Source organism: Trachypithecus francoisi, unplaced genomic scaffold, assembly GCF_009764315.1.
Source record: "Trachypithecus francoisi isolate TF-2019V2 unplaced genomic scaffold, Tfra_2.0 Contig00137, whole genome shotgun sequence".
NCBI lineage: Eukaryota > Metazoa > Chordata > Mammalia > Primates > Cercopithecidae > Trachypithecus > Trachypithecus francoisi.
The window spans coordinates 650,536-712,500 of record NW_022680485.1 but is presented as its reverse complement, the minus strand read 5'-3'; the positions used below and the strand labels follow the sequence as shown (position 1 = coordinate 712,500).

Here is a 61,965-nt window from a genome sequence, read left to right as displayed (position 1 = left end):
GACGTGAGGACGAAGCACAGCGTCCGTTCCACTACCTTTCCAGGCAGGGCGGAGACCTGCAGAGCTCGAGGACCCTGCCCGGCGCAGAACGCGCTGGCCAGTGGGCGACTTGGCAAGCGCCCTGGGCACCTGGCGACCCTCGTCAGTGCTGCATCCGTGACAGGTTGTAAATGAGATGGAAAGAATTTTTTCCGGCTCAGCGGATTTGTCCTGCCTCTCTCCTTACTGGGTAGGAGATAGAACACGAACCCAGATCCGGGGCAGCAGTTCACACTCCATTACAAAACTACAGAGCTTCGGAGCTAGCAGCAGCACACATTCGGGGAACATTGGAGGGATTTTCTTCTTCTTTTGTGGGTGGTGATGTTAGTGGTTGTGGAGAGAGATAGAAGAGTGAATAAAAAGTATAACGATTTGATATGCCGAAAATCCTGTCTGGGATTTTCATTAATTGAAAAATTAAACTCTCGTTCTTGCTTAAGAGTTTAGACTCAAGCTTATCCCTTTCAAAGTCAATAAAAACAAAGTTTGCCTGTTAGAAGACAAAGCTGAAAATAGTGAGACACTTCTGTCTGGTGGAAACAAAATGATTTCTGCAAAGGCAAAGTTGCCAGTGCATCCCCCTATATATGAGGGTTTTTTTTTTTTTCCTTTTTAGATATGTAGTGGTCCCTGCACCTGTGCACAATGATGCTGACATATATTTAATAGAAGTGGAAGGTGAGGGAAAGGGAATTGCAAAGATAAGGATGTGATTTTGTTTTCATTTTTTCATACCCATGACAAGCATTCTCTGGACTTGATGCTTTTACAAGTAGGCAGGTAGAGTTTCTAAGCCATATTTTAATCAGGTAGTCTGTTAGAGACCACAGTCTAGACTAAAACCTCTTTGGAAACACACACACACACACAAGCACACACACACACACACACACACACACACACACACACACGCTTAGTTCTGTGCTACCTTCAAGAGTCGACAGAACTTTTTGCAGGAATGGGTATGAATTCCTTTGAAAGGATCTTGTGCTCCATTTCAGGTAAATGAAGTGGCACTGCTGTCTTATCATTCTTAAAAATACTGCTAAACTGGCTGCTCATTAGGATATCTTATTTTTAAAGAATTTACTAGATATGTGATACTTTTTTTTTTCCCTTGAGACAGAGTTTCGCTCTTGTTGAACAGGCTGGAGTGCAATGGTGCTATCTCGTATCACCGCAAACTTCATCCCCCCGGTTCAAGGCATTCTCCTGCCTCAGCCTCCCGAGTAGCTGAAATTACAAGCATACGCTACCACGCCTGGCTGATTTTGTATTTTTAGTAGAGATGGGGTTTCTCCTTGTTGGTCAGGCTGGTCTCAAACTCACTCCAGACCTCAGGTAATACTCCCACCTTGGCCTCCCAAAGGGCTGGGATTACAGGAGTGAGCCACTGTGCCCAGAAGGATGTGTGATACTTTTAAGAAATGCTACTGATGATAATGGATATATGGAATATCATTCTCTGAGGTTTTCTAGATACCACTTTATTTCTCATCAGAAATTCAGACTCTAAGCCCTTAGCGTGGCAAACACGTGTTTGTTATATGATGGTAAACATACATCTCACTTAGCTGGTACAGGTGATACATTCCTACCTAACTTGTTACAACATCCAACTGACTGATGAAAGGATCTTTTATTTTCAATTACTTCAGGCAGACTCCTGAGGTCTTATTTGCATCTGACACAGGTACAGCATGTTGAAGGAGAAAAAATAAACCTTATTAGTGCTACATTAGGTCAATAGCTGTTTATTAACTACCTGGTATATGTCATACAACATAGGTGCCTTGGTAATAAATGGCTGGTAATAAATGCAGTTTCCAGCAGGGCACAGTGGCTCATGCCTGTAATCCCGGCACTTTGGGAGGCCCAGGCTGGTGAATAACCTGAGATCAAGACATTATTGGGGAGTTCAGGAATTCAAAGCAAGAGCCAACATGGTGAAACCCCATCTCTACTGAAAATACAAAAAAATAGCGGGGCGTGGTGGTGGGCACCTGTAATCTTAGCTACTTGGGAGACTGAGGCAGGAGAACTTGGAATACAGAGGCTGCAGTGAGCCAAGATTGCGCCATTGCACTCCAGCCTGGCAACAGAGCAAAACTCCATCTCAAACAAACAAACGAAAGAAAGAAAAAAGAAAGAAGCAAAAGGGGTTGTAGATGTAATTATCCTCAGATTAAGATGAAGAAATAGAGACCCAAAGAGGCTGCCAGCTATTAGAACTCAAATGGTTAAGCTTGTCTCCAGGGTTGTGCTTCTGAACCCTGCCAGACTACCTACTGTAAAGAAATGATCCGTTCACTAAACAAATACTAGCTGAAAACGTCCTGTGTGCAGAGTTCTCCCTATTAGGCACATCAAGGGAAAAGATGGGCATGCCAGAGGAAAAATATAAGTGTGCCAGGACAGGGTTCTGGCTTCCAGAAATAAATTACAGCTTACCTATTTGACAACTCATTTTAGCTAATATTTGACCACATAAGCTAGATCTTCCCTTCTGTGATGGTCAGGAATGGAGATTGGTGTTTTGTGGAGTAAGGGGCTTGCAGAGGTCGTGTTAGTACATGAACTGGTTGAGTGGGATTTGTGTGCCCTTAAAAAGGGGGGGTTCAACAAGACATTAAAGCAGAATGCTGGCAGACTGTCACCAGTGGTAGAGTGAAACCCTGAACAAATCCTGCCAAGGATGAAATTTTTGCGATGTTCTCATTGGAAAGGATAGCATGTGGAAGGGAGGTGGTCTTTCACATGGTGGGAGATATTCCAGAAGTGAAAATGGGTGGGCATGGACTCTACAATTCTGCTGGTCTTCTATGTGGTGGGTAGTGAGGGGCTCTCTTATCTCTTAAAACCTTCCTTGTGAGCACCCACTTTTAACCTCACTGAAAGTGCTGAGCCCTGTTTAAAGACTCATATAAAGTCTACTTTTGAAGAGATTTGAAACTGTAAACTCATAAATATTTGGGAAATTTTGTTTTGCTTTGGGTAGGGCCAATGCCTTGAGAACAGGTCTATTGTTGTTTTATGTTATTATAGGTTACTGTTATTTTCCATAACATAAAACTCAAGGTTTTGCCTCAGAATCTGCATTGGGGTGATCCTACAAGGTTAACAGCATGTGATATGAACCATGTAAAGGAAACAATTGAATTAACTTGATTACTAATCTATTCTAAAGATTTGTCCAAGATCAAGTGTGATAGTCTTTGGGAGGTATTATTTCTTTCTTGTTTTGCTTTTTAAGCAGGAGGAGCCACATGTACTGGTGGACAGTAATAGGAAGATGTTCTGTCTCCTTTGAGTGTGTTTGAGATGGGATCACCAGTGTGCCTAGCTTCTTTTATAAGGGTGCCTGAGCAAGTTATAAAGTTGGCAAATCTTGCATTGTGATAGGCACTTGAGAGTCTGTTTCCTGTTTCTTCCTATCTGTGGATAAGGACTATTTTGAAACTACTAATAAATAGATAATTGAAGTCATGCATGCTACCAGCTCAATTTAAACTGACTTATCTTTTGTATTTACTACTAATATTATTGTCATTGTTATTTTTCTCATGACACTGGGAGAGTTTCTGCAAAATAATAGTGGAAAGCAATCTGAATTAGTAGATGAGCGTTCTGGCTCCTTTCTATTGTCATCTGTTGAATAACACTATCAGCAAGCTTGCATTGGGAACCATTTCTTTATACCTACACCTGGTACCAGGCTCCACCACTGCAAAGATGGATATAATTTGGTTCCATTTCTAAAATTCACCAGTGCCTAACAACCAGCAATAACAAGTGGAGAACTGGCAAGTGAGAATTTGCAGTGGAAAGAAAAGGTGATATCCTCAAATGTGCAGGTTTTCAGGTGGAGGAGGAGAATGTGGTAAAGGAGAAATGTACATTTATGCAAAAAAGCAGTTTAAGTACAGGACTTGAAGTATAAAAATATGAGACTTATTTGAGGACAGGGCAGGACAAGAAGTGAAGAATGACAAAATAATATAGTTTGCGAGTGTTGTGTAGAGTTGAGATGATAAGAGATTTAGAAAGGTAATTGGGGGCTTAGAATCATCAATGGAGACTCAGCTGTGTAGGCTGTTATGAGCCATCAAATGTTTTGGAGCAGGGCTGTAATGTGAGCCACTCTGTGTTTCAGAGAGAACACTGGTAACCTTTTTAAAAGTTTAAGCTTGAAAAAGCACATGTGTTCAGCAAAGTGTAGTGCACACTTGAAATTTGGTTCCCTCTTTGATAAAATATATTTTCCCTTTTTTAAAAGAGACTTTTCAGACAAGAATGTATAGGCTGCCTTCCCGTACATGGTTAAATAATAATGGAAAAGTGAGACATTAATTTTCCACAAATCAAATTCAATTAGACAATATTTACACTTTTCTAATTGTGTTTTACTAATTGGTACTTAAACTCTTTAAAGAGTAGACATCTTTATAACGGAGAAACTTTTTCTCTCAAAAGCATTGAAGATGGACACTGGGAGCCAAATAGAGATATATGTAAAATAATTTTGGACAAATGATTGCCATAATGGGGATATCAAAAGCTTACATGAATCAGTAAAAAGTTAAACATTTCATTAGCAAAATAAGCAGAAGACATGACTAAGCAATTCAGTTTTGTTTTGTTTTGTTTTGTTTTTGAGATGGAATTTCACTCTTGTTGCCCAGACTGGAGTGCAATGGCACAAGCTCAGCTCACTGAAATCTCCCCCTTTCAGGTTCAAGTGATTCTCCTGCCTCAGCCTTCTGCTGGGATTACAAGCATGTGCCACCACACCTGGCTGATTTTGTATTTTTAATAGAGATGGTGTTTCTCCATGTTGGTCAGGCTGGTATTGAACTCCTGACCTCAGGTTATTCTCCCACCTCTGCCTCACAAACTGCTGGGATTAGAGGCATGAGGAACTGCACCTGGCCTGGAAAATATGTTTTAAAATAACATGTTCCATTAAACTATTCACAAATGGTCAGTGTAGGTAAACAAGAGCTTTCTAACAGTTACTGGAAGTATAATTTGATGCCATATTTGTGTTATATATGAGTTCTAAATTTCTCTTCAAAGAATAAATACATCAGTATGTTCAATTCTTTGTCTTCTACTTTTAAACCTAACTTCCTCGTAAAGCAACCTTTTTCAATCATCTGCTCCACCCTGACTTATTCCGATTACCTGCTCCACCCTGAATCATTCCAATTACCTGCTTATTCTCCAACCTGACATATTCTTATTTCTTCCTCTGACATAACCATTTTTCCCACCAAACCACTCACACTACCACTCTTTTTAAATTAGCCACTTGGGATTAGTGTAGCCTGTGCGGTCTAACCCTAGCCAATGTAAGAATGACACAGCAGCAGGGACCACGTGCATCAAGAATAAGAATCGCTTCCCCTCCCTTGTCCAGGTGTCCACTGACCATTGCTCCATCTGTGAGGGCACACCCTTCTATATAAGTAAATTGCCTTGCTGGGAAGAAAAAAAGAAAATTTTATATTCAAGTGCTATTTCTCTTGCAGCACTGAAACTTTATTTATAACAATTTGGGGGCTTGCCCAGGATTACATTCCCCTCTGGTTCTCTCTCATGAGAAGGTGCGTCCCGCCCCCTTGTGGCAGCCTCAGTGGTGAGAAATTAGTACACACCCAGTGCAAGGAATAACCCAAGCTCTCAGCAACATGGAACGAAACCGGCAGCCAATCTAGGGTAAAGGATCCTCATACACTATGGTGTCTACTGTGCACAGACCAAGGAAGGAGAACCATGGAAGCCAGTAAAGTACTTCCTTGGTTTCTGGAGTGCTAAATGTGTGTGTGCATGAATGATCACAAACAACCCTACTTGCGGTGTTGTTTGTCTGGATGGTTACAAGTCCTACTGCTGGATGGAATGAGTGGGTCCCCTCCGTGATTCTGCAGCTAACTCACATGGCTTAGGGTGGATCCTGCAGTGGCATTTATACCAGCATGCCAACGCTAAGAGGGTCCAAATTCTCCCTTTGGGGAGAAGCCAGATAGAACAACAGAGTGGGAAGTGTGCAAGGGAACTTCAGAGGGGGAAAGGGGGGAAGCAGGTCAACCTTCCAGGGCAGCAAGACACCCCCTGATTTGAGGGGTTGAGCCTTCTGAGGCAGGCAAGGCAAGACATCCCTGGTTTGAGGGGTTGAGGCTTCTGGGGCAGGCAAGGCAAGATATCCCTGGTTCGAGGGGTTGAGCCTTCCAGGACAGGCAAGACAACCCTGGTCTGAGGGGTTGAGCCTTCCACAAATTTCAGGGGGTTGAACCTCACACAAACCTCCAGTAGTAAGAAAAATTTCAGAACTCCCCTTTCCTTTCTTCTCAGGTCCCTCCCACTGGTCCCTCCCCTAGGGGAAGGGGAAGGGGAAGGAGAGGGGAGAACAACAGCATAAATGGCTGTCAGAGCCAGGGAAAGAGCAGCAGAGAGTAAAGAGAAACTGGGAGAAGAAGTCAGAGGGAAAGAGAGAAAAAGAGAGAAAGAGACAGAGAGCTAAAAAGAGAGAGGCAGAGAAAGAGAGAAAGAGACAGAGACAAAGAAAGAAAGAGAGAGACAGAGAGTCAAAGAGAGAGAGAGAAAAAAAGAGGTATAGAAGTAGTAAAAACAGTGTACCCTATTCCTTTAAAAGTCAGGGTAAATGTAAAACCTATAATTGATCATTGAAGATCTTCTCTGTGACCCCGTAATACTCCAATACCACCTTGTTGTCAGTGTAAACAAGGGTGCAGGCTGAAAGCACTGAGGTCACTGACAAACGATAGGCTTCCTAATGAAAAATCCTTAACCCAGTAACCAGTAGATAGCCCAAATGCATTCAATCTGTAGCGGCAACTGCTTTGCTAACAAAGGAAAGTAGACCCCTAGAGGAAACATCATTGTGAACACACCTCATCAGGTCAGAACCATCCTAAGTAAAAAAAAAAATAATAATAAGCAAAAATGTAGCTTACTGACTCAAGAACCTTAAAGTATGAGGCTACTCTGTTAGAAAAAGATGATTGGACATTAACCACTAAAAATTCCCTTAACCTAGCAGGTTTCCTAACAGGGAATCTAAATCTTATTAATTACTGTACAAAGGTCAGACCAGACCTAGGAGGAACTCCCGTGGGGACAGAACGATAGATGGTTCCTCCCTGGTGATTGAGGGAAGAAGATACAGTGGGCATTATTAAGGGATAAGGAAACTCTTGTAGAAGCAAAGTTAGGAAAATTGCCTAATAACTGGTCTGCTCAATTGTGTGAGCTGTTTGCACTCAGCCAAGCCTTAAAGTACTTACAGAATCAGGAAGGAGCCATCTATACTATTTCTAAGTTAATATGAACTGAACGAGGTCTTACTAATAGCAAAAGAATAATTGAAATCCCAAACTTACAAGGTTTTCAACAAAAGCAAACTTTGCTAAAAGTTTACAGTGTAACATGTATTATCCTAACTGCTAATCTTGTGGCCTTAGGCAGTCTAGTGCACAGACATGAAGAAAGTTCACTTTGGAAAAGAATGGTTATCATCTTTAAAAGGGGAGGAGGGGGAATTTATGTAAAAAGAATGTTAGATGGTAAATTCTAGTCCTAAATTAACTCGTTGTTTAAAGAAAGGGATGTTTGCAACAAGTCAGAAAGCTTACGCATGTCAAAGAATTGCCTGTGAAAGTTGCAAAAAAAAGTTATAAAAGAAAATTTATGCAAGAAATTTTGTATAATTTAAAAGTAATTAGGCCTCCTGAATGTAAAACTATTGAGAAAACAGTTTATGTGCAAGGTGTGTAAGGAAAATAAAATACACTTTTGGTAAAAAGATTATAAGGAGGCATAAGAATGTGGATTTTTACCTACATTAAAAGGTTAAAAACATATTTTGTTTTAAGGGTCTAAGCAAGTTTTGCAACTAATTGTAAAGAAAATTCTGTGTGTAAACATATTGACTAAATTTAAAGGGGTATCATCCAATTTTTCTGTGAACTGGACATTAAAGTAAAAGCACATGTTTTTCTTAAAGCACTAATCTGCTCTTTAACAAAAATTATAAAAGGTTACAAAGAGTCTATAAAAATCTTACCTTATGATCAGACAAAATTGAATAAATATGTCACCAATTTTTATTAAAATTAAGTTTAACATTAATAACACACCAAAATAAAGGTGAAATTTAACTTATCTGGTATAAAAATCATGCAGAAAGCACTGTTAAATATAAAATTATGTTTGGCTTTCTTTGGTCTAAAAAGTAACAAAAGTAGGTGCTAAAGAAAATTTCTCAGCAAGAAGGCACCAAGAACACTGTTGATGTCCCCAAATTTAAAACAAAAGATCAATTTCTTAGAAATTACATACTTGGTTTATCCTTCACCTTCTCTTCTTTTAAAACAAGAGGTCTTTTAGCACAAGCGCCAACTTTGGAATTTCCAGTACATCAGCATTGGCCTGGGGATCATGTTCTCATCAAAGGGTGGAAAGAAGGGAAACTCAAGCCAACCTGGGAAGGACCCTACCTTGTGCTGCTAACCACTGAGACTGCTGTTCATACAGCAGAAAGGGATGGACACATCTCACCCGAGTCAAGCAAGTGCCATTATCATCAGAATCATGGCCCATTTTTCCTGGATCAAGCCCTACCAAAATAAAGCTAAGGAAAGCTTAGTTTATCTATCTTTTCCTTTTCTTCCCTCACCCAATGCTTATATCCATTACTATTCCTACCACTAGCAACTCTAACCTCACTTTAGAGCACTTCTATGGTTAAGGAGCAGAGGTCACTGGAAAGGATCCTATAGGCTTCTTTAAGGTGCGCTTTGTTCTCCCACCTCCACCTCCTACAGCTGCCCCTTTACCAAACCTACGAAATCAAACTATGACTCACCTCATGCTAAATGACAAAAGCAAGGTTTCAGTAGTAGAAATAGGAGGCCTAAGGCAAACCACAGCCATTGAAACAGGGTATAAAAATGTAAATGCCATATTAAATATTCTGTCAGCACGTTAAACAAATTGTTTATGCTTGTTATGCTTGTGCGCATGGCAGGCTGGAGGCCCAGATTGTCCCCTTTCCACTAGGGTGGTCCTCTGGTCGACAGGGAATGGGCTGCACGGTAGCTCTTTTCCAGGATTCTACAGCCTGGGTAACAAGTTGTGTCTAGCTCTCTCTCAGCTATATCCTGAAGTTCGACACTCCGCAAGTCAGCCCCTGAGGGCAATCCAGTTTCTCTCTCCAAACACTAAATTCACTTCGTGTCTTTCATGACAGGTAGAGAAGTTAGCATTCCTTGGAGACCTGAAGGAATGCAGTAAGCTTAAAAATTTTCTAAAGCTTACCAATCAGTCAGCCCTTATTCATCCCTGAGCGGATGTGTAGTGGTATTATGGTGGACTTTTACTGAACACTCTGCGGAGTAACTAAAGTGGCACTTATGCTTTAGTCCAGTTGGCTATCCCTTTCACCCTGGCATTTCATCAACCAGAGAAAGGAAAAATAAGACATTGTAAAGCAAAAGCAGCCCCTTATGGGTCTTTTGACTCTCACGTCTATTTAGACACAATTAGAGTCCCATGAGGAATACCACATCAATTTAAAGCTCAAAATCAAATAGCTCCAGGATTTGAGTCAATATTTTGGTGGGTGACAATTAATAAAATGTAAATTGGATAAACTACATCTACTACAACCAACATCAATCTATTAACTACACTGGAGATGCTGATAAAGGAATAGCTGAGGAATTAGGGGCTACTAGCCAGATGACTTGGGAAAAATAGGATAGCCCTAGACATGGTATTAGCAGAAAAAAGAGGAGTTTGTGTCATAATTAAAACTCAATGTTTTACCTTCATCCCAAACAACACTGCCCCGATGAAAGTATAACAAAGGCATTGCAAGGTCTGACTGCTCTGTCCAATAAGTTACGCAACAACTCAGGGATAAATGACCCCTTTACAGGACGGCTAGAAAAGTGGTTCAGTAAATGGAAAAGAATAATAGCCTCAATTCTTACTTCCCTCGCAGCCATAATGGGTGTACTTATTCTTGTTGGATGCTGTGTCACACTACGCATCCATGGGTTGGTGCAGAGGCTCCCACAAACAGCACTTACTAAAACAGCCCTTCACTATCCTCCACCTTATCCAGAGTAGCTTCTTCTTTTGGAAAATCAAGCAGAACAATTAAGCCAAGACATGTTAAAGAAGTTTGAAGAGAAAGAGCTGTAAGGAAAATGCAAGAGGAAGGAGTTGTTAGATATGCGTGCTGGGGAAACTAACTACCAATAGACTGGTTCTGCAAAAGATGTTCCAGGGATTTCTGATATAATAACAAAAGATTGATATTCACCATCATTAAAAAATATAAAAGCATAAAGCTAACAAGTATTATAAAACAAAAGAGAAAAAATAAATCAAATCACAACATGACAGAAATTTGTTAAACCACAAAGATAGATAAAAAGAAAAAAAGACAAGAAAATATTTAATATTATGACAGCAACAATACGTTACATATTAATATTAACCTTGAATATAAAAATTATTCATTGAAATGTATAGATTCATGAAATGATTAAGAAAAAAATGATCCAATCTATGTTGCCTACAAGAATCCACCTTACTTGTAAAACACATATAAATTAAAAGTAAAGGGGGGAAGATATTAATACAAACAGAAACCAAAAGCAAACGGAGTATCTATACTTATATCAAATAAAACAGACTAAATAAAAAGTGGTAACAACAAGGATAAAGAAGGTCATCATCCAATAGTAAAGAAATCATTTGAGCAAGAAGATATAACAATTCTAAATATATATGCACCCAACATCAAAGCACCCAGATTTTAAAAAGAAATATTATTAAACCTATAAAAAGAGATAGACAGTAACACAATAAGAGTGGGGAAGTTCAATATTCTCCTCACAGCATTAGAGAAACCATTGAGATAGGAAAGTTGGCAAATCAACAAAGTACCCCCCAAAACCAAAATTATATCAACTACTTACTTAGACCACGGTAGAATAAAACTACAAATCAATATCAAGAGAAATTTCAGAAACCATAAATTTACAAAGAATTAAAGCAACATGCTCCTAACAGTAACCATAAATGAAGTAATTAAGATGGCCAGCCAAAGGTGGTGACTCATCTCTGTAATCCCAGCACTTTGGGAGGCTGAGGCAGGTGAATCACCTGAGGTCAGTACTTTGAGACTAGCCTGGGCAACATGCCAAAACTGTATCTCTACAAAAAATATAAAAAAATAACTAGGTGTAATGGTGCGCACCTATGGTCCTAGCTACTCAGCAGGTTGAGATAAAAAGATGGCTTGAGCCTGGAAGGTGGAGGTTGCAGTGAGCCAACATTGTTCTACTGCTCTCCAACCTGCATGACAGATTAAAACCCATCTCAAAAAGAAAATTAAGATAAAAATTAAAAATATGTGGGAAAAAAGATGGAAGGAGAAACACAATATAATAAAACCTGTGACATAAAGCAAATATATACTAAAAAGTCAGTTAACAGCCTAAAAACCTGCATCAAAAAAGTAGAAAGCCTACATATGAAGCACCTGACATCACACACACTTCAAGGAACTACAAAATTAATAACAAACAAAATTCCAAGTTAGAAGAAAAAAATAACAAAAATCAGAACAGAACCAAATGAAATAAAGATGAAAAACAATAAAAATGAACAAGAGAATAAAGAGTTGGTTTTCCAAAAAGACAAAAAGGGTAAGTTGCTAGGTAGATTAACCACAAACAGAATAGAAATCTAAATAAAATCAGATATAAAGGAGACATTACAGTGGATACAACAGTAATACAAAAGATCACTAGAAACTATTATAAACAACTAGATACTAATAAACCTGAAAACCTAAAAAGAATGAATAAATTCATGGAAACATACAACCTCCCAAGATAGAGCCAGGAAGAAATACAGTACCTGAACAAACCAATAATGAATAGCATGATTGAGTCAGTAATGAAAAATATCTCGACAAAGAAAAGCTCAGGACTAGAAAAATGCACAGCCAAATTCTACCAAATATAAAAAGAATAATAATCCTCCTTAAACTCTTCCCAAAAATTGAGGATAATGAAATTCTTCCCAAGTCACTCTGAGGTCAGTATCACCCTGATACCAAAACTAGCCAAGGACACAACAAAGAAAACTATTATTATTATATTATTATTATTATTATTATATTATAAAAAATAGACAAATGGGACTCAAACAAATGAATTTTTGCATAGCAAAAAAAAAAAAAATCAACAGGGTAAATAGGCAACCTACAGAATAAAAAGAATGTATTTGCAAACTATGGGCCAACGTGAAACTAATATTGATAATTTACAAATAACTCAAACAATTCAAAAATATCATAATAAGAAATCCCATTGAAAAATGAGCAAATAATACTACTAAGCATTTTTCAATAAAGACATACAAATAGCCAACACGCATATGAAAAAATGCTCAATCTCAAATAACTAAAAATAAAACTACCATTTGATTCAGAAACCTCATCATTTGGTATCTACTCAAAGAAAAGTAGTTTATTATGTGAAAATGATACCTAATGTCACCTACAAATAGGCAACTGCAAATGAAAACAATGATGAGCTATCACTTCAGATCTGTTAAAATTACTAATATCAAAAAGAAAATATAGAAAGTGGGCATGGTGGCTCATGCCTGTCATCCCAGCACTTTGAGATGCCAAGGTGGGAAGATTACCTAAGTGTGGGAATTCTAGAACAGCCTGACTAACATAGGGAAACACCATCTCTACCGAAAATACAAAATTAGTTGGTCGTGGTGGCGCATGCCTGCAATCCCAGCTATTCCAGAGATGGAAGCAGGAGAATCTCTTGAACGCACAGGAGAATCACTTGAACCCAGGAAGAGAAGATGGCGGTGAGCTGAGATCACGCCATTGTACTCCAGCCTGGGCAAAAAGAGCAAAACTCTGTCTCCAAAAAAAAAAAAAAAAAAAAAGAAAGAAAGAGAAGAGGAGAAAAGAAAAGAAAAGAAAAAAGAAGAGAAAGAAATAGCAAGTAACATCTGTCATTGATGTTCCTGAGATTTCTGAAACAAATCTTAATGTCATCACTGCTCTCACACATTTCAGATATGATGGAAAAAGAAAACTTCAGAAATGATCTAACATGCAGGTCCTCAAAATACCCAGACATATTCTTACATTCCCCTTGAAGCAACGGAAGAGTAGGCATATCATACACTATAAACTATAAAGAGGACTTTAGCTCTCATGGTACCTTCAAGGAAAAATCACTAAATAGCAAGTAGAGTCCATAGAGAATTTAACGGTATGGGACAAAAGATGCTCCTATATAAAAGCTATGGAATAAAAAATGGCTTTTTAGGAAATCTTTCCATTGAAGCAGAGCATCCCATACCACATTTTAAGGTCTGCAATTCTTTTTGACCTTTGTACCTCTCATCTGTTCATTCTTATCTGCTTCATTCATGCTTACCTGCCTGCGTATTTGACTACTGTCTCATGTCTCTTCACATTCCATGGCTTTTTTATTTGCTCAAGACAGGAGATTAGATCAAGTTTAGAGAAAGCAAGGCCTGTTTTGTTAGAAAAAAGTAACATGACTTGCTGAGATTCTACAGTTACCAACATTGTACCATGTTCAGTAGAGAGGAGAAAATGTTATGAACGATTCTAAAAATTTAATTCCAAAATACTGTTTTCTGATAGAAACTTTAGAATATTTAGAACATATTTTTCATTTCTAGGCCCTTAGCTCTACTATCCAACATTATTGAATTTAAAATTGGTGCTGGATATGGAATTTTAATATTTGGGCAAGAATATTTAATGCCACTGAATTTCTAGAATTACTATTAATCTAGAGTGAGGAATACAGATTAGCTCAAGAAAGGGGAAGGTTCCTGTTAAAACATCTTGAAGATTTTCTTTTTTGTTCCAATAAACCTTCAAGTTTTCCTTAAAAGTGTTGATCTTAAAATAATTTATGCAGAGGAAAAACTCCCAAAATTATTCTACAAAGGGAGAAAACAGAAGCCTTAGGGTATATTAGAAAATCTGGGGAAATTTTATTGTCACAGAGAGACCAGTTTTCAATGGTTCTCTAACATTGCATCTCTATACAAATTTCACTTAGCAGTATTCAGGCATTTCCATACCTCCTGAGAGAATTCTATGGCCACAGCCTTAAAAGTTAACATCTCCTAAAATAAACCCAAACACCCACACATACTTAGCAAGTGGCCATAGGCAGAATTGTTAACTTTACTCTAAGTGTTTGAGAGTTAAGAGAACTGGCTCTGTTTTACTTAAGAGACTGGCATTATCCAGTAAAATATTGTTCAATAGAGAAAGATTCTCTAATGCATTCCTCCATTCTGAGGAAAGAGGATGAAACAAGATCCATAAAACCAGTGTAGGTACTATCGTTTTCTGAATGATACAGCATAAAATGTATGGCATAAACACAAGCATATACAGTTTTGAATTCCACATATACATTATACAGAGTAAGTTGTGTCCTGTTCTCATATGGATAAGTTACAGTAAGTTAGAAGGTACCTCTCAAATTCTAATGCATACATCAATAAACTGGAGGTTTTGTTAAAATACGTATTCTAATTCAAGAGATCTGGGATGAGACCTGAGTTACAGTATTGCTAACAGACTCACCAATGATGTCCATGTTTCTAGCTTCAGAAAAATACTTTGTAAAACATCTAGTAGGTGATAGAACCTGGGTTTTATCCCAGTGTATATGACCAGTAAACAAAGATGACAACTTTCATTTTCCAAAGCAAGGTATAAACAAAGAGAAACTATTAAGAAAAAGAGTGTAAGAAAAATGGATGTTCTGTGGTCAAGAATAGGCCATGGTAAACATCTGGTTCAGCATGACTCAGTTAGCTTGGAGTGCAGGTGCACAATTCTGCTCATTATGTAACCTGGCCATGTAAGCTCATACTTGGCTCTGAACTACTATTGAGTGTAAGGAGTACAGAGACAGGTGGACAGGAGGGAGAGGGAGAGTAAAACTGCTCACCCTGTACACAGGGCTCATGCTCAGGCTTGTGCCTAGAAAGAAAAAAAGCCACCTCAAAACTTTCCACAGTTCCTTGATTGTTTTTCCAGCAACCCACCACTCACCCACCACTCCTGTTAGACCTCAAATTAGACTGGAACCTGACACCTGGCATGACAGGGGAGCTTTCAGATTAAATGTGATTGTTTATATACATTAGTTAACTCTCCAAAATACCTATTAATAATACAGATTTTAAAAAGAAACATTGTAGTGAAGAATTTATTCACAAAACACGTTAACCAAGTGAATAAAATTAACTGGACAGATTGGCATTAGGTGCTGATACATATAGGTGGACGCAACAAAACATCTGTGAGACTACTGACCAAAAACCATAAATTATAATCTGTATCTAATCATGAAAAAGTGTTTTATGTAAAGTTCAAGCCACATATGTTGCCCATGTTTTGTAATTTCTAATAGTGTATTTAAATACTCTCTCTTTAGCATTCTAGAAGGCAAACTTATTTGAATTCATTCCCTTACATATCTTTCTAAATTATTCCAGGCTATTCCATTCTTTTTAGTGTGCATTTAAAAATTATGTTCTTCATAGAGTTCATGGAGCATTCTGATGGAACCTAAAAGGTGTGGTTTTCTCCCTCACTGATAACTGAGGACCCAGCACCATCCCCAATAAGAAAGTTTTATATCCCCACCTTCCCAGGCTGATCTGTCAACAAACGGAATACTTTCAATATTTTGGGGTATAAATTCAAGGTGAGTATCAGTTGTGATATGTAAGAAGCCTGGAGGGAGAGAATAAATATAAGGCTCTGATATATAGGGGTGAATTATTTTAGTGAGGTCCTTTCACTGTCATGAGAAGAAAAGAGAAAAGGTAGTTGAAATAATCTTGTTAGGCAAAAGCATCAGAAGTAGAAATGTAAATGATTGCAATTCTAAACACATGACATTCTAGAAGAAAATGTGGACACAGTTTTGACCTGGGACACACTTATCTGACAATCAACCATTTTTTCCTCTCTTCTCTGATTCCTTCTCAGGAGAGATTATCTGAACAAATCACCACCTTCATCTTGAGAAGGTGTCTTTAAACACATTAGAACAGACCCTCTGAAGGAAGCAGACTGCTCCTGCAGGACCCTGGAGACACCCCAAATACTGAGAGTGCCACATCTGCAGAAATGGGAAAGGGAGGCCTTCCTCTCCTAAACACACAACTCCACTGGAGAAGCTGGAAGTCTGTTTGTGGGAGAAGTTTCTAACTGCCTGGAGCTGAGTCAAGTTAGAGAGCCAAGCTGAGTGAAATACAGGAGTGCAGGAGGCAACAGGAAGGCCCTGGGAGCTCACTGAATCACCAAGGGGCCCATTCGTGCCTGGCACCACAGGGATCCATTGAGGGGAGGATAGAGGAGCAGGGGGTAAAACTTCCAAGGGAAGAAGGGCTTCCCTAGCTGAACTTTGTAACAATTTGAATGGGGCAAGAAGCCTTCTGACCAGAACTCGGGGAAGGCATGAATCTGGCTTGAAGACATCACAGGCATGGAAGAACTTAAGTCCTTTTTTTCCTGCAGCTGAGAGACAGAAAACCTGGGGAAATTTTCAAGCCCAGCTTGCCCTCCACCTGGAAACAGACTCAGGGCTGTTATGAAGGGCACAATGAGAGTGAGACCAGCCCTTTGGTTTGCACGGAAGCTGAGTGAGTCTTGTGACTGCCAGGTTTCCCCCACTTCCCTGACACCCTGCATGACTCAGCAGAGACAGCCATAATCCTCCTAGTTTCACAACTCCAGTGACCTGGGAATCTCACCCCCATCCACCACAGCAGCTGCAGCAACAACCACCCAAGGAGACTCTGAACTCAGACACACCTAGCGCCTCCTGCACCCAATGGTCCTCCCCTACACACTATGGTAGTGGAAGACAAAGGACATATAATCTTGGGAGTCTTAGGGCTCCACCCACTGCTGGTCCCTTTCAACACTACTTCATCTGATGCTTTCTGGAAAGTGTTATCTCCTGGCAGGAGGTCTACCAGTACAAAAATAAAGCATTAAATCACCAAAGCTAAGGACACCCACGGAATCCATTGCACCCTTAGCCACCTCTACCAGAACAGGCACTGGTATCCACGGCTGAGAGACCCATAAATGGTTCAGATCACAGGACTCTGTGCAGACAACCCCAAGTATCAGCCTGGAGCTGGGAAGACTCACTGGGTGGCTAGACCCAGAAGAGAGACAACCAATCACTGCAGTTCAGCTCACAGGAAACCACATCCACAGGAAAAGGGGAAGAGTACTACATCAAGGGAACACCCTGTGGGATAAAAAAAATCTGAACAACAGTTTTCAGCCCTAGACCTTCCCTCTGAAAGAGCCTACCCAAATGAGAAGGAACCAGAAAAGCAAACCAGGTCATATGACAAAAGGAGGTTTGTCAACACCAACCCACCCCCCACCGCCAAAATCACACTAGTTCACCAGCAATGAATCAAAACCAAGAAGAAATCCCTGACTTATCTAAGAAAAGAATTCAGGAGGTTAGTTCTTAAGCTAATCAGGGAGGGACAAGAGAAAGGTGAAGCCCAGTGTAACAGAACTAAAAAAAATAAATCATACAAGTGAAGGAAGAAATATTCAACAAAATATATAGCTTAAGGAAAAAAACAATAAAAAATTCAGGAAACTTTGCACAGACTTTTAGAAATACGAAATGCTCTGGAAAGTCTCAGGAGTACAAGTTAAGAAGTAGAAGAAAGAGGCCGGGCGCGGTGGCTCAAGCCTGTAATCCCAGCACTTTGGGAGGCCGAGACGGGCGGATCACGAGGTCAGGAGATCGAGACCATCCTGGCTAACATGGTGAAACCCCATCTCTACTAAAAATACAAAAAACTAGCCGGGCGAGGTGGCGGGCGCCTGTAGTCCCAGCTACTCGGGAGGCTGAGGCAGGAGAATGGCCTGAACCCGGGAGGCGGAGCTTGCCGTGAGCTGAGATCCGGCCACAGCACTCCAGCCTGGGCGGAAGAGCGAGACTCTGTCTCAAAAAAAAAAAAAAAAAAAAAAAAAAAAAAAAAGAAGTAGAAGAAAGAAATTCACAGCTCAAAGACAAGATATTTGAATTAACCAAATCCAACAAAGACAAAGAAAAAAGAACAAGAAAATATGAACAAAGCCTCCATGAAGTCTGGAATTATGTTAAATGACCAAACCCAAGAATAATTGGTGTTCCTGAGGAAGAAAACAATTCTAAAAGCTTGGAAAACATATTTCAGGGAATAATCAAGGAAAACTTCTCTGGCCTTGCTAGGGACCTAGACAAGAAATACAAGAAGCACAAAGAACACCTGGAAAATTCATTGCAAAAAGATCTTCGCTTAAGCACACTGTCATCGCTTATCCAAAGTAAAGACAAAGGAAAGAATCTTAAGAGTTGTGAGACAGAAGCACCAGGTAACCTATAAAGGAAAACCTACTAGATTAACAGCAGACTTCTCAGGAGAAACCATACAAACTAGAAGGGACTGGAGCCCTATCTTCAGCCTCCTCAAACAAAACAATTATGTGCCAAGAACTTTGCATCCAGTGAAACTAAGCATCATATATGAAGGAAAGAAACAGTTTTATTTTTAATAGAGAGGGAGTAACTCCATGTTGATCAGGCTGGTCTCAAACTCCTGACCTCAGGTGATCCACCCGCCTTAGCCTCCCAAAGTGCTGGCATTATAGGAGTGAGCCACTGTGCCTGGCCCAGAAACTCTTTAAAGCATAAATCAAACAAGACTTATAAAATAAAAATACAAGTTAAAAAAAAATACCAGATGCAGTGGCTCACGCCTGTAATCCCAGTAAACACTTTGGGAGGCCGAAGTGGGTGGATCACAAAGTCAGGAGTTCAAGACCACCCTGTCTGACATGGTGAAACCCTGTCTCTACTAAATATACAAAAATTAGCCAGGTGTAGGAGTGGGCACCTGTAGTACCAGCTACTCAGGAGTCTGAGGCAGGGGAATCACTTGAACCTGGAAGACGGATATTGCAGTGAGCCAAGATCGAGCCACTGCATTCCACTATGGGTGACAGAACAAGACTCCATCCCCAAACAACAACAAAAACAAACAAACAAACAAACAAAAAACCCAACCAAAGTATGCAGGCAACAAAGATCATGATGAATGCAATGGTACCTCACATTTCAATACTAACATTGAATGTAAATGGCCTAAATGCTCCACTTAAAAGACACAGAACTGCAGAATAGGTAAGAACTCACCAACTATCTGCCATCTTCAGGAGACTCACCTAACATAAAGACTCAAATAAAGTAAAGGTGTGTAAAAAGGCATTTCACGCAGATGGACACCAAATGTAAGCAGGGGTAGATATGCTTATATCACACAAAACAAACTTTAAAGCAACTGTGGTTAAAAGAGACAAAGAAGGACATTGTATAATGGTAAATGGCCTGATCCAACAGGAAAACATCACAATCCTAAACATATATGCAATCCTAAATATATAAACATCACACTGGAGCTCCAAAATTTATAAAACAATTACTTATAGACTGAAGAAATGAGATAGACACCAAGATCATAATAATGGGAGACTTCAATACTCCACTGACAGCACTACACAGGTCATCAAGACAGAAAGTCAACAAAGAAACAGTGGATTCAACTATGCCCTGGAAAAACTAGACTTAACAGATATACACAAAACATTTCATCCAACAACCATGGAACACACATTCTGCTCAACAGCACATGGAACTTTCTCCAAGATAGATCATATGATAGGTCATAAAACAAGCCTCAATAAATTTAAGAAAATCAAAATTATTTCAAGCACTCTCTCAGACCGCCGTGAAATAAAACTGGAAATCAACACGCAAAAAAAACTTTCAAAACCATGCAAAAACATGGAAATTCAGTAACCTGCTCCTGAATGAGCACTGGGGCAAAAACAAAATCAATATGGAAATTAAAAAATTTTCTAACTGAATGACAATAATGGCACAACCTATTAAAACCTCTGGGATACAGGAAAGGTGGTGCTAAAAGGAAAGTTCATAGTCCTAAATGCCTGCATCAGAAAGTCTGAAAGAGCAGAAACAGACAATCTAAGGTCATACTTCAAGAAACTAGAGAAATGAGAAACAAGAACAAATCAAACCCAAACCCAGCAGAAAAAACAGAAATAACCAAGATAATAAAGGAATTAAATGAAATTGAAAAAAAAAAATACAACAGGTAAATGAAACAAAAAGCTTCTCCTTAGGAAAAATAAATAAAACTGATAGACCATTAGCAAGATTAACAAAGACAAAAAAGGAGAAAATCCAAATAACCTCACTAAGAAATGAAACAGGAGATATTATAACTGACACCACTGAAGCACAAAAAATCATTCAAGGCTAGTATAAACACCTTTAAAAAAACTAGAAAACCTAGAAGAGATATTTAAATTCCTGGGAAAATACAACTCTTCTAGCTTAAATCAGGAAGAATTACATACCCTAAACAGACCAATAACAAGCAGTGAGATGAAAATGGTAATTTAAAAATCACCAACAAAAAATAAGTCCAGGACCAGACAGGTTCACACAGAATTCTACCAGATATTCAAAGAATTGGTACCAATACTTTTGACACTATTCTACAAGATAGAGAAAGAAGGAAATCTCTCTAATTCATTCTATGAAGCCAGCATCACCCTAATATCAAAACCAGGAAAAGACACAACCAAAAAAGAAAACTACAGACCAATATCTTTGATAAACATTGATACGAAAATCCTTAACAAAACATTAGTTAATTAAATCCAACAACATGTCAAAAAGATAATTCACTGTGTTCAAGTGGATTGCATACCAGGGATGCAGGGATGGTTTAACATACACAGGTGAAAAGCAATGTGATACACCACATAAATAGAACTTAAAACAAAATCACACGATCATCTCAATAGATTCAGAAAAAACATTTGACAAAATTCAGCATGCCTTTAAGATTAAAACTCTCAGCAAAGTTGGCATGCAAGGGACACAGCTTAATATAATAAAAGCTATCTATGACAAACCCACAGCCAACATAATACTGAATGGGGAAAAGTTGAAAGCATTCCCTCTGAGAGCAGCAACAAGAGAAGGATGCCCACTCTCACTACTCCTTTTCAACACAATCCTGGAAGTCCTAGCCTGAGCAATAAGACAAGAAATAAAGGGTATCCAACTCAGTAAACAAAAGGTCAAACTGTCCCTGTTTGCTGATGATATAATCATTTACCTTGAAAACTCTAAGGACTCCTCCAGAAAGCTCCTAGAACTGATAAAAGAATTCAGCAAAGTTTCTGGATACAAGATTAACCTACACAAATAAGTAGCCCTTTTATTCACCAACAGCAACCAAACAGAGAATTAAATCATGAACTCAACCCCTTTTACAATAGCTCAACAAAAATAAAATACTTAGGAACATACCTAATGAAGGACTCGAAAGAATTCTACAAGGAAAACCACAAAACACTGTTGAAAGAAATCACAGATGAGACAAATGGAAACACATCCCATGCTCATGGATAAGTAGAATCAATATTGTGAAAATGACCATACTGCCAAAAGGAATCTGCAAATTCAACACAATCCCCATCAAAATACCACCAACATTCTGAAGATGGTGAGTTAGAAAAACAGAGTTAGAAAAAACAATTCTAACATTCATATGGAACCCACGTAGCCAGAGAAAGGCTAAGTGAAAAGAAAAAATCTGGAGGCACCACACTACCTGATTTCAAACTATACTATAAAGTCATAGTCACCAAAACAGCATAGTACTGGTATAAAAATAGGCACATAGACCAATGGAACAGAGAACCCAGAAATAAAACCAAATAGTTACAGCCAACTGATCTTCAAAAAAGCAAACAAAAACATAAAGTGGGGAAAGAACACCCTTTTCAACAAGTGGTGCTGGAATAATTGGTTAGCCACATGTAGGAGAGTAAAACTGGATCCTCATCTCTCACCTTATACAAAAATCAACTTAAGATGAATTAAGAACTTAAATCTAAGACCTGAAACTGTATAAATTTTGGAAGATAACATTGGAAAAACCCTTCTAGGCAATGGCTAGGTAAAAATTTCATTACAAAAACAAACGCAGTAAAAACAAAAATAAATACCTAAGACCTAATTAAATTAAAGAGCTTTTCATGGCAAAAGGAACAGTCAGCAGAGCAAACAGACAACTCACAGTATGGGAGAAAATCTTAACAATCTATACATATGACAAAGGACTAATATCCAGAATCTACAATGAACTCAAACAACTCAGTAAGAAAAAAAAAAAAAAAAAAACCCATAAAAAAGTGGGCTCTTGATTAGACAATTCTCAAAAGAAGATATACAAATGACCAACAAACATATATTTTAAAAAGTTCAACATCACTAATGATCAAGGAAATGCAAATCAAAACCACAATGCAATACCACCTTATTCCTGCAAGAATGGCCAAAATCAAAAGATCAATAAACGGTAGATGTTGGTGTGGATGCGACAATCAGGAAACACTTCTACACTGCTGGTGGGGATGTAAACTAGTACAGCCACTATAGAAAAGAGTATAGAGATTCCTTAAAGAACTAAAAGTAGAACTACCATTTAATCCCACCACTAGGTATCTACCCACAGGAAAAGAAGTCGTTATTTGAAACATAGAACAATGAAACAGAGAACTCAAAAATAAACCCAAATACTGATTATATGAAAAATATACTTAAACATTCATGTTTCTAGGAGTATAGTTCACAACTTCAAAATCGTGGAACCAAACAAAAAGCCCATCAATCAACAAGTAGATAAGGTGTGATGTGTATATGCATGTGTATATATATGTGTGTGTGTGTGTATGTGTGTGTGTGTGTGTGTGTGTGTGTATATATATATATATATATATATATATATGTTGGGATACTACTCAACCACAAAAAGGAATGAATTAACAGCATTTGCAATGACCTGGATGAGATTGGAGACTATTATTCTAAGTGAAGTAACTGAGGAATGGAAAACCAAACAGTGTATGTCCTTGCTGATATGTGGGAGGTAAGCTAGGAGGACGCAAAGGCATAAGAATGATACCATAGACTTTGGGGACTTGGCGGGAAGAGAGGGAAAAAGGAGGGATAGAAGACAACATATATGATGCAGTGTATACTGCTCAGCTGATGGGTCCGTCGGGATCTCACAAATCACCACTAAAGAACTTACTCATCTAACCAAGTATCACTTGTACCCCATTAAATTATGGAACGATGAAATTTTTTTAAAAATTATTCTTATAGTTACAGACTAGCTCACTTAATGAATACTTCATAAACTATTACACAGGCTGGGCACGGTGGCTCACGCCTGTAATCCCAGCACTTTGGGAGGCCAAGGTGGGTGAATCACCTGAGGTCAGTAGTTTGAGACCAACCTGACCAACCCTGTCTCTACTAAAAGTACAAAAATTAGCAGGCACCTGTAATCCCAGCTACCTGGGAGGCTGAGGTAGAAGAATTGCTTGAAACTGACAGGCCAAGGTTGCAGTGAGCCAAGATAGCACCATTGCACTCCAGCCTGGGCTATAGAGCAAGATCCGTCTCAAAACAAAAACAAAACAAAACAAAAACTATTAAACAAACAAACAAAAAGAAAATTATGGGTCTAACATGAGTGACAGTCAACTTAAAACAGAGAATTTTCATGGCAAGATTCTGAAGCATAAGCCAAGGATTATATGGTAATAAATTCAGTACAAAGCAGAGAACATAGATTTGCTCTCAGCCTTTTTGAAATTTTTTTTCTAGTAAATTAGACACCTTCTTAAAATGATTTATTTTGTTCCAATATTGCTTTTTTCTGCTAAAAATAGTTTCAAACTTACAATAACACAAACACATTTACTCCAAAATTTATTTACACCTAAGATTTATCTTTAAACTAATAGGTATATCTAACTCTATATAAATCAATACTAACAGTCCATATGTGCATGCAGGCAGAGGCCACATGTGCAAAGAAAAATGTATTAAAATTTTAAAAAATATTTCTTCAGGACTCAGAAATGCATGGATTTTACTTATGTTTCTATATAATTTTCATTATGACCATAAAAATGATCCTGTAGTCAATAACAATTTAATTGTACAATTAAAACTAACTAAAACTGTAGAACTGAATTGCTTGCAACAGAAAAAATAAATGCTACAGGTAATGGATACATATTTTCCTCTAATATGATTATTATACATTGCATGCCTGTATCAATATATGCCATATATGGCATAAGCATATACACATATTATGTATCCACAAAAATAAAGAAAAATAAATTTAAATGTGAAAATAATAATAAAAATTTCACCTATAAGAACAATATTCTGTAACTTATTGGCAATTTAAAGTCACTGGCAATAAAGATTAGTAGAGATTTCAGTCCATTATCTCACCAAATAATATATTGTTACCATCTTTTGACTACACCCTTGAGTAAGGTGGAAGAGGTTAAAGTTAGTGGCAGAACACTTCAGTGAATTCATGATAGTATTTAAACCATTAAAAATGTTTAATTGGAAAGTTAAGTTGACATAAAATTTATAATTTAAAAATATACTGCATATTATTCCATAAAAGTACAATTAATAAGATAACATACTAACTTAAACAAAATTTAAAAATGTTTTTCTTTCCTAATAATGCAGATTACTCTGTACACCTGCCTCATGCATCACTCAATATTATAAGTTAACAACAAGGAGCCTCTCTACTTACATTTTCATCACGTACCTTACATTTTAATGTCCTTACCCTTCCATAGAAAAGGTCATAAATAACACCTACATAAAAAAAAGAATCGTATCTTTTATGCAGCAACAATTAGTCACATGTTTTCACAAGTGAATACACCAGGAATGATGAAATGGCATGAAGTAATTTAAAACATTAATTCCATTATTATTCACATTTTAAAAATTCCATCTTTTCACAAAAAGTATAATTGATGTAATTATAACTCTCCAAAAAATATTCTTTTTTAAAAGTTACATACAAATAATGTTTACATGAACTTTAGTTTGTATTATTTTTTCTACTCAGCATTCTGATTTAATGTAATGTCTAAAGTTTGAGTGCCCTAGATATTTCTACTGTGAATTATTCCCTGATATTTGGATAGAACTAATTTTGGATTGAACATCTTTCATATTTAATGCATCTGCAAAAATATATTTTAGTATAAACTCTTTGGTGTTTTATAATGTGCAGTTTTCGAAAAAAATGTTTTTCCAAATTTATTACATTGGCAGAGTTTTCTTCAGTATAAACTCCTTGATGTTGAACAAAATTTTAACAACTGCCTCAAGATTTTCCTCTAGTACAAAATGTGTACAATATGATGTGTGATACAAGCAAAGGTATTACAACACTCTTCATATTGGTAATGATTTTATAAAACAAATACTCTTCTGCACTTTATAGACACATTTTCTGATAGATCTTTTGACAGTAATTAGACTTTTAATGCTTTTATTTAGTATGAACTCTGATTTTGAGTAAGATGTGAGCAGGTATTAATTGTTTTTTTACTTTGTCTATATTTGTACATTGGTTCTCAAGTCTAAATTCTTTACTGTGCAGTAAGATGTGAGTATTGGTTAGAAGCCTGGCCACATTGTTCACGCTGTCAATTTTCTCAGTATGAATTATCTTACCTATAATCAAGCGTGACAATCATTTAAAGGCTTTGTCATATGCTTCACATTTCTAGAACTTGTCAGCACATGTTTTTATGTTTAGAAAAGTTTGAGGTGTTGTCAAAAGCATTGTCACATCTTTCAGGTTTGTAGAGTTTCTCTCCAATATGAATAATCTTATGCCTGCAAGAATTGAAGACTTTTTATAGGCTTTCCATATTATCACACTTGTAAGATTTTTCTCCAACATGACTTATCTGTAGTAATAATGTGAGGACTGGTTAAAGGTTTTGCCAACTTTTTTCCATTTGTAGGGTTGCTGTCTAGTATGAATTTTCTTATGTGTAGTTAGGGCTGAGGATGAGAAAAAGGCTTTCCCACATTCTTCACATTTGTACAGTTTTACTCCAGTATAAACTACCTCAATATTTAGTAAAAGTTGAAGACAGGTTAAAAGATTTGCCACATTATTCATATTATCAGGGTTTCTCTCCAGTGTGAATTCTCTTATGGTTAGTAAGAATTGAAGACTGGATAAAGGTTGTGCCACATTGCTCACATTTGTAGGGTTTGTCTTCAGTATGAATTATCTTGTGTTTAGTTAGATTTGAGGACCATTTAAAGGCTTTGCCACATTCTTCACATTTGCAGGGTTTTTCTCCAGTATGAACTACTGTATATTTCATAAGATTTGAGTAACAATTAAAAGCTTTGCCACATTCTTTACACTTGTAAGGTTTCTCTCCAGTATGAATTCTCTTTTGGTTAGTATGGATTGAAGACTGCTTAAAGGCTTTGCCACATTCTTCACATTTGTAGGGTTTGTCTTTAATATGAATTATCTTATGTTTAGTTAGATTTGAGGACCATTTAAAGGCTTTGCCACGTTCTTCACATTTGTAGGGTTTGTCTTCAATATGAATTATCTTATGTTTAGTTAGATTTGAGGACCATTTAAAGGCTTTGCCACATTCTTCACATTTGTAGGGTTTCACTCCAGTATGAATCATCTTATGTGCAGTAAGGGTTGAAGATTGTCTAAAAGTTTTGCCACATTCTTCACATTTGTAGAGTTTCTCTCCAGTGTGCATCCTCTTACGTGTAGTTAGGGTTGAGGATTGGCTAAATGCTTTACCACATTCTTCACATTTGTAGGGTTTCTCTCTCGTATGAATTTTCTTTTCCTTTTTTTGTTTTTTTTAGATGGAGTTTCACTCTTGTCGCCCAGGCTAGAGTGCAATGGCACGATCTCGGCTCACTGCAACCTCCAACTCCCAGGTTCAAGTGATTCCCCTGCCTCAGCCTCCCAAGCAGCTGGGACTACAGGCATGTGCCACCACATCTGGCTATTTTTTTTTTTTTTGTATTTTTAGTAGAGACAGGGTTTCACCATCTTGGCCAGGCTGGTCTCGAACTCCTGACCTCATGATCCACCCGCCCCGGCCTCCCAAATTGCTGGGGTTACAGGTGTGAGCCATCACGCCCAGCTCTGGTATGAATTTTCTTATGTCTAGAAAGGCTTGAGGACCATATAAATGCTTTGCCACATTCTTCACACTTGTAAGGTTTCTCTCCAGTATGAATTATCTTATGTGCACTAAGATTTGAGAATCGATGAAAAGCTTTGCCACATGCTCCACATTTGTAGAGTTTCTCTTCAGTGTGCATCCTCTTATGTATGGTTAGGGTTGAGGATTTGTTAAATGTTTTGCCACTTTCTTCACACTTAGAAGATTTCCCTCCAATATGAGTTACTTATGTGTAGTAAGATTTGAGGATCAATTAAAAGCTTTTCCATGTTCTTCACATTTGTAGGGTTTTTCTTCAGTATGAATTTTCTTATGATTAGTAAGTGTTGAAGACCAAGTAAAGGTTTTTCCACATCTTTTACATTTGTAGGACTTCCCTGTAGTATAAATGCTTTTATGCTGGGTTTTGTGTGAAAGCATCCCAAATGATTTGAAACATTTTTTACATTTCAGAGTTTTCTTTCTAGTGTGTTTTATCTTATGTATGTTTGAATTTACAAATTTATAAAAGACTTTCAAACATTTACCACATTGAAATACTTTGGGTAGTTGTGTAACACTGGTGAAGTCCATTATAACCTTCTTTCTGCACCTTAAACTCATCCACACTTTTAGAGCCTTTTCTTAACTGTAAATTCTGGTGTCTACATTTTTCATATCTTCTCAGTATTACTTTTTGAAAAAAATCTTCCATGCCCTGCTCTGGCCAAAGGTCTTGAGCAACATGAGAACATACGTCTGAAAAGAATTTTTAAAATAAATTACTCCACTTACTAAACTCACATGAATATAGTTTTAAAATCTTACCTATAAATGTATACCATCTACATAAATAAAATAGCTTCACAAAATACCACAGGCCCTGATTCTTTCATAGACATATAAATGTAACAAAAACACAGACCAAAATACATCTGTGGAAAATGTATAAATGACTTAATTGTGTGCAGTGTCCCAGATGAGCACAATGTGAAAAACCGCAAAGGAGAAAAAGAGGTCTGTTAAATTTACCCAACACAGCTTTTCCTGCTTCCCACTGTAACATAATGCCTTTAGAGAAGGCAGCCTGGCCAGCATGGCAAATCCCTGTCTCTACTAAAACTACAAAATTTAGCTGGGTGTGGAAGCATGTGCCTGTAATCCTAGCTACTCAGGAGGCTGAGGCTGGAGAATCACTTGAACCTGGGAGGTGGAGGTTGCAGTTAGCTGAGGTCGCACCAGTACACTCCAGCATGCCTGGAGGATAGAGTGAAGCTCTGTCTCCAAAAAATAAAAATTAAAAGAAAACAGTGATGTGCCATTTACAAACATAGTCTTATGAGATAATCTGTGAACAGTTAACATAAATTTTCCAGGCCATAATGGAACTGTGTTATGTAGTCATAAAAAAAAGTTGTGAAAAAAGCAGCTATTAAGTGAGAATAATATCATCAGTGAATCTGTCCTGCCAAATAAAAAAATAAAAATTTTCCAAAGTAAACAAATTCTAAAAAAGTGTATTGGTACTGTTTATGTCCTACATATAAAGGGTGCTGAAAACAGTTTCTTTTACTGAAAAGAACATGATTCAAAAAAACCCCACATAATCACATAATCATATAAAAATAATTTTCTGGAAAACATACGCAAATAAACAATAGTAGAATTTCTGAGCATTATCCTAGTGGTGCAGAAAACATTGTTAACTATTCTTTGAAATTTGAAAGAAAAAGGCATAGAAATAATGATAAATATCTGTTAATGAATATATAACACAAAAAGACATAACTAGCAATGTCAGTGACAAATTTGAGGGAAGATGTAATAAAAAGAATTTTTGTATGCAACATATTTTTTTTTACCAGATTAAAATATATTGTTGTATTTTTTAGAGGTTATACGTAATCCCCAAAGTACCATAAACATATTTGAATAAATACACAGAAGAGGTTGGGCGCTATGGCTCATGCCAGTAATCCCAGCACTTTGGGAGGCCGAGGCAGGTGGATCACGAGGTCAAGAGATTGAGACCACCCTGGCCAACATGGTGAAACCCTGTCTCTACTAAAAATGCAAAAATTACCTGGGCGTGGTGGCAGATGCTTGAAGTCCCAGCTACTCAGAAGGCTGAGGCAGGAAAATCACTTGAACCCAGGAGGCAAAGGTTGCAGTGAACCGAGATCGTGCCACTGTGCTCCAACCTGGGTGAAAGAACAAAACTTGATCTCAAAAAAGAAATTTAATGATTAAAAAAGACTGGAAGTAGACATTCCATGCAAACATTAATCAGATGACAGCATAAACAGTCAAAATAATCATACACAAGCTACATCTTAAGTCACAAAATACAATATTTTATAAAACGTACTTGAAATTAAAACTCCAAAGAAACAAAGAAGAACATCAAAAAATAATAGATTCATTAACTGGGAGCCTATTACAAATTTCTGTGTGTGTGTGTGTGTGTGTGTGTGTGTGTCTCACATTAGAGTTCCAAATATATAAAGCCAATATTGACAGAATGGAAGAAACAAAAGAAAGCAGCATAATTAAAGAAAGATGTTTTAATACCACACTTTCTGTAACAAAAATAAAACAAGAAAGAATGCTAATAAGGGAACAGACTACTTAAAGGCAGTATAAAACAATCATTCCAAAGAGAGTTATGGAGAACACTCCTCAACAACATCAGAATACACACCCTTCTCAATAGCTCATACAACATTTCCCTTGATAGACCACATCTTAGGCCACAAATGAAGTCTAACTAACATTTTTAAAAGGAAAATTCCATGAACTACTTTCTATGATCAAAATTACATGAGAGTATACAGCAATGAGAAAAAAATGAAAAATTTACAAATATATAGAAATTAACACACTCTTGAGTGTGCTCTTATACAAAGTTGAAATAGTTAAATTGTGAAGAGGTCCATCATGCTCAATGCAGTTTGCATATTTAATGCAATGTTTTCCAAATTTCTCATTGCATTTTTGAAGAAATAGAAACAGCAACCCCAAAAGTATATAGAATCCCAAGAGACAACAATCTTCAAAATAAAAAGAAAAAAAGAAACAATGCTGGAGACATTTAAGCTCTTAATTCAAAATACATTACAAAGCTACAGAGTTAAAACAATTTGATATTAATATAAAGGTAAAAAATAGACTAATAAAATGGAATGCAGCACATATATAAACTTTCACATATATGGTCATATAAGGAGTCATTTACATACCCATATTATTGCAACATTGTTACTGTAAGCCAATAGGTGAAAGCAGTGCAAATTTATTTCACCAAATCATTCAGCAGATATAATTTGAAATATAAAAATTGTGAGGCCAGGTGCGGTGGCTCAAGCCTATAATCCCAGCACTTTGAGAGGGTGAGGCGGGTGGATCACCTAAGATTGAGAGTTCAAGACCAGCCTGACCAACATGGAGAAACCCAGTCTCTACTAAAAATACAAAATTAGCCAGGTGTGGAGACACATGCCTGCAATCCCAGGTACTTGGGAGGCTCAGGCAGGAGAACCGCTTGAACCTGGGAGACAGAGGTTGCAGTGAGCCAAGATTACGCCATTGCACTACAGCCTGGGCAACAATGGCAAAACTCTACCTAAAAAAAGAAAAGAAAAAAAAAAAAGAAGAAAGAAAAAAAAATTCTGGACTATCACTCAGTATTCAAAAAGCAAGAAATATTCTACCAACTATAAATGTAAATATTGATGGCATTATGCAAAATCAAATGAGCCAGCCACAAAAAGACAGAGATTGCATGAGATATATGGAGTTACACTTTTAGAAACAAAGAACAGAGTGGTATTTGAAAAGTGTCATAAAACAGAAAAAATTGGGGCCAGGCATGGTGGCTCACACCTGTAATTTCAGCACTTTGGGAGGCCAAGGCAGGTGGATCACCTAAGGTCAGGAGTTTGAAACCAGCCTGGCCAACATAGCAAAACCAACATCTACTAAAAATGCAAAAATTAGCCCGGCATGGTGGTGGACACCTGTAATCTCAGCCACTCAGGAGGCTGAGGCACTAAAATTGCTTGAACCTGGAAGGTGGAGGTTGCAGTGAGCTGAGATCATGCCACTGCTCTCCAGCGTGGGTGACAGAGCAAAACTCCATCTCAAAAAAGAACACAAAAATGGAAAAATTGGCAATTGTTTAACATGTATTAAGATTTAGCTTTACCAGATAAAAACGTTTTAGCAATATGTTGCATGACAATGTCAAGATAAACTGAATATTTTAAAAATGTTGTGGTAAATATTGTTATATTTTATTGACAAGTAAAAATAAACAATAATACCTGGCCGGGCGCGGTGGCTCAAGCCTGTAATCCCAGCACTTTGGGAGGCCGAGACGGGCGGATCACGAGGTCAGGAGATTGAGACCATCCTGGCTAACACGGTGAAACCCCGTCTCTACTAAAAATACAAAAACTAGCTGGACGAGGTGGCGGGCGCCTGTAGTCCCAGCTACTGGGGAGGCTGAGGCAGGAGAATGGCGTAAACCCGGGAGGCGGAGCTTGCAGTGAGCTGAGATCCGGCCACTGCACTCCAGTCCGGGCGACAAAGCGAGACTCCGCCTCAAAAAAAAACAATAATACCTAAAAGATATATAGTAATGATAGTTTTAAATTATATTCAAATCCAAATGTGTTTCTCCCATACAAAAATCATATAGATTCACAAATTAATAGGATGTTGAAATTACAAGAATTTTATGACTTCTCATCTACACAGGATTAAAAAACCATTCACAACAAGCCTTCACAATAAATATACAAGTTATAAAAAAAACAAGGATAACATTTTTCCAGGCAAATAGAGATAATTCTATTGGAAAAAGACATATGGCTAATTCATATATGATTTTGCTCCACGATGTCTTAAATTGTACAAAGTTAAATATTGGCATGCACAATTAGAATATATACTAAAAAATCAAAACACAATTAACAGATGTGTCATGACATACCCTCAAATATATATATATATATACACATTTTATATACAAACATATAAAGTTGCAAAATAAAATTAAAACATGGAACGTAAAACTTATTAGATACCATCAACTAGATCAAAATATTCATTAAGGAAATCTTAGAAGAAGGCTGTGAGAAAAAAATAATACAGAGGTTACTTGAAGATAAAAAAGGGTGAGAACTTTCCAAATTTTGGTGTAATAAAAGAAAAAATTTCTAACCAATAACATTTGATTTAAACTTATTTCACTTTAAAAAGAAGATGAAAATAAAAAAAAATCCAACATAAAGGGTGAGGGTGTTCATCACCACTATCACAGCTCTACGAAAAAATTCTACCTGGGGGCCAGGCACTGTGGCTCATGACTGTAATCCTACAATTTTAGGAGGCCAAGGCTGTCAGAACACTAGAGACCAGGAGTTTCAGATCATGCTGAGTAATCCAGTGAGACTCTGCATATAACAAAAAAAAAAAAGGCTAAAATGAGTCAATCTTGTTTAAAAATAAAATACTGGACAGCATCATAAAACCATATACAAAATAGAACTCTCTATTAAATGTAAATATACAAATATAGAAATCTTTACTATCATAATGATGATGCATACAACTCTTAAAGCTATTCTGTAGAATATTTAAAACAGAATAAAAACCTGCATAAATGTTAATGCACTATATAAAATAATTTTTAATATTAATTACAAACTGAAATTATAGAGATATAATTTTTATATTCAGTTGAAGTTGTCATGAGATTTAAATATATTGTTTTAATTTTAAGATGTTTCATGTAAACTCCATTTTTTAAGATGATGTGGTTTGGCCATGTCCCAACGCATCTCATCTTTAATTCCCACATGTTGTGGCAGGAACATGGTGGAAGGTAACTGAATCATGGGGGCAGGTCTTTTCTGTGCTGATCTCATGATAGTGAATAAGTCTCATGAAATATGATGGCTTTATAAGGCAGAGTTTTCCTCCAGAAGCTCTCTCTCATCTGCCACCAGGTAAGACATGCCTTTCACTTTCCAGCATGATTGTAAGGTCTCCCCAGTCATACAAAACTGTAAGTCCAATAAACCTCTTTCTGTTGTAAATTGCCCAGTCCTGGGTTATGTCTTTATTACCAGCATGAAAACAAACTAATACACAAGATGGTTATGAAGATAATATTCATAGAAACTATGCAAAGCAAAATGTAAAAAATAATTGAAGCACATCAGTACACAATTAAAATAAAATTTAAGGCAATAAAACAATATATTAAAAACCCGCTGAGGAATACATAAAACAATAACAATAAAACTAATAACTTCATTTTAATATATAATTTTAAGTATATAATAACTAAACTACTTAATAGAAAGAAATGTAATCTCAGGACTTTGGGAGGTGAAGGTGGGCTAATTACTGGATCTCAGAAGTTTGAGACCAGCCTCGGCAATGTGGCAAAACTTTGCCTCAACCATAAATACGAAAAACTATCTGAGAGGCTGACATGACAGAATCTTTTGAGTTTGGGAGGCTGAGGCTTCTGTGAGCCATGATCACCACACTGCAAATCAGCCTGGTTGACAGAGTGAGACCTATCTCAAAAATAAATGAATAAACAAGTAATTAAATGAAATTATAAAAAGAAAAAAATAAAATGCCTTAGTGGCTTAAGAAAAAGCAAACAACGTGCCACCTACAAGGGACTCATTTTAGCATTGAGTTAAATAGGCTGAAAACCAGATGGTGAAAAAAAATACTTTATTTTATGAAAATAGTAACTATAATTGGGGATTAGACATACTATCCTTTAAGTCAAGTGCTAATGTGAGACAAACATTGATAGTATATATTGGTAAAATGATATACAAATGATACACAAATCTATAACTATTTTATCTATCTTTCTTTCTATATGTATGCGTATATATAACATCAAGCTCCAAAATATATGAAGCAAATATTAACAAAAGTAAAGCAAAAAATACATAGCAACATAATAATTGTAGACATCAAGACCCCATTTTCCATAATAGAAAACTCACATAGGAGGGGCGGAGCAAGATGGCCGAATAGGAACAGCTCCAGTCTCCAACTCCCAGTGCGAGTAACACAGAAGACCGGTGATTTCTGCATTTTCAACTGAGGTACTGGGGTCATCTCTCTAGGGAGTGACGGACAATCGGTGCTGGTCAGCTGCTGCAGCCTGACCAGCGTGAGCTGAAGCAGGGCGAGGCATCGCCTCACCTGGAAGCGCAAGGGGGAAGGAAATCCGTTTTCCTAGCCAGGGGAACTGAGACACATAACACCTGGAAAATCGCGTAACTCCCACCCCAATACTGCGCTTTAAGGAAACAGGCACACCAGGAGAATATATCCCACACCTGGCCGGGAGGGTCCCACGCCCACGGAGCCTCCCTCACTGCTAACACAGCCATCTGCGGCGATCTATCCGCAAGGCAGCAGCCAGGCTGGGGGAGGGGCGCCCACCATTGCTGAGGCTTAAGTAGGTAAACAAAGCCGCTGGGAAGCTCGAACTGGGTGGAGCTCACAGCAGCTCAAGGAAACCTGCCTGTCTCTGTAGACTCCACCTCTGGGGACAGCCCACAGCTGAGGTCCAATAGGGAAAGCAGCGGGGGCGGTGCAGAGGCGAACGACTCTGTCTGACAGCTTTGGGGAGAGCCGTGGATCTCCCAACGCGGAGGTTGAGATCCGAGAACGGACAGACTGCCTGCTCAGGTGGGTCCCTGACCCCTGAGTAGCCTAGCTGGGAGACATCCCCCACTAGGGGCAGTCTGACACCCCACACCTCACAGGGTGGAGTCATCCCTGAGAGGAAACTTCCAAAGGAAGAATCAGACAGGTACACTCGCTGCTCAGCAATATTCTATCTTTGGCAACCTCTGCTGCTGATACCCAGGCAAACAGGGTCTGGAGTGGACCTCAAGCAATCTCCAACAGACCAACAGACAGTCCTTCTGACTGTCAGACGGAAAACTATCAAACAGGAAGGACACCTATACCAAAACCCCATCAGTACGTCACCATCATCAAAGACCAGAGACAGATAAAACCACAAAGATGGGGAAAAAGCAGGGCAGAAAAGCTGGAAATTCAAAAAATAAGAGCGCATCTCCCCCTGCAAAGGAGCGCAGCCCATCGCCAGCAACGGATCAAAGCTGGTCAGAGAATGACTTTGACAAGATGAGAGAAGAAGGCTTCAGTCCATCAAACTTCTCAGAGCTAAAGGAGGAATTACGTACCCAGCGCAAAGAAACTAAAAATCTTGAAAAAAAAGTGGAAGAATTGACAGCTAGACTAATTAATGCAGAGAAGATCATAAACGAAATGACAGAGATGAAAACCATGACACGAGAAATACGTGACAAATGCACAAGCTTCAGTAACCGACTCGATCAACTGGAAGAAAGAGTATCAGCGATTGAGGATCAAATGAATGAAATGAAGCGAGAAGAGAAACCAAAAGAAAAAAGAAGAAAAAGAAATGAACAAAGCCTGCAAGAAGTATGGGATTATGTAAAAAGACCAAATCTACGTCTGATTGGGGTGCCTGAAAGTGAGGGGGAAAATGGAACCAAGTTGGAAAACACTCTTCAGGATATCATCCAGGAGAACTTCCCCAACCTAGTAGGGCAGGCCAACATTCAAATTCAGGAAATACAGAGAACGCCACAAAGATACTCCTCCAGAAGAGCAACTCCAAGACACATAATTGCCAGATTCACCAAAGTTGAAATGAAGGAAAAAATCTTAAGGGCAGCCAGAGAGAAAGGTCGGGTTACCCACAAAGGGAAGCCCATCAGACTAACAGCAGATCTCTCGGCAGAAACTCTACAAGCCAGAAGAGAGTGGGGGCCAATATTCAACGTTCTTAAAGAAAAGAATTTTCAACCCAGAATTTCATATCCAGCCAAACTAAGTTTCATCAGTGAAGGAGAAATAAAATCCTTTACAGATAAGCAAATGCTTAGACATTTTGTCACCACCAGGCCTGCCTTACAAGAGACCCTGAAGGAAGCCCTAAACATGGAAAGGAACAACCGGTACCAGCCATTGCAAAAACATGCCAAAATGTAAAGACCATCGAGGCTAGGAAGAAACTGCATCAACTAATGAGCAAAATAACCAGTTAATATCATAATGACAGGATCAAGTTCACACATAACAATATTAACCTTAAATGTAAATGGACTAAATGCTCCAATTAAAAGACACAGACTGGCAAACTGGATAAAGAGTCAAGACCCATCAGTCTGCTGTATTCAGGAGACCCATCTCACATGCAGAGACATACATAGGCTCAAAATAAAGGGATGGAGAAAGATCTACCAAGCAAATGGAGAACAAAAAAAAGCAGGGGTTGCAATCCTAGTCTCTGATAAAACAGACTTTAAACCATCAAAGATCAAAAGAGACAAAGAAGGCCATTACATCATGGTAAAGGGATCAATTCAACAGGAAGAGCTAACTCTCCTAAATATATATGCACCCAATACAGGAGCACCCAGATTCATAAAGCAAGTCCTTAGAGACCTACAAAGAGACTTAGACTCCCATACAATAATAATGGGAGATTCCAACACTCCACTGTCAACATTAGACAGATCAACGAGACAGAAAGTTAACAAGGATATCCAGGAATTGAACTCATCTCTGCACCAAGCGGACCTAATAGACATCTATAGAACTCTCCACCCCAAATCAACAGAATATACATTCTTCTCAGCACCACATCGCACTTATTCCAAAATTGACCACATAATTGGAAGTAAAGCACTCCTCAGCAAATGTACAAGAACAGAAATTATAACAAACTGTCTCTCAGACCACAGTGCAATCAAACTAGAACTCAGGACTAAGAAACTCAATCAAAACCGCTCAACTACATGGAAACTGAATAACCTGCTCCTGAATGACTACTGGGTACATAACGAAATGAAGGCAGAAATAAAGATGTTCTTTGAAACCAATGAGAACAAAGATACAACATACCAGAATCTCTGGGACACATTTAAAGCAGTGTGTAGAGGGAAATTTATAGCACTAAATGCCCACAAGAGAAAGCAGGAAAGATCTAAAATTGACACTTTAACATCACAATTAAAAGAACTAGAGAGGCAAGAGCAAACACATTCAAAAGCTAGCAGAAGGCAAGAAATAACTAAGATCAGAGCAGAACTGAAGGAGATAGAGTCACAAAAAACCCTCCAAAAAATCAATGAATCCAGGAGTTGGTTTTTTGAAAAGATCAACAAAATTGACAGACCGCTAGCAAGACTATAAAGAAGAAAAGAGAGAGGAATCAAATAGACGCAATAAAAAATGATAAAGGGGATATCACCACCGACCCCACAGAAATACAAACAACCATCAGAGAATACTATAAATGCCTCTACGCAAATCGACTAGAAAATCTCGAAGAAATGGATAATTTCCTGGACACTTACACTCTCCCAAGACTGAACCAGGAAGAAGTTGAATCCCTGAATAGACAATAACAGGCTCTGAAATTGAGGCAACAATTAATAGCCTACCCACGAAAAAAAGTCCAGGACCAGATGGATTCACAGCTGAATTCTACCAGAGGTACAAGGAGGAGCTGGTACCATTCCTTCTGAAACTATTCCAATCAATAGAAAAAGAGGGAATCCTCCCTAACTCATTTTATGAGGCCAACATCATCCTGATACCAAAGCCTGGCAGAGACACAACAAAAAAAGAGAATTTTAGACCAATATCCCTGATGAACATCGATGCAAAAATCTCAATAAAATACTGGCAAACCGGATTCAGCAGCACATCAAAAAGCTTATCCACCATGATCAAGTGGGCTTCATCCCTGGGATGCAAGGCTGGTTCAACATTCGCAAATCAATAAACGTAATCCAGCATATAAACAGAACCAAAGACAAGAACCACATGATTATCTCAATAGATGCAGAAAAGGCTTTTGACAAAATTCAACAGCCCTTTATGCTAAAAACGCTCAATAAATTCGGTATTGATGGAACGTACCTCAAAATAATAAGAGCTATTTACGACAAACCCACAGCTAAGATCATACTGAATGGTCAAAAACTGTAAAAATTCCCTTTGAAAACTGGCACAAGACAGGGATGCCCTCTCTCACCACTCCTATTCAACATAGTGTTGGAAGTTCTGGCTAGGGCAATCAGGCAAGAGAAAGAAATCAAGGGTATCCAGTTAGGAAAAGAAGAAGTCAAATTGTCCCTGTTTGCAGATGACATGATTGTATATTTAGAAAAACCCATCGTCTCAGCCCAAAATCTCCTTAAGCTGATAAGCAACTTCAGCAAAGTCTCAGGATACAAAATTAATGTGCAAAAATCACAAGCATTCTTATACACCAGTAACAGACAAGCAGAGAGCCAAGTCAGGAATGAACTTCCATTCACAATTGCTTCAAAGAGAATAAAATACCTAGGAATCCAGCTTACAAGGGATGTAAAGGACCTCTTCAAGGAGAACTACAAACCACTGCTCAGTGAAATCAAAGAGGACACAAACAAATGGAAGAACATACCATGCTCATGGATAGGAAGAATCAATATCGTGAAAATGGCCATACTGCCCAAGGTTATTTATAGATTCAATGCCATCCCCATCAAGCTACCAATGAGTTTCTTCACAGAATTGGAAAAAACTGCTTTAAAGTTCATATGGAACCAAAAAAGAGCCCGCATTGCCAAGACAATCCTAGGTCAAAAGGACAAAGCTGGAGGCATCACGCTACCTGACTTCAAACTATACTACAAGGCTACAGTAACCAAAACAGCATGGTACTGGTACCACAACAGAGAAATAGACCAATGGAACAGAACAGAGTCCTCAGAAATAATACCACACATCTACAGCCATCTGATCTTTGACAAACCTGACAAAAACAAGAAATGGGGAAAAGATTCTCTATTTAATAAATGGTGCTGGGAAAATTGGCTAGCCACAAGTAGAAAGCTGAAACTGGATCCTTTCCTTACCCCTTATACGAAAATTAATTCAAGATGGATTAGAGACTTAAATGTTAGACCTAATACCATAAAAACCCTAGAAGAAAATCTAGGTAGTACCATTCAGGACATAGGCATGGGCAAGGACTTCATGTCTAAAACACCAAAAGCAACAGCAGCAAAAGCCAAAATTGACAAATGGGATCTCATTAAACTAAAGAGCTTTTGCACAGCAAAAGAAACTACCATCAGAGTGAACAGGCAACCTACAGAATGGGAGAAAATTTTTGCAACCTACTCATCTGACAAAGGGCTAATATCCAGAATCTACAAAGAACTCAAACAAATATACAAGAAAAAAACAAACAACCCCATCAAAAAGTGGGGAAAGGATATGAACAGACATTTCTCAAAAGAAGACATCCATACAGCCAACAGACACATGAAAAAATGCTCGTCATCACTCGCCATCAGAGAAATGCAAATCAAAACCACAATGAGATACCATCTCACACCAGTTAGAATGGCAATCATTAAGAAGTCAGGAAACAATAGATGTTGGAGAGGATGTGGAGAAATAGGAACACTTTTACACTGTTGGTGGGATTGTAAACTAGTTCAACCATTATGGAAAACAGTATGGCGATTCCTCAAGGATCTAGAACTAGATGTACCATATGACCCAGCCATCCCACTACTGGGTATATACCCAAAGGATTATAAATTACTCTACTACAAAGACACATGCACACGTATGTTTATTGCGGCACTATTCACAATAGCAAAGACTTGGAATCAACCCAAATGTCCATCTGTGACAGACTGGATTAAGAAAATGTGGCACATATACACCATGGAATACTATGCAGCCATCAAAAAGGATGAGTTTGCGTCCTTTGTAGGGACATGGATGCAGCTGGAAACCATCATTCTTAGCAAACTATCACAAGAAGAGAAACCAAACACCGCATGTTCTCACTCATAGGTGGGAACTGAACAATGAGATCACTTGGACTCGGGAAGGGGAACATCACACACTGGGGCCTATCATGGGGAGGGGGGAGGAGGGAGGGATTGCATGGGGAGTTATACATGATATAAACGTTATGCACATGTACCCTAGAACTTAAAGTATAATAAAAATAAAAAAAGAAAAAAAAAAAAAAAGAAAACTCACATAAAAAATCAATGAAAAAACAGAAAACCTAAACAACATTATAGACTGTATTAATTATTTTGCATATAGAGGAATACTTGAGAGTGGATAATTTATAAAGAAATAATGACTTCACCACTTCTGCACAAATAAATACAGATAAATATTTAATAGGGGAATAATGCCTCCTAGAAAATGGGTGAAAATATTTACAAATCACATGTGATAGGAGTCAATATTCAAAAAATATGAACAACTTTTAAAACTGAACAACAGCCAGGCGCGGTGGCTCACACCTGTAATCCCAGCACTTTGAAAGGCCAGGGCAGGCAGATTACGAGGTCAGGCATTCAAGAGCAGCCTGACCAACATGGCAAAACTCCATCTCTACTAAAAATACAAAAGTTAGCCAGGTGTGATGGCATGCACCTGTTTTCCCAGCTACTCAGATGACTGAGGTGGGAGAATCGCTTGAACCCGGGAGGCGGAGGTTACAGCCTAGGCGACAGAGCAAGACTCTAGCTCAAAACAAACAAACAAACAAAATAAAGTTGAATAACTTTATTTAGAAATAGTCCAATAATTGAAATAAATTTTCATCAAAACATTTGAAAGGACACACACAACTAATTTGTAGAGAAATACATAAAAATCACAATGAAAAACAAAAGCCCCTCACACTCATTTAAATGGCCACTATCAATTTTTTTTAAAAAACCAAACCTGTCGATGATGCAATAAAAATGAAACCCTTGACTGCACGTGGTGGCTGAAGCCTGTAATCCCAGCACTTTGGGAGGCTGAGGCAGGCAAATCATGAGGTCAGGAGTTCGAGACCATCGTCACCAACATGGTGAAACTCCATCACTACTAAAAACACAAAAGTTACTTGGGTTGATTGTCCGTGGAAAGCAAGGATGCACTCATTATTTTATAATGTTATAAATGTACTTCAAATAATTAAAAATAAATGATCAAATAAAGCAATCCCATTTACGAATCTATATCTAAAATATGCAACACAGGACCTTGAAGACATATCTGATACAATGAAATGTTATTCAGCCTTAAAAAAAATCTTCTCACATTTAAAGATACACTCTGAGAATATTATGTCAACTGAAATAAGCCAGTAATGAAATGATGGATGTTATGATTTCACTTATATAAGATATATAAAATAGTCACACTCATTAAAAACAGAAAGTGGAAGGGTGGTTCTCAAGGGTTGGAGAGAGTATAAAAAGGATAAATGTTATTTAATGGATATTGGGTTTTAGTTTTACAAGATGTAAAATTTCAAGAAGTCTTTTGCATAACAATGTGAAAATATATGACATGCCTAAAATATAGTTTGCTTTGTTTTGTTTTTGTTTTGAGACAGGGTCTCGATCTGTCACCCGAGCTTGTGTGCAATGGTATAATTGTGGCTCACTGCAGCCTCACATTCCCAGGGTCAAGTAATCCTGTTCCTCAGTCTCTCAAGTAGCTGGGACCACAGGTGCACACCACCATGCCTAGCTATTTCTTAGAAAAAAATATTTTTAGAGAGGATGTCTCCATATTTTGCCAAGGCTGATCTCAAACTTTTGGGTTCAAGCAATCCCCTTGTCCTTGCCTTTCAAAATCCTGGTTTTACAGATGTGAGCCACCACCATGCCTGGCCTGGACACGTACATTTAAATAGATTTAAGAAGGTAAATTATATGTTATATGTTTTTACAACAATTTTTTTAAACTGGAAAAAATACAGAATTATAAATCCTTTTAAAAATTACCTTTGGATCACAAAAGTGTTTATCTCACACAAAGGAAATATATACTCATCATTAAATGCATGGTGAAAATAAGACTGTTTCCAAGGCCACTCACTTAGAAAAGGTAAAACCAACATTGAAAATGAGCTAAGAGGCAGGGCAAGGTGGCTCATGCCTGTAATCCCAGCTGTTTTGGTGGCCAAGGTGGGCAGGTCATCTGAGGTCAGAAATTCCAGAACAGCCTGACAAACATGGAGAAACCCCATCTCTACTTAAAAAAAAAAAAAAAAAATACAAAATCCAAAATTATCTGGGTATGTTGTGGTGGCATATGACTGTAATCCCAGCTAGTAAGGAGCCTGAGGCAGGAGAATCGCTTGAACCAGGGAGGCGGAGGTTGCAGTGAGACGAGATCCTGCATTGCACTCCAGCCTCAGCAACAAGGGCAAAACTCCATATCCAAAAAGAAAGAAAGAAAGAAAATGAGCTAGAATGTATACAAGATAAGGTATAGCCAAAATTAGGGTGATATTTGCAGGAAAAAACACACACATATATATAATTTGATTGTGATATATGTGGCTCATTTATCTTTCAATTAAAATTTACATTAACTTAAAGTATATAAACAACTGCAAGTTGTCTAAAATTATAATACTTAAGTAAAACCAGTAGGCACAATAAACTGATGTTAGGAAACTTATACTACACTACAAAAAACACGAATATAGAACTGCAACACAGTAACAGAAATGTTTACTCATTACATCTAGTTGGCAAGATTTATGTACATTAACAAATAATTTGTCTAGATAACTGCAATGTTTGACTCTAACTGTGCATTCCTGGAAGGCAGGCATTTAAAATTACTGGCATCTATTGTATGGCAATAAAATATCAGAGAAAATGCAGTACAATCATAAATAGGAGATGATAATGAGAAACTTTTAATAGATTTAAGCATTTAAAAGAAACTAGTGTCCATTTTTATGTTTTAAACATATGCTATTTTTACACAAAATAAAACTACTGTAATCCAAGTTTAGAAACAAAGAAAATTCTTACATTGCTAAATTATATATACACACACACACACACACACACACACATATATATATATCAGAATACGATTAGAGCCTCCTATGGAAAATGAATATTTGGGGGATAAATTATGTTATTATTTAGATATAGGCTGATAAAAGTTGTTGAAAATTCTATAATTCCTTTTTGCCTGCCGGTATACTAATTATCTAATTTAATTCAGGCACAACATGTACATTCTAGTATATTACCCTAAATTTCTGAATCTAAAATTACAGACAAATTTCAAGTAGAAAATAGAAAGTAAAAATGTATATGGAGAGTGACGTTAATAAGATAAAAAACTAAAAGGTGCCCTACTTACTTATCCCCCAACAGCAAGAAAATTTGTCAGCCATTCCTGATAAAAATGCCTTTATGAGCGAACCAGGCATCATGGTTCACACCTGTAATGACAACTACGTGGTAAAATAAAGTTGGAGAACTGCTTGCCATCAAAATATTAAGACCTGTCTGGGTTATGTAGCAAGACCCCCATTTCAAAAATAAGTGCCTTTAAGAGAGCTCTGAGATCCAGGAAGGGAGCTGTGAAACTCTGCTAAAGCCCAAGATTGAAGGTAACTCTGTTTAGAAGGCAGGCCCTCATTCAGGTGGCAAACTACAGGACTACTGTTATTGGCTACAGACAAGAAAATGTTCCACCTAACTTGGTTCCAGTGAGAATTTTAAATTTACTCTGTAACAATCCCAAACTCTTCCCAGCCACAGTGTGGGGGAGGTCCTGCCTTTCCAGAGGCCTGGAGGAAGACACACATTTATAGCCATGTTGGCAGGCCCACAGACTTTGGCCTTTACTGTGATCCCTGAAGCAGTTCCATGAGTCAGTTACAGCTCCATGAGCCACACAGTTCATGGCCGGTTCTGCCCATGTAGAAACCTAAAGTGACCCAGGAAAATTCTCTCTTCACTGGGTGAAAGCCATGCTCATCCACATCCTGATATAAAGCCCACCATATGAAGGCCTGACTGCAGAAACCTACCCTTGGGTCTGCCCTGCAGAGCAAAGTCCTCAAGGATATTCACTCTGTCCAAAAATTAAATGAGAACTACAACTATCCACGCCCCTTTTAACAAGACCACTTAAATGGATTCTTGTGCAAATTGAGCAGGCTTAAGGCCAACCTAAAACCCCTCTTCACTACAAACCCACAGAGCATTCTATCACTCTGGGGGCCCAACAAAAATAGATATTTCCTTTCTGAAGGTGTTTATAAAATCCTGAAGAGGTGTCTGCTCCTTCAAATTTACACACACCAATGCAAAACTATTGTTTCTTACTGTCAATGCTTCTATTTTAACATTGCACTGAAAGTATGTGAAAGAAGAAATAGTAAAAAGAAAAATTTAAAGTCATTGAAGTTGAAGAGCAATGAGTAAAACGTTTGTTTGTAGATCATGTAATCTTAAATATATAAAAAATAAACAGTAAATAAAAACTTGTTTAAGCTAATGAATACACTCAGTTAATTAGCAAAATATAAAATTAACATACACTTCTAAGTAATCATTCTATACACTTAAAACAAACTCTCTGATAGAGGAAAAAACAATGTTATTTATGATAGCAATAAAATAATCCATTTTAGAACAAATTTAATTAAGTAGCTCATAATTTTTTTTTTTTTTGAGACTGAGTCTTGCTCTGTCACCCAAGTTGGAGTGCAGAGGCGCAATCTCGGTTCACTGCAACCTCCACCTCCCAGGTTCAAACGATTCTCCTGCCTCAGCCTCCCGAGTAGCTGGGATTACAGGTGCCCACCACCACGCCCAGCTAATTTTTGTATTTTTAGTAGAGATGGGGTTTCACCATCTTGCTGGTCTTGAACTCCTGACCTCATGATCCACCCACCTCAGCCTCCCAAAGTGCTGGGATTACAGGCGTGAGCCACCGTGCCCAGCCAGGACCCCATAAATCTTTTAAATGAAAGATACATCAATAAAAAAATTAGGACACAAATTTTAAAATATTTTATTTCTATTGAAAGAATAAGAATTGTGAAAATGCCATATTATCCAAAGTGATCTCTAGATTCAATAAACTCCCTATCAAAATTCCAGATGTGATGTACAAAGAGGATTTAAAATTAATAGTTTAAGCCAGGCACGGTGGCACACGCCTGTATTCCCAGCACTTTGGTGGGCAAGGTGGGCAGATCACCTGAGGTCAGGAATTTGAGACCAGCCTGGCCAAAATGATGAAACTTTGTCTTTACTGAAAATACAAAATATTAGCCGGGTGTGGTGGCGTGTACCTGTAGCCCCAGCTGCTCAGGAAGCTGAGGCAGGAGAATCACTTGAACCTGTGTGGCGGAGGTTGCAGTGAGATGAGATTGTGCTATTGCACTACAACTTTGGCAACAAAAGCAAAGCTGCCTCTCAAATAAAATAAAATAATATAAAACAAAATAGTTTAACATAGAGTATCTCAAAATTATGCAGATATTTATCTGTCCACACACACAAAAAAGAAGTCAGATTGTGCACTCTTTTATATTGGCTGTCACTGTAAACTTGAAGGACTATCACTGAAGGAAAAGTAGAATTCTTAGAGATTTTATAAGCATAAGCAGAAGATGCCCCTATGTGAGAGTGTAATTTGTAAACAATCTCAGGCTTCCTAGAAACTATTTCCTTTGGAACACTGCTTCCCAAATTGCTTTAAAGACAGGCTTTCTTCTTGACTTTGGACCTCTCATCCATGTCATCTGTTGTATTCACTCTCACCTACCGGGGGTTCATCCACCATCTCATGTCACTTCATATTCCAGGGCTCTTTTTCTTTCTCCAGACAGGTGATCAGGTCTGGCTTAGAGAAAGCGATACCTGTTTTATTAAAAATAACTAACATGAATCTTGTTCATATTCTCCAATTGCCAACTTAGTAATGTGCTCAGTAAAAAGGATATAATAGATTATTCTAATAAATTTATCCCAATGTACTAATTTATAACAGAAATTTTTAAATATTTAGAAAATATTTTAATTTTGTATGTTCTTAATTTCACTACCTGGCACTACTGAATAAAAAAATTGGTGAAGCAGGTAGATTTTTAGGTGTGAGTAACAATATTTTATGCCACTAAACTTCTGAAATTACTGCTAATCTAAAGTGAAGAACACAGATCAGCTCAGGAATGTAGAAAGTTCAGGTCTCTTGAAGAAATTTTTTCTAAACAGACAAATCCCCAGGATTTTCTTGAAAACAGAAATATGAAAGCATATTTACCAGAAAACATTCTACAAAGAGAAATGAAATTTTTATTTTATATTGAGGAATTTTGTATTGAAGTTATCCTCACCCAGGAAGGCCAGGTTTCTGTAGTTCTCTAACATCGCCTTCCTATATAAATTCTGTGAAGTGTCCAGGTACTGTCACTCCTCCAGAGAGAATTCTATGGCCACATCCCTAAATGTCAACGGTCCCTGGAAAACACACGAAAACACACATATTTACAAAGTGGCTATGAATATAATTTTTTTATTTGACACAAGGTAAAATCAGAAAGTGAATAGAACTGATTCTGACTTTAAAAAAATGACTGAAATTATCCAATAAAATAATTGTCAACACACAAACTTTTTCTAAAGTATTCTCTAACTATGAGACAAGAGAGTGGCATAATATCCACAACATCAGTGTATATATGATACTTGTCTGAATGATAAAGTGTAAAATTGAGGGCATATCACTAACATGTACATTTTGAATGCTATATTTATGTAATAGAGAATTAGTTGTGTATATTTTCAGAAGAAAAAGACATGGTTTATATATTTCAGACAAAATAGACATGTTGCATTAGACAGTACCACCCAAATTTTAATGTGTACAATAAACTGGACATCTTATTAAGGCAGATTATTTTTTCAGGAGGTCTGAAATAAAGTCTATGGTACCAAGCTCTACGAAGCTCACCAGTAATGCCAATGTTTTGGCACCAAAAGACTATTTTGTTAAACATCCAGTAAGTGGAAGAGCCTGTGTTTTTCTTTTCTTTTTTTTCCCCAGTTTTTTTGGCCTGTAAACAAAGATGAGAGTTTCATTTACCAAAGATAAATGTAAAAAAAACCTAAAAAAAAAAAAAAGAAAAGAAAAGCAGCTTCCAGATGAAATGTGATAGTTTATGCACATCAGCTACATAAAGATACTTAATGAAAACAAAAATAACTCTATAGTGAAAACATGAAAACATCTGTAAGAGAGCTTATTAACATCTGTAAGAGAGTTATTAACATCAACTGCACTAGAAAAAGTTTTATAGTGTGCTGATCCACCTAGAAGGATACAACGTCACTACTGAGATATGGCCCCTACTAAATTACAGTCTGAATTTAACCATAAGAAAACATCATTTTTATGGAAAGTACAAGATACAAATATCTTCCATGTTCTACAATTTTTTTTTTTTGAGACGGAGTCTCGCACTGTTGCCCAGGCTGTACTGCAGTGGCATGATTGGGGCTCACTGCCAGCTCTACCGCCCGGGTTCACGCCATTCTCCTGCCTCAGCCTCCAGAGTAGCTGGGACCACCAGTGCTGGCCAGCAAGCCCTGCTAACTTTTTGTATTTTTTAATAGAGATGGGGTTTCACCGTGTTAGCCAGGATGGTCTCAATCTCCTCACCTCATGATCCGCCCGCCTTGGCCTCACAAAGTACTGGGATTACAGGGGTGAGCTACTGCACCCGGCCTATGTTCTAACATTTTAATAGTGATTTTAAGTAGTCTTTCTTTAGCACCTTAATAAGCAGTTATCTCCTGATATTTTTTCAGAACTTTCCAGGTAATAAATGCCATCCTGTTTAAATGAGCATTTTCTTAACCATGTAATGCATAGATGTTGAATACAGTATAAGAAATTATTCTTCAAATGTTTGGCTAGCGTTTCTTTGCCCTTTTGTTCCCTGTTTTCAAGGCCAGACTCTTACTCTGTATATTCCCCCTGCCCTGGTAAACAACCTTCTCCCAGTTTTTAATCTATGGAGCCCGCACTACAAATCTATTACGGACGATGTGAATTACCCTTCCCATCGCAACGGCTACTTCCGCCGAAACTGATTCTTCCTGCCTTCCCAAGGGTACAACCGCATTCCTGCATTTTTCAAGTTAGCCAACTGGGTTTACTTTAGATTATCCTGTCCAACTCCAGCCAGTGGAGGCAGGACACAGTAACAAGAAAAAGCTGCAGTAGAGGTAATAAAACCCCCCTACTTTCCTTTGTTCATGTGTACTCCTGTTGTAACCAAGCGAGTTAGAGAAACGCCACACTTTGAGACAAATTAAGGAGTCCTTTATTAGCTGGTGACCAAGAGGCAGCTAAAGCTCAAAATTCTCTTGGCCTGGAGGAAGGCGCTAGTTTCGTTTTAATACTGTGGTCTAAATAGGGGAGGGGGGAGCTTAGCTGAAGCAATTTTTACAGAAGCAAAACTGGCAAAAAGTTAAAAAATTAATTGGTTACAAAAACAGTTACAAAGAATAAACAGTTTCAGGTGCAGGGGCTTAAACTATCACAAAGAGATAAATGCAGGGGCTTTGAGTGCCATCCACCTTGCGCATCCCCAGGAGCGCAAAGGGGGCTGCAAGTGCAGAAACGAATAATAATTACAGGTATGAGCCACCACACCCTGCCAACCTTTTTTCTTTATAAATTATCCACTCTCAAGTATACCTCTATATGCAAAATAATTGAAGTTGGCAATTTACTTTTAAAGGTGTTATGTTATATTAGGCAGCAGAAAGATCTGTGTTGGGTAAATGTAACAGACTTTTATTTTCTTTCTATGTGGCCACCAGGAAAACAAAGTTAAGTTGCCCTGGATATATATATCAATTAACAGCCATTCAAAGCAAGTCTTTTCAAAAAAATGAGAAGGCAATTCCTAAATTGTTAACCGAGAATTCTTATTTAAATGCATAAGCTATTGATTGGCTATATATATTCTTTTGTTTTACAAATTCCGGAAAGAATGGGTGAGATGCTAGTCAGAAACAAAATGTCTATCAACAATTACCCCCAATTCCAGCACTTTGGGAGACCTAAGTGGGCGGATCACCTGAGGTCAGCAGTTGGAGACCAGCCTGGCTAAAATGGTAAAACCCCATCTCTACTAAAAATACAAAAATAAGCTGGATGTGGTTTCATGTACCAGAGAGGCAGAGGTTGCAATGAGCCAAGATCATGCCACTGCAGTCCAATCTGGGTGACAAAGTGAGACTTCATCTCAAACAAACACACAAAAAAAGAATTGTCCCTGGGTAAAGTTCCACACTTTCATCTCTCTGGTCTTGATAAATTGTGCAGAACTTGCAGAGCTCAGATTGCTCTGAGCTATTTTTATTTCCACCTCCTTGCTCAGGATACATGAACTATTAACAATAAAAAATTCACATAAGAATCTTGGCAAGCCACAAGAATAATGCCAGGAGGTGACCTCCAGGAACCTGGCTGTCACCTTCTTTTCCCACCCTACCCTCCACTCCTCTTACACACACACACACAGCCTGGATCACAAGACCAACAAAACCCCACTCCATCAGCCACTGAGAGAGAAGCCACAGAAGAACCCAGAACCACTGCAGGGCCCCCTTGGACCACCCTAGAAAGAAAAGCATTGTTAGCATCTAGGAGCTGTTTATTCTCATCTTCACAGTATACTAAATAACCTTCAGAGTCACAAGATAAACTGGCTGAAAGCTGATGCTTGGAACATCCCACATCCCCCAGGATCTCAGTGCTGCAGCCTCAGGTACAAACCTGCCCATCAACCATTTAAATGAAACAATTTTTATCAAGAAACCAGAGTCCCTGCAATGGTGGTGGATCAGTCTGGGGTGCATTAGTGACCAGCTAGCAGGGCCTTGGCTGTGTAAACCAAAGGGTATCTGAGACAAATATCAATTAATTTAGAAAGTTTATTTCACCACAGTTAAGTAGGAGCCTGTGACACAGCCTCAGGAGGTCCTGATGAAATGTTCCCACGGTGGTTGGGATACAGTTTCTTATACATTTTAGAAAGGCATGAGACATCAATCAATATGTTTAAGATGTACATTGGTTTAGTCAGGTATGACGGGAAAACTTGAGGTTGGGGCTTCCACATCATAAGTAGATAAGAGAAAAAAGAATAAATTTATTTGAGTCCTTGATAATTCTTCCACTGAATACACAATTTACTCTGGCTCAGTGAATCTGCATTTTTAATATTAACAATAGAGCACAGGAAGTAAGCAGATATGCATTTGTCTCAGGTGAGCCTCAGAGAGATGACTTTGAGTTCTGTCTGTCATCTACTCAGTAGAAATATTCTTATGAGCAAATTGTGAGGTAGGTATATAGCTTTTTTATCTGCATAGCTATCTTATTTAAGAATAAAATAGAAGACAGGTTTGCCTGACGTAGTTTCCAGCTTGATTTTTCTATTGGATTAGTAATTTTGACATCCTGAGATTTATTTTTCTTTCACAGCAGGGACCTTTCTATTATCAAGTGTATCTGTTTAAACTTGACAGAATAAAACAATATATCTATTCAGAAGTAACAAATAGAGGTTAATGGAAAACTTATAAAACAAATATAACTATTTCTCTTTATAATCTTTCAGAATAGCCCATCCTAGGTCTTCCATTTCTTATTCATTATAATTAAAATAATTTTTTTTCAGAATGTTGTAGTGGATCTCTGTGTCAGAGGCATTAAAACCAGAGTGACTCCATCTTGAATAGTGTCAGGTAAAATGAGGCTGAGACCTATTGGGCTGCATCCTCAGGTTAGGCATTCTTAGTCACAGGATAAGATAGGAGGTCAGCACAACATACACTATATTTAGCAATATGTCACAATCTTCCCTGTAAGCAGGGTGCAGGCACAATAGAGGAGTCACATTTTAGGTCATGGATGCAGAGATATGTCACAAAGTCTCCAGGGGGTAGGGTCAAGAAAGGAGCTTTCTATCCCTTAGGTGTTGGGCTCGCCAATATATCACAATACTTAAAATATGTGAAACACACCCCCCCGCAAAAAAAAAAAAAAAAAAGAGAATCACATCATCAAGGTTCTGGGTCAGGTGATATGTTGCAATCGCCCTTTGTGGCAGATTCCAGCCATAAGAAGAGAGTCACAACACCTAAGTGATAAGTAAAATGATATTTCATAATACCCTTCTGGAGATAGTCCATGCAGAAGACTCGTATTGTGTAGGTGCTGGTTTCAGCCATACATCACAATGCACAATGTATGCAGAGACCAGGCAAAAAAATGAGTCACATCTTGGGCAGAGCCAAAGCAGTAGAAGAGAGTCACATCACCTAGGTTCTGGGTACAGAAATGTCACAGTACCCTCTGAGGAAAGAGCCCTGGGAGAAAAGTCACATCATCCAGGTGAGAGGCCCAGAGATATGTCACAATGCACGCTGTGAGTAGGGCTCAGAAAGAAGAGAAAGATCACACAACCTAAGAGTTGGACCCAGCGGCATGTCACAGTCACCTCAGTGAGCAGGGCCAAAGCATGAGAAGAGTCAACATCACGTAAGTACTTGACCAAGTGTTAAGTCACAACCTTCACTGTGGACAGGCCTCAGGAAAGAGAGTAGAGTCACATCATCTAGGTGGTGGGCCCAGAGATATGTCAGAATAACTTCTGTGAACAGGGACCAGACAGAAGAATGACATAGCCTGTGTGCTGATCTCAGGGATAAGTCACTCTCTTTTTTGGGAGCACGGCCATGAGAGGAAAAGAGCATCACATCTTCTAAGTGCTGCCCCCAGAGATATGTCACAATCTCTCCTCTAGGCCAGACCCAAGTAAAGGAGTCATAGCACTAAGATGATGGATTCACAGAGATGTCACTATGCCTGCTGTGAGCAGAGTTTTGACAGACGGCTCACATTACCTTGTTCCGTCCAGCAGTACGTCACAATCTACATTGTGAGCAGAACCTATTTAGAAGAGAAGAGTCACTTCAGCTAGGTGTTGGACCCAGTAATAGGAAAAAATCATTGATGTGTGAAGGGACCTAGTAGAAAAAGAGAGTCACATTACCGCAGCTATTGGTACAGAGATGGGTCATAATGCTTCCTACAGGCAGGTCCCAGCAAGGAGAGTGACATCACCTGGATGTTGGGCATAGCAATATGTCACAATAATCCATAATTATAGGGCACAATCAGGAGAGTCACATAAGCAGTGTGTGGGTCTCAGCTGTATGTCACAAAGCCCCCTGTGGGCAGTGCCGAGGCAAATGTACAGTCACATCACCTAGGTGTTCAGTGCAGCAATGTGTCACAATCCAATCTGTGGGCCGGGCACTAGACAAGAGGATCACATTACTCAGGTGCTGGTCAGAGGTGTATTTCACAATTATAGTTGCAGTAAATATAGGGATAAAATTAACAATCCTGCACATATCCCTTTTCTAGGTATTAAATCAACACCCTTTGTATATTGAGTTTGAGTACATCAGTTACAATCCCAATGGTGGACTGAATACATGTATAAGAGCCTCAGTCTTTGCTGTGAACTGTATCCTCTTAGTGAAGTCAAAGCCTCACTGGTATGTTAAATCTTGATCTGAGACTCATCAGCCCACATATAGACTGAATCCATGTGTGAGAATCAATTTTCAACTTTTGGCTACCTCTAGGTGTGAGAATCACAACTTCAACAGTGAGCTGTGTTCATGTGGAAAGATATCAATCTACTGTTTGCTGGGTGTGCTTATAAGTGTCACAATGTCACCTGTGATGGACCTCATTATAAAAGTCTCTGTACCACCTGAGGTATTTATACAATATGCATGATAGTCACAATTTTCTCTGAGACTTTTTCCTAGTATGGACTTATAATTGTACCTGTGGAACTAAGCCCATGTATAAGACTCAACATCTCTCCAAGTAGCTGGGTCCAGAGAGGAGAGTGTTCAACTGCCTATGAGCTGGGTTTAGAACTGAGTCACCATGTGTACTGTGATGTCATGATCACATATGACAGTCAGAATTTTTACTGTGGACTGCATTCACATGCAAAATTCAGGATCTCTCCAGTGGACTTGACACACTCTGTACCATCCAAAGACTTTATATAAAATATGAAAGAATAGTAATCCTCTACGATGTTATTATCTAGACAAGACCCAGGAATATACCCATTTCTCCAAGTTTAGTTACAAGTGCCAGTATCTCTCCTTTTGGCTGATTCATGGTATTAGTGTCATCATCACAGCTGTGAGCTTGGCTAAGGTATATGTCACAACCCAAACTGTGAGTAGACAGAAAACAGAAGAGTAACATCACCTGGGTGCTGAGACAGAAATATGTTACAAATTTTTTAGGGCAGGGACCAAGCAGAGACTCATATCACCTGGTTACCTGGCCAGGGTTATGTTACAATTCTCTTCCAAAAGCAAGGCACAGAAAGCAAAGTCACATTACTTGGGTACTGGGCTCAGCTATATGTCACAATTTTCTCTGCAGGTAAGACCTGGGTACAAGAAAATCACCACCTGGTTGCTGAACTCAGAGGCATGCTACAATCTTCTGTGTGGACATGGTGCAGAGGGAAGAGGAGAGTCACACCTCCAAAGTAATGGATGAAGAGATATGTCACAAGGCTTCTTGTAGGCAGGGCCCAGGCAAGAGCTTTTCACCCATTTGGTTTGACCCAGCCATATGTCTTAATACCCAAAATACACGGGGCCAATTTGAAAGATGAGAATGATAAGGCCTGGCAAAATGGCTGACACCTGTAATTTCAATACTTTGGGAGGCTGAGGCGGGCAGATTTCTTGAGACCAGGAGTTTAAGACCAGCCTGGCCAACATGGTGAAACCCCATCTCTACTAAAAATACAAAAATTAGCCAGTTGTGGGTGCACAGCCCTGTAATCTCAGCTACTCAGGAGCTGAGGCAGGAGACTCACTTGAACCTAGGAGGCAGAGGTTGCAGTGAGCCAAGTTGATGCTACTGCACTCCAGCCTGGGTGACAGTGTGAGACTCCATCTCAAAAAAAGAAAAAAAAGGAAGAAGAAAGAGAAGAGGGATATCACCCAAAGCTGGGTCTGGTGATGTCACAATCCCCCTTTATACAGGGCTCAAGTAGAAAAGGACAGTTAAATCACCTAGGTGATAAACAAAATATGTCATAATTCCCTTATCAGAAGGGCTCATGGGGGAGAGTCACATCACCTAGGTGTTGGACAGAGCCATACTTCAATATATACAATTTTAAATATATACAATATACAATTTCTGTATTGAAATATGGTTGGGCCCAACACTTAGCTGATGTGACTCTCCTGCATAAGCCCTGCTAATAGGGGAAATATGACATATTATTTTATTTATCACCTAAGTGATGTAACTCTTCTTTTTGACCTGAACCCTGTAGAAAGAGAGGAGAGTCACATCACCAAGGTGCTGGGCCCAGTGGTATATCACAATCCCTCCTTGGGCAGAGCCCAAGCACTAGAAGAGAATAACATCAGCTTATAGCTAGGTCAATAAAATATGGAATGAAACTTCCTAAAAAAACAAAAGGCCCATGCAGCAGTCTACCTAATTTAGAGCTTCAGAGGTATGTCAAAATGCCCTATGTGGGTGAGATTCAGGTCGAAGAGAAATGTCACATAACCCCAGGCCTTCACCTAGTTATACCTCACAATCACCCCAGTGGGCAATGCCCAGGCATGGGGAAAATGTTAGGTAGGTGCTGAGACAAGTGATCTGTCATAATCCCCACTGTTGACAGATCTCAGAGATTAAAAAAAAAAAGTCATACCATCTAGTTTAGCGGGCCAGGGACATTCACTATGTCCTCTGTAGATAGGTACGAGACAGAAAAATTACATCACCTATACACTGTGCCTAGGAATTAGCCACTCTCCCTTCTGTGGTCAGGGCCCAGGCAGGAGCAAAGAGTAACATCATGTAGGTGCTTGGCCCAGATATGTTACAATGTCTCCTATGGAAAAGCCCATGTAACAGTGGAGAGTAACATCAAATAGGTGATGGGCCCAGGAATATGGCAAAATCCCTCCTGTAGCCAGGGTCTAGGTAGGAGATTCACATCACCTGGGTGTTAGACCCAGCAATATGTTACAAAAACCCATGTGGGCAGGGCACAGAAAGGACAAACACATTACCTGGGTGCAGGGACCAGTGATATGTCACAATGCCCTCTTTGGCAGCACCAAGGCATGAGTACAGGGTCACATCATCTACATACTTGTTACAACAATATGTCCCAATCCCATTTGTGTGCTGGCCCCAGGCAGGAGAGTCAGATCACTCAGGCTGTGTGCAGAGACATGTTTCACAATCACACATGCAGAAAGGCTCAGGGATAGTATAAATAATTTTTCACATATTCCCATTCTAGGTAGGAGAGTCAAGACCATTTGGAGGTTGGGTCTAAGTACACAAATCACAATCTCAGTGTGGATGGATTACTGAATAAGAGCCTCAATCTCTCCTTCAGACTGTGTCTTCTCAGTAAAATCATAGGGTTGTGCTGAATCTTGGTCTGAGTTACCAGCCCAGATGTGGACCAGATCCACATATGAGAGTCAATGTTGCAACTTTCCACTGCCAGGGTTGAGATTCAGAACTTCAGAAGAAGGTTGTGTTTATCTAAAAGGATGGCACAGTTACTGTTGACTGGTTGTGAGTACCAGTATCACAATGTCACCAGTGTGCTTGGCCATGTAAGGGCATTCAATGTATTACCTGAAGGCTTTATTGACAGGTGTGTCCCACAGATTCTGGTCTACGGATTAAATGAGTACTCAGACACAGGTATGCAGTGTAAGAGCAGCTAGGGGAATATCAGCTTTAGTAGCCAAAGTGCAGTCCCGAGAAGCTGAAGCCACTTGCTTTTTTCAGTGCAGACACAATGCTGAAAACCTGGAGCCAGCACAAACTGCAGGTAATTAATATTTATTGTTCCCCTTTCAGGGAATGTCACACATGTAAATGATCAAAGGTCAGTTCCTGATCAACATAAGTAAACAAGCCTGTTTAAGATAAATTCTTCCACACTGCCTTGTACCTACAGCTTGCCCTCTGCTTCAGGGTTACAGAATAGCTGCCTTCAGCTATTCTCCCCTGGGGCTCTGCAGGACCTTCCAACATTTCAGAAAATTTTCATTATTTCCCTATAGTTTTTCCACCACTCTGACCAATCTCCCACATCTCCCCTTTTTCTATTTTTTTGTATCAGGTTTTGTTGATTGAAGAATACAGATGTGAGCAGTGACAGGTTTGACTCATGCAGCAGTTACAGCTCATGTTCCAGCTTTGCATCCTAGAACCAGTAAATCACATAAGACAAACATGAGTATAATCAATATTATTCTTTTCCAATCAAGGGCTGATATGTAGTGTTACTTGGCACCTCAGTCCAATGTGTGCCATTACTGAGGGACCCCACCAGGGGTATGTCAATACCTCCCAGTCAATTGGTCACATTGTCAGAGACTGGGAAGGGGATGTCTGCCAAGTAAAAGGGGGTAAGAAAGGCAGATCTAGAAGATGGGCCCAATAGTATATAGCAGGTACGGGTTGCAGGCAAAGAGAGAGAAGAAGAAGATCAATATTCTGCAATAGTTGCAATGTACAACAAAAAGCATAGCAAGGAACAAATTATCTGGAGTGAATGGTATCTGTGTCTGGAACAGATTTGCTCAGCCTTCTGAGTTGTCTTCTTCAGTATTCCCCAGGTAATGTCTGGGGCCTGTGTCATCCAAGGAAGCCACATCATCCAGAGTTGCGGGTTCTGCATGGTCATTTCCTTTATTTCTGTTACCGGGTTGGGCCCTAGCCATGCCATGGTAAGGTCTGATGCATCATGCTGGAATCCAAAGAGGACCTAAGGGGGTGTGAACACAAGCATATCCTCTTCCCCATGTTAGCAAATCATTTGGACCACACCATACACTACTATTTACATCTTTCCATAAAACTGAAGGTTTTGTATTTTGAGGTTTTTGCAAAGTTCTTTTCTATGGCTGATTGAAATGCATCATCTAAATTGAAGAAATTAAGAGTAAATAAGGCTCATGCTAGTAGTGTTGTAAGGTCCCTACTCATATTCACCCTTTTTTGATTTTAAGCATATTCTTAAGGGCGGAATGGGCATGTTTCACTATGACTTAAGTTAAATGATTGATAAATTCAACAAATGGCTGCTGGGGCCCCTGTCGTGCATTTACAAAAGATCCCTGTTGAACTCTGCCTTTGGGAATTAGGTCCCAGGCCCTGCGAGTGTAGATACTGTGCATTGGCTAGGGGGGAAAATTTAATTGTTGTTGTACATTTGCATAGGGACCCCTCCCCTGGAGTATAGCAGCTGTTAGGTTTTGCCCAGCCAATTGATTCTGGTTAGCTCATTGTTTGCATAACGCATCATGTTATGCCCTCCAGAGGAGGTATTGACTGGCCTCTAAAGTTGTTTTAGCTAGCACTGACCAGCCCCATGGGGTCATATGGTAGTTATAGGCTATGGCCTCAATTAATCCTTTCATAAATGGGCTAGTGACTGTTTTCTCTAATGCTCTTATTTCTTTATAAGTCTTGAAAGTAATGAGTTCATGTACATGATTGACTTGTTGATCTTCCATCATTGGGCAAGCCAAGAGCTCCCCTTCTAATGCTGCTTGCCTAAGACAGGATCCCATAACTGTAGTGTATCCCTTGTCTTTTTTTCAATTTACGGGGGGAGAGGCTCAGGGAAAATCTCTGTCTCCTCTGTGGCACCTTTACCTGGTAATGGCAGGGCTGAGAGAGGAGGAGGAGATAGTAAGATAGATGATGATTCTTCCTCCTTTCCCGTTTTATGCTCTTTTGTGTAGAGCAGGGCCAAAGCAGTACTAACTTAAGGCCCACAACATTAAAGAGTGTTAAAGATGTTACTGGGACCTGTTGTCCTTGTGCATAATGTCATTTAAGATTTCTTCCCACTTGTTCCCAGAGCTCTAGGTCTAGTGTGCCTTCTTCTAGGAATTATTGGTTACAGAAAACAACAGTTTGCATTAGGTCTCTTAATTGAGCCTTTGAAACTGAGGCTTCACTAGTATTAAGCAGTTGTTTCAATATTTTTATACTGTTGCTGTTGAGCTGATTACTGTTGTCTCTTGATGAAACCATAGGTTAAAAAATCCCCCCCAAACTTGGAAATCCCCATTGGGCATCAATTATTTACTGTGCAGTACCTTCACTTTCATTTCTGAGGGTTCCATCATGATGTATTGTGTCACTTCTTATATGGGTCACCACCTGCTGGGTCTGTCCCACAGATCCTGGCCGACACATAAAATGAGTACTCAGACATAGGTATGCAGTGTAAGAGCAGCTAGGGGATTGCCCAGCTCTAGTGGCCAGAGTGCAACCCAAAAAACTGGAGCTGCTTGCTTTTATTCCATGCAGGCACAATACTGACAACCTGGAGCCAGCACAACCTGCAGGTAATTAATATTTATTGTTCCCCTTTCAGAGAATGTAATGCAGATGATCGAAGGTCAGTTCCTGGTGAACATAAGTAAGTATGTAAACAAGCCTGTTTAAGATAAATTCCCTCACACTCCCTTGTATCTACTCCTGCTTTGCTTCAGGATTATAAAGTAGCTGCCTTCAGCTATTCATCCCTGGTGCTCTGCAGTACCTTCTGTCCTTTCAGAAGGTTTACATCCTTTTCCTATAGTTTTCCCACAACTCTGACTGATCCCCTACACTTTATGCAATATGCTTGTGAGTCACAATCTACTCTAAGACATTTGTGATGGTATGGACCCATGATAGTACATGTGGCTCTAAGTCCAGGAATGAGAGTCAACATCTCTCCAATTGGCTGATCCATATAGGAGGTGCCTCACTTGCCTACGAGCTACATTTAGAAGTGAGTCATCATTTGTAGCTTTAGAAATGAGCAATTTCTGGCTGTATGTTTGCACATCACTGTCACAATTCCAACTGTGGACTGCATCTGCATATGAGATTTAGGACCTCACCAGTGGGCTCTGTCTATGTAGAGGTTACAATTATAATGTGTGGCAAGATGCTCTTTTAAGAAACACAGCCTTGGGCTGGGCATGGTGGCTCACACCTGTAATCCCAGCACTTTAGGAGGCTGAGGCAGGTGGATCACCTAAGGTGACGAGTTTGAAACCAGTGTGGCCAACATGGTGAGTGAAACCCCTAAAAAATTAGGTGGGCTTGGGGGCACATGCCTGTAGTGCCAGCTACTTGGGAGGTTGAGGCAGGAGAATCACTTGAACTCAGGAGGCAGAGGTTGCAGTGAGCAGAGATCATGCCACTGCACTCTAGCCTGGGTGACAGAGTGAGACTCTATCTCCAAAAAATAAAAAATAAATAAACAATATCATCTGTGTTTTTGTCACTTGATGACACCCTTTGTGACACCCAAGGGCTTTATACAATACATTTGAGAGAGTGGTAATTCTCTATGAACTTGGTGAAAAGAAAAGACAGGATAGTGTTTGTTTTCCTAAGCCTAGCTAGGAGGGAGTGTGACTTTTTTTTGAGGGAGGGGGAAGGAGTCTCACTCTGTAACCCAGGCTGGAGTGCAGTGGTATGATATTGGCTCACTGCAACCTCCACCGCCTGGCTTCAAGAGATTCTCCTGCCTCAGCCTTCTGAGTAGCTGGTATTACAGGCACCTGCCACCGTGCCTGGCTAATTTTTGTATTTTTAGTAGAGACGAGGTTTCACCATCTTGGTTGGTCTAGTCTCAAACTCCTGACCTCATGATCCACCTGCCTTGGCCTCCCAAAGTGCTGGGATTACAGGCATGAACCACTGTGTCCAGCTGAGTGTAACTCTTTTATTTCCTGGTTTAAGGTGTGAGAATCATCATAGCAACTACAAGCTGGGGCAAGATACATGTCACAATTACACTGGTGAGTAAGGAATGAGCAGAAGAGTCACATCACCTGGGGCTGGCCTAAAGGTATGTCACGATCTCTTCTGAGGGCAAGAACCAGACAGGAGAGTCATAACACATCACCTAGGTGCTTGGCCAGGGATGCATTACAATAAATTCCTATAAGGCAGTCTGGGTGCCATGGCTCATGCTGGTGATTCCAGCACTTTGGGAGACCAAGGCAAGTGGATCACCTGCCAGCCTAGCCAACATGTTGGAACTCCACATTCACTAAAAATACAAAAATTAGCCTGTTGTGGTGATGCATGCCTTTAATCCAAGCTACTTGGGGGGCTAAGGCAGGAGAACTGCTTGAACCCAGGAGGCAGAGGTTGAAGTGAGCTGAGATCACATCACTGCACTCCAACCTGGATGACAGTGTGAGATTCTGTCTCCAAAAAAAAAAAAAGGGAAAGAAAAAGAAAAAGGAAAAAAAGGAAAGAAAAAAGAAGGAAAAGATGGGCACAGGCCACAAGTCACATCACCTGGGTGCTGTGCCCAGTGATATATTACAACGCTCTCTTTGAGCAACACCCTGAGAGGTGAGACACACACCTGGTTGCTGATACCATTGATATGCTACAATCTTTTCTTTGTGCAACGTGCATGTAGGTGAGGAGAGTCACACTTCATAGGTGATGGATGCCAAAATATGTCACAAGGCTGCTTGTAGGCAGGACCCAGGCAGGAGCCCCTCATCCTCTAATGTCTGACTCAGTGATATATAACAATATGCAAAATATACAAGGTTCAGTCAAAAGATGAGTTACACCATCTAGGTGCTGGGCCCAATGATATCTTACATTTCCTACTGTGGACAGGTCCAGAAAGATAAGAAGAGACCTATCACTTAGGCAATTGGTCCAGAGATATGTCACAATGACCACTTACACAGGAATCAAGCAGAAGAATCACATCCCCTGTGTGCTGGGCCCAGGAGTAACTCACTCTCACTTCCGTTAGCATGACCCAGGCCCAAAAGATATATTATAATCTAACCATGGACAAAGTGAAGATAAGAGAGGGGAGTCACATAAAATAGCTGATGGGCAGAAAACTCACATCATCAGGGATAGGGCCCAGCAATATGTCACAATGTCTTACGTGGGCAGGTTCAAGAAAAAAAAAAAAAGTAATATCCCTTTGGTGCTTAGTTCAGTAATATCGCACAACCTTTCCCACAGGGAAAACTAAAAAATTACACAAAAAAATCAGCATGTATGCTGTGAAAAGTCACAATTCTCCCTGTGAGCAGAGACCAGGTAACACAAGAGGGTCACATCACCTGTGGGATTGGTGCCAGAGAGACCTTCTTTTTCTTTTTCTTTTTTCTTTTTATTTTTTGAGACAGAGTCTCATTCTGTTGCCCAGGCTGGAGTGCAGTGGCACGATCTTGGCTCACTGTAACCTCCACCTCCTGAATTCAAGCAATTCTTCTGGCTCAGCTTCCCTAGTGGTAGGGACTACATGTGCCCGTCACCATGCCAAGCTGCTTTTTGTAATTTTCTTTTTTAGTAAAGACAGGGTTTTACCATATTTACTAGGCTGGGCTGGAACTCCTGACCTTGTGCTCTGTCCGCCTCAGCCTCCCAAAGTGCTGGGATTACAGGCGTGAACCACTGCACCCGGCCATACAGGCATTTTAAAAAGCCCCCTGTAGGCAAGGCCC

The 61,965-nt window shown here is 38.9% G+C and overlaps 1 pseudogene; it reads right to left on the bottom strand.

Annotated features, from left to right (window-relative positions):
• Nucleotides 1-25,769: 25,769 nt before the first annotated feature.
• Nucleotides 25,770-50,085, bottom strand: LOC117064800 (annotated as a pseudogene).
• Between the last annotated feature and the right edge of the window lie 11,880 nt (nucleotides 50,086-61,965).